The 68,059-nt window shown below is 41.8% G+C and overlaps 9 protein-coding genes across 10 annotated transcripts; 5 read left to right on the top strand and 4 right to left on the bottom strand.

Annotated features, from left to right (window-relative positions):
* Positions 1–10,934: 10,934 nt before the first annotated feature.
* On the top strand, positions 10,935–19,578 carry nexmifb (neurite extension and migration factor b). The gene is made up of 2 exons (XM_028416596.1): positions 10,935–11,016; positions 15,207–19,578. The coding sequence occupies exons 1-2, from the start codon at positions 10,935–10,937 to the stop codon at positions 19,430–19,432; spliced, it is 4,308 nt and encodes a 1,435-aa protein (XP_028272397.1). The 3' UTR covers positions 19,433–19,578.
* A 5,252-nt stretch (positions 19,579–24,830) lies between these two features.
* Positions 24,831–30,685, top strand: rlim (ring finger protein, LIM domain interacting). 2 transcript variants are annotated; one of them, XM_028416594.1, is made up of 4 exons: positions 24,831–25,014; positions 25,995–26,218; positions 27,106–27,210; positions 27,310–30,685. In XM_028416594.1, the coding sequence occupies exons 2-4, from the start codon at positions 26,050–26,052 to the stop codon at positions 28,890–28,892; spliced, it is 1,857 nt and encodes a 618-aa protein (XP_028272395.1). In that variant the 5' UTR covers positions 24,831–25,014; positions 25,995–26,049; the 3' UTR covers positions 28,893–30,685. The 2 variants fall into 2 exon arrangements, with proteins under 2 accessions (XP_028272395.1, XP_028272396.1); XM_028416595.1 differs by lacking the exon at positions 24,831–25,014 and adding an exon at positions 25,070–25,315.
* A 679-nt stretch (positions 30,686–31,364) lies between these two features.
* On the top strand, positions 31,365–32,882 carry glod5 (glyoxalase domain containing 5). Its single transcript, XM_028415518.1, has 4 exons — positions 31,365–31,452; positions 31,810–31,965; positions 32,239–32,394; positions 32,508–32,882. Exons 1-4 carry the CDS (start codon positions 31,396–31,398, stop codon positions 32,649–32,651), a joined length of 513 nt encoding a protein of 170 aa, XP_028271319.1. The 5' UTR covers positions 31,365–31,395; the 3' UTR covers positions 32,652–32,882.
* Positions 32,883–36,733: 3,851 nt separating this feature from the next.
* Positions 36,734–40,257, bottom strand: irg1l (immunoresponsive gene 1, like). Its single transcript, XM_028415513.1, has 6 exons — positions 40,057–40,257; positions 39,726–39,780; positions 39,423–39,610; positions 39,015–39,107; positions 38,482–38,687; positions 36,734–38,018 (listed from the first exon to the last, which is right to left on the bottom strand). Exons 1-6 carry the CDS (start codon positions 40,072–40,074, stop codon positions 37,091–37,093), a joined length of 1,488 nt encoding a protein of 495 aa, XP_028271314.1. The 5' UTR covers positions 40,075–40,257; the 3' UTR covers positions 36,734–37,090.
* Positions 40,258–40,405: 148 nt separating this feature from the next.
* LOC114442174 (uncharacterized) lies at positions 40,406–44,857 on the top strand. Its single transcript, XM_028415511.1, has 11 exons — positions 40,406–40,511; positions 41,239–41,424; positions 41,507–43,003; positions 43,087–43,179; positions 43,264–43,368; positions 43,473–43,582; positions 43,696–43,887; positions 43,973–44,135; positions 44,213–44,378; positions 44,473–44,567; positions 44,661–44,857. Exons 2-11 carry the CDS (start codon positions 41,268–41,270, stop codon positions 44,744–44,746), a joined length of 2,664 nt encoding a protein of 887 aa, XP_028271312.1. The 5' UTR covers positions 40,406–40,511; positions 41,239–41,267; the 3' UTR covers positions 44,747–44,857.
* Positions 44,858–49,093: 4,236 nt separating this feature from the next.
* LOC114442175 (uncharacterized) lies at positions 49,094–53,306 on the bottom strand. The gene is made up of 9 exons (XM_028415512.1): positions 53,252–53,306; positions 52,635–52,748; positions 50,879–52,558; positions 50,690–50,789; positions 50,466–50,614; positions 50,157–50,269; positions 49,973–50,062; positions 49,767–49,889; positions 49,094–49,651 (listed from the first exon to the last, which is right to left on the bottom strand). Exons 1-9 carry the CDS (start codon positions 53,304–53,306, stop codon positions 49,481–49,483), a joined length of 2,595 nt encoding a protein of 864 aa, XP_028271313.1. The 3' UTR covers positions 49,094–49,480.
* A 620-nt stretch (positions 53,307–53,926) lies between these two features.
* LOC114442179 (glutamine amidotransferase-like class 1 domain-containing protein 3A, mitochondrial) lies at positions 53,927–55,495 on the top strand. The gene is made up of 5 exons (XM_028415516.1): positions 53,927–54,008; positions 54,406–54,518; positions 54,632–54,803; positions 54,883–55,084; positions 55,179–55,495. Exons 2-5 carry the CDS (start codon positions 54,411–54,413, stop codon positions 55,369–55,371), a joined length of 675 nt encoding a protein of 224 aa, XP_028271317.1. The 5' UTR covers positions 53,927–54,008; positions 54,406–54,410; the 3' UTR covers positions 55,372–55,495.
* A 1,941-nt stretch (positions 55,496–57,436) lies between these two features.
* LOC114442178 (L-proline trans-4-hydroxylase) lies at positions 57,437–59,581 on the bottom strand. The gene is made up of 7 exons (XM_028415515.1): positions 59,449–59,581; positions 58,868–59,065; positions 58,471–58,723; positions 58,298–58,389; positions 58,029–58,168; positions 57,837–57,941; positions 57,437–57,746 (listed from the first exon to the last, which is right to left on the bottom strand). The coding sequence occupies exons 2-7, from the start codon at positions 58,995–58,997 to the stop codon at positions 57,660–57,662; spliced, it is 807 nt and encodes a 268-aa protein (XP_028271316.1). The 5' UTR covers positions 58,998–59,065; positions 59,449–59,581; the 3' UTR covers positions 57,437–57,659.
* An 833-nt stretch (positions 59,582–60,414) lies between these two features.
* LOC114442177 (TNFAIP3-interacting protein 2) lies at positions 60,415–64,924 on the bottom strand. Its single transcript, XM_028415514.1, has 7 exons — positions 64,647–64,924; positions 62,728–62,878; positions 62,297–62,440; positions 62,074–62,202; positions 61,757–61,987; positions 61,404–61,529; positions 60,415–61,154 (listed from the first exon to the last, which is right to left on the bottom strand). The coding sequence occupies exons 1-7, from the start codon at positions 64,799–64,801 to the stop codon at positions 60,927–60,929; spliced, it is 1,164 nt and encodes a 387-aa protein (XP_028271315.1). The 5' UTR covers positions 64,802–64,924; the 3' UTR covers positions 60,415–60,926.
* Between the last annotated feature and the right edge of the window lie 3,135 nt (positions 64,925–68,059).

The following is a 68,059-nucleotide window of genomic DNA, read 5'->3' as shown; positions in this document are numbered from 1 at the left end:
AGGATGCTGGATGCATCTACAGGTGTTTTCAGAATGAGGCTCAGTGACAGGAATATTACACTGAGCTTGAAACCCGATTGACCCTTTGCACTCCCACAGGGATGAGAGTAGCTTTATATACTGCCACTGAGCCATATGTGCTCTTTATATGCAGTAATACTTCCAGTTAATATCCACATATGATGACAGGGGTCCACATGTGCCATGTGTTTATACGAGTATTTGTTACAGTTGGAGTAGAGGCTCTCTATGGGATCATAGGCTGTCATTTACAGGATTTTTTTGCTTTCCCCTGATGTGTGTTCACGTTTTTTGCTTTAAGTCGCTAAATGTGCACACATAGACATGGTTAGATACAGGTCCTGGTAAAGTACAGTTCTTGTCTTTAACTTACCTAACAATATATCATATATATTATTAAATAATATCATATATATATGAGGCATAGATGATGATGTGCTGGATACAGTGCTTTCTGCAGTGACCAGGTCTGCAGTTCTTGCCTTTGACAGATGCTAATAGAAGAAGAAGGGGGCAACATAAGCATGGGCAGCAGGTCAGCACTAGGCTAAACATACACTCTCTACCCTGTCAGATCTTCCACTGATCCTGCTCTACACCAAGAGCTTCTGCCATCATTGAATTTCATGACTGACAAGTATCTCAGGGTCTTATTCACAAATGACTGGAAAAGGGACAGAGACATCAACCATAAACCGTGTGCAGCCTCCTCAGGCATGTGTGTGCTGTATTGACTTGTGAAGAGGAAGCTGAGCCTGAAGGTGTAGGTTTCAATTTGCCATTTTGTTTGCTGTTTAGGTGTGTATTTTGTGTTTTCTGGAGATGCGGAATATAGAATAGTTCCTCCACATTGAGAGCAGCCAGACACCTGGTTGTGATGCCTCTCATTAAACCTGTGCTGAGCAAGACTATCAGAGGCTGACCAAGAACCTGCTGGAGGGACTATGTCTCCCAGTTGGCCTGAAGTGGCGGGGGATTCCCCCAGGAAGTTGCTGGAGACAGGGAAGTCAGCACCCATTGTTGGTACAACAACCATGATGTATTTAGATGTTTGGAGAGTGGATGGATAGATGAATGTATAAAAGAAAACTAGATCTCTGAGCAGTGCTGCTTCTTCTGCTGGATCCTGATTATTTAAAAAAAAACTTGTTTAACATTTGATGGCAGTGTGTTCTATACTGTGTTAGTTAATTCAACTTTTGTCCAGGTTCAGGCATTAAGCCGTGCCAGCAACATTTAGAGTTGCAACATGCAGGTATAGCAACTGGATTTAAACTTAAATTCAGGCAGCATGGCAGAGAAATAGGCAACACAGCAGGGCGATCATGTTTCTGTGATGGTGCTGCAGCTTGAACTATGTAGTCAATCATACAGTGTGTGATAATCATGTCTCCCTCTCTTTCACTCTCCGTATTTCCTGTTTCACTAAGTAGAGGGCTTTGCATGATTGCCTGGATGAGTGTTTCCCCTCAACGCTGCATTGCTATTGTCCACTTGTCCCTCCTTCATCTGTGTAATTGTATGCATGAAGTTTCAACTGTAAATCCCAGCTGTTGGCAGGTTGTCTGCTCCTGCAGTGCTGGGTACTCTGGTAAGCCATTGGCTGTAAGCTATTGGTTTTTCTTAAGCTGGCAAACATAATGAAAGATAACACAAAGAGCTAGGTAGGTCGTTTTTTTTCCTGCTTCTCAAGTCGAATAGATTGGGAAAAAAAGCAGGCGGCATTTGTCCCCCCTCTCTCCCTGCTGAAACAGATAGAGTAGCTGTGTGGAATAAAGGAGATGCTTCTCCCTCTATCACACTCCATCAGCATTATTTACCAGACCTGCCAGTTGCTTTGTACAGCACCTCTCCCTGCCAAGTAGGCGACTGGCGTACGACCAGGGGCTAGTGACAACAGGCTACAGTGGAAGCAAGGAGAGCTGTGTGGACGAGCCAAGTCTATTCATTCCCCTAGGCTGCTGAGTGAAGAACAGAACTCTATCTGCTCTCACTGAGCAGAACATAGTACTTTATGGATTTTTTTTTTATCATACGCTATGCTGGAAATGATCATAAACCTAGCTCATTTCTCTGAATCATAGTAGAAATACCACCATGTGTGCAGTGTGGTAATATTGGGTGGTCTTGCAAGGGTGGTAATAACCATATTTGTTAACCCTGAACTGAAGTTAAAATGCTCATAATAACCGAGAGCCTTTGAATGTGTTGTGTGCACTGTATGTACTGTACTGGAGGTGAATCACATGTGTCAGAGAGCTTGTAATAAATGCATGTTTCCTTTGTCAATCCCAGCCACGCTGCCATCAGGACTCCGCACAGAACCTATGGAAACATCAGCACTCGGGGCTTGGAAACATAAAAGTGATTTTTTTCCACAGTGTGTCACAGATGGTGGGAAAGCCTTTGTAATGCTAATATAATATCACACTGTGTCAGCCTAGCTCTGCAGTTCGCTCTGTGTACCAAGCAGCCTGGCTGTGGAGTGATTTACCCGTATGGAGAGAAAAAGACCTCCCTCCGTTTACACTGAAAAGGCTGCGTGGTTGGCGGGTCCTGCCGCTCGGCCTGCTGTGACTGGGCCCGCCTTGACTTTATTGATTCGGTGGTCCATCCAGTTCTGTGTACCGTTAATTAACTCTCTCCAAGTGTTTGTCACATTGTGTGTACTTATGAGAAAGGATATTACTCAGAGGGACCAGGTACTACAAACAGCAGATATAAGCAGATGCTCATTTAGACCCACTACAAAAAAAAACATAAAACATTCAGTTATTATAGCACAAAATGAGATTTTATTTCCCTAAAAAAATGCAGGTATTTGCTGCAGAAGGCATCTAGTATTGTGCCTCTTACTGCCAATGTTGTGCCACCTCCCAACAAATGGGCCAATAGCAGGCCACTTCCTCCGGTGGTAACCAATGACTCTGTGCCTTCCTCTGTGGCAGCGAGTCAGCTGCCAGAGAGGAGGAGACGGGGACATTGATGTCTCTCTCTAGCTGCACCACGTCACATTGTTGTCTATTCGATTTCCAGCCCTCGTCCCTGGTATTTGAATCACAAGGGGGAGCGTTTCATATCCTTGCTGGGAGAAGAAGGGGGATCTTGTCTATCTGAAAGAGCATGCTGGATTAAGGGGGTTATTTCCCTAGAGGGGGGGATATGAGAGTGAGTGTCACTCAGGCAGCACTCACTCTCACACTGCCTCTGCCTCTGCATGTTGCCAGGGAGCCCCGGCTTTGACTTCTTCCCCTCTCCTCCCCTTTGTCTCCTTCATCATGTAATCCTGTTTTGCTTTTTCCTCCTTCTCCTCTTGCTCTGTCCTGTACACATCCTCTTCCTCATCATCGCTACAGTCTCGTCACACTCCCTTCCTTCTTCCCCTACAGGTTCAATGCTGCCCTACAGGGAATGGAGAATTGCGTGGTTCGGTGGATGGTTGTTATTCCAATCACACCTCTGATGCAGCGAGGGTCCAGTAAAGTACAGAATAATTGGCAGGTTCCAGCAGCTACAGACAGCCGTTCTGTTCTGTGTGTGTGTGTCAGTGTGTGTGTGTGGTTGTGATGAGAGGGGTTTGCTGTAGGTGCAGCATTCAGAGGTCATTTCATTAATTACTAGCTCTTGTGTTGCGTGCACATTCTCACATTCTGTTTGTCAGTCTGTGTAGTGATGACATGTGACAAAACAAGGAAAATAAAGGGACAAATGTCTTCTTATGTAAATATAGAACCCACATATTCATCAGAGCAGCCAATATCATATTGGCAGTAGTTTGTCTTTTCGTTATCTTGCTCAATATTTAACACACCTATGCATCATAAGTCACTGATAGTATTTGTGTCTCTAATATTTTTTGGGCAGTAGAGTAATGGTGCAATTGAAGCAGATGTTTGGTACACACACACACCTAATTAACTGAGGGTCATCCGGGGGCAGAGGGCAGGGGTCATAGGTCACATGTGTTCACCCTTTGAGAGTCACTGAGTGATAGGACTCTTGGGGTGATCACTGATACACATCAATGAAGCCAAGCTGGGCAGCTAATCAAGCATACAGAGCATTGGGATGAAGGGGGACAGGTGTCAAGGAAAATAAACCAGTGCTATCTGCTGGCAAACACATTGACCCACAGACTTAATGGAACATGTCTCCCATAGGTGCACTGCTCTATTGATTAGCCATTCTTGGCAGTTGTAGCCAACACTGATATTGAGTGTGATTTTGCTTTTTTTTTCCCCAGCATCTCTTCTGTAGGCAGGTCTGTTCTTGCACAGGCTGAATTAAAATGGGTACAGTATAGCTCTGTGTTGCTACATGTGCCAGCACCATAGCGACCATCATCACTTCATCTGATGCCCTTTCCCAGTGATCCAGCTTCACCTTTAAGGGCTGCTCATTATTAGGTACTCTACCTTTAACTTACATGGACAGATGCAATATGGAGCTCAAACACACTGCTGTGCAGTCAGACCCATACCTGTCTAATACATATTCACATGCTGTTTATAGTAAGGAACACACACACACACAGACACTTATTATGCACACTTGTGTAGAAAAGAAAGGTAGTGGTTCTGAAAACTGAATGGATGTCCATCGAGTTTATGTGAGAGGGGTAGAACAAAGTGGCGGTAATAAAAAATATTGATCACTTCAGCCTATAATGTGTCTTGACAGAAATTGTTGTGGCAGGCATTGACCTGAGTGCCTTTGCTGGCATGTAAACCTGCAGGACATTATGTCACCGATCACTGCAGTATAATGGGCTCACACACCCCCATCCCCACACCCTATAAGCCTGATTTAGATTCAGCAAAGCAAATGAAGCGTACCGCTAATAAATGCACCTGCTGGAAATATGATAATTGCATCTCTGATGGCTGACCTTTTTTTGCTTTTGCAGGGAAGATCGTTTGATGCAAGACGTGTGATCTCATGGCTTTGTGTGTGTATCAGTCAGGAGTTTGAAGGGTTGGTCATGGTTGGTAGTTTTAGCTCTGTGTTTCTGGGGGGTGGATGCATCTTCTGTATTTATCAGCAGTTACTCATACATCAGCATCTTTTTAACTGTACTGAGTGGGAGCGCTGTGCATGTAGTGAGTGTGTGTGCGGTGTGAGCTTGTGTGCAGAGCCTCATTAAATACGCAATCGTTTCATAAGACTGACCCTTCACGAGCAGTGGGTGGACCAAACAGATTTGCTCAGATGAGCAAATGAATCTGTAATGTGAAAGTTTATGGCTTGCTCACCCATGTGTGTGTGTTCATGTGTGTATAAGCATGTTCAAACATACAGTACAGTTTTGTGTGATCAAATAATTTATCACACACGGTCTTCCTCTGTGCGATGTGCTGAACTTATTATAACAACCTCAGGCTAGCCAAGATGATGTTATTTTGTTAATGTCAGCGCATTAAGTAGGAACTGACTTATGCGCTCATGTACAATATGAAGATGGTTGTACATGGGAGCTGGATATATCCATATGTTAGCAAGGATGCCGTTGGTTCAGTCTCATTAGCAGTGGTGCTGAGGCCCTGAGCGGCTTCATGCGCTCCATTGGGACAGCTGATGAGGCCTGACTATGTGACCTTTAACAACCTAATCAACTTTTAACACCTCGCCTACCGCCTGCCTTATTGCCATTCTTTTTTCTGCCATTCACTGGCAGGACCCCGTTTCTTTTCTTTTTTTGCTTTAAGCAGTAGCCTTGTTTTGACTGATCACCTGCACATGTATGAATGAAGCAGCAATGTAAACACATGCAGCAGCAGCAGCAGCAGTCTCAGGAGGCAGACAGCAGTGATGTATTGTAATCGTCTGTCTCTATCCTCACTCTTGACCTTCCCTGCGCTTATTTTTCTCGGTTTTCTGTATCTCTCCCTGTCCTCCTCTCCTTGCTGTTAAAGAGCTTGTGCGAAAGATAAACACTCATCAGTGAATACACAGTCATTTAAGGTATATATCATACATGTGCTAATTGTACTTACACAACACCAAGCAGTAAGAAAGTAAGCTTTAAGAATGTTTTTCCAATGATTATTATATCATAAGTGCTAACTGCTTGGGAATAACAATGCACTGATCTGTTATTTGGTTCTGCTAGAAAATGTCTTATATTTTATATTTATTCATTTGGTTTACACTTTATAAGATAATGCAGTGTCAGTGCCTGGTTAGAGTGCCACCTTTAATCTGCACTAACGAATGAGTGTTAATGTTATAAAGGTAGTACATGGGTACAATTTTACATACTTTTTATAACTGTTTTCATGTTTGTAACAAGCAGTGTCTCATTTTTAATAACAGAAATTATTTTTTAATCTGTTAAATATTAATTAACTTGAAGACACAGTCCTGAAGATTAATGACACAATAACAGGGACACTTATAAAATATACTGTATGCCATTACTACTGCATTTAGCATAAGCACATTGGAATGAAATACAATTGTAGCAATACAGTGTTGGTGTTTTTGTACTTTGTATGTGGAGAACCCCCTGATCTTTTCCTCACTCTCAGTTTTGGTGCCTAAAGATAACTAACTTAACTAATGCTGTCATGCACTTGTCTCTGTCTCTGAGCTTGGATCACAATAAGAGCACAGAGTTAATGGCTGAGCAGCCTCCTGAGAAAGAAAAAAATCTGGAGTCTGACATACATTTAGAGTCTAGCAACTTTATTATGAAGCAGGCCGAGGCCTTAGCAGTAACAGTAGTCACCATTGTTAAGATTTGTCTCTGCAGGTTGTTCTGAGCTGATAAAAATCCAGCACTATAATCCTGATTCATAGTGAATCTTTACCCATCAGTTGCTTCCCGGGGCTCTTCAGCAGCCTGTGATTGGCGATGATTATCTCAAGGATGCCGTATCTCTTACCATCGTTGCAGCCATGTCAGGGATTTTAGGTGAAGATGTTGGATCAAATACAGCAACAAACAACAGACAGAGGAGGCGCACGGTAGCAGGCGGACATGCAGGAGACACCACTGAATTAAGATCTACAGATAAAGAAGGATTTTTTTTTCTCTTCATGTGTCAGAGACAAAATCATTGAGATGTATCCTCAGCTGCAGTACTGATTTCACCTGACAAGCAACCGTCATGACACAATTAAACAGCCAAAGCTTTGTGTTGTTGAACATATGGTTCATCTCCTATACAGCTGACAAAACACAGAAACTACCATTTCAGTCAGGCGTCGCTGTTACTGGGCTTATTTGGCAAGTTGAAAGTAAAAATGACTTATTCAAAGCTCTTATAATCAATACTGCTGGATAAAATAGCTAAAGTAGGGGTGTGTGTCTTGATCTACCCAGATAGAATTAACACCCAACTCTGCACTTCCTCTCATCTCTGTGGGGCCATTAACTCTTTTTTTTCAGTACCAAGCAGCAGACAAAGTTAGCTAAAAGCTGGTGAACACAGCGGAGCCTTTAGCACCTAAAGAGGCAGAAAAGGGGCTAAAAGGAGGCTGAATGTAGCTCTTAATTCATCAATGTATTTTTTGCCTCATTATTATATACAGTATGTTGATGCAGGGAGATAAACTAAATGAAAACCATGCTGTTGAATGCAGCCGGGTCTAATTGCCAACACTCACTCATTATTTCTCCTCATGCCGGTGCAGAACATACGTGCATGTTGATGCTCAGCAGGTGGTTGGTCGGCTGAGGTCTGTGCACTTTGGAACATTTATTTAGAGGTCATAAAGCAGTGTGAGGTAAGAAGCGTTTGATCTGTTGTCCACCGACAGTGCTGCATCACAAGTCAGCTTCATCCATCAGAAGAAGAGACATATCTGCTGTCAGATGTCATACAGAGGTTTGCTCCTTGATTTAGAAAGTCTGCTCTTTAAGTTCACGCTGCTAATATGTGTCTGTGAATACAGTGGGTTATTTTTTATTTTTTATGTATGCTGCATGTATTATTGTGTACCCCTGTCTGTATTGGATTTGTGCCTCTCTGTACTCATACCACGTACTGCTGTGAGCTCATGAGCTCAAGAGTATTACTGTGGGTTGCGTGTGAGGCAGGTTACTCAGCCTGTCTGCAGCCAGACAGCCAGTGAACCTGCTCTGAAACCATATACCTGTGCTGAAAAGAGGAGTCGCCATTTCAGCGCTGTCTGTTTGGATCAGTGTTCCCAGTGGCGCTGTGCCCTCTTTGAGAGCTCCTCTGTTGGGGATCTATTCCTTGGCCCCTGACTCTGTCCCTCTGTCGACACAAAGGCCCCTTTGTAGCTACATATACTACTGCTGTGGGACCTTGCCTTGTATTTTTGGCAATTATACATGATCCCACTCCAGCTATCCCTCTTGGTGCCGCTTCGTTGGAGAGAAATGCAATTGAATCGACGAGAAATGTAGTGAATCGGGGACCCAGGAAGAGGCTTGCAGGAATTAGATTGTGTTGCTGATAAGTTCCATATAGAGCGAGTAAACATGTTCTTATCTTGTTATCCAGCTTGTGCATTAACACATGGTGTGTGCAGGAGGGTTTAAAAGGATAAATCAAATTCTAATCATTCTGTTTGGCTTTTCCCACTCTCTGCTCTTTGTCTCTATTTCTCTGTCTTGTTGTGCAAAGGACCCCAGCCCACGAACAAGAACAATGGAAGGGTCAGAAGTGATAGTCATTTTCCTATACCTGCTGAACGCTCCAGGAATGAGTGCACAGTCATTACGTGCCCTAATGTGTGGCGTTTAAAGAGCGGTTTCCTGCAGCAGAGTTAAATGGTGGTGCCCTCTGTGAAGTATTAATGATGTGGATGGATGAATCAGGTCGGCACAAACCTGTTGACGGCAGCCGCGGCGCTCTCTTAAAGCTGCACCCAGACATCAGGCTTAACCACTTGGCAAATTGGACATGCTTGTTGGCTGTAGCTCCAATTTATGTGCACTCTCTATTGCAGTTAGTCCATCTTCATTATTGAAATGGCCTCTCGTCAGGTCTTGACAGAGTGGTTGGAGATGGTAAAGGGAGGGAGAGAGTGGGGATTGCATACAGGAGAATCATGAATAATGTGGAAAATAAACACATTTGAGGCACTGGAGCTGGCTGGCAGGAGGGGTGTTGAGAGTGTTGTTAAATGCCCAGCTTTCATTTTCTCTCTCCCTCTCCTCTCTCTCTCTCTTCCTCTCTTCATGTGATTGTATGTGCAGCTTCTGCCAGTGGATGTTGATGCTGTGGATCCTCAGCCTTGGGGCTTTATCTAACACACATGCAATTGAGCGTAAACACAGACATACACACACACACACAGGCAGACTTTGCTGCACACCAACAAGCAGCTCTCCACACTGAACTCTAGCAGCACCTCAGTAGCCTGACCAGCATCCCAGCTGTGTGTTGTGTCACAGTCACGCTGGAGACACACTTCTCGGTGGCTATAAAGCCTATTTTTAGGAATATGATGCTGCTGTGGCTTCAATATTTTTCAGAGGATTGTGGTATTGATAAGGCCGGGCTTTGGTCATCCGGGTCAGCTAAATCCAATTCATGCTTTGTTGCAGGGGTTGTGTTTCTCGCCAGACGCAGAATTTCAGTTTCTCTATGAGCCACATTGAAACACGATGACCTCAAAACCGTTTCATCACTCTGTAAATGTGCACTTAAGCCTGGGCTTCAGGTGTAATGGCTCTTCTCTTTGAAGGGAAGAACGGGTTTCGACTGGGTCTACCTACAGGGTCCCTGTACCTGCTGTACACATGAGTCAATGTGATGGCTCATGAGGTAATTACCCACTGAGCGGGTGTGTATGCAACTGTAAGCTGAAGCAGGGGTTCCCTTCAGGTAGCTCTGCTGCTCAGGTCAGTGAGCAGCTAATGACATTTAGGAGGAAAAGGATGAAAGAGGTGGCAGTGGTTAGAGTCAGCCGCACACTACCTTTGTCTTATTGTCTGCCGTCTGTCTTAATCTCCTTGCCACCCTTTTCACACCACAAGGAGATCATGTTATTAGATCCCTTCCCTCGGCTCATTTGTCATCCTGCAGCACCTCTCCTCCAGAGAAGGACGGCAGGAGCAGGGAGGAAGAAAACAATATAAACAGGCAGGAGACTTCAGCATCAAACGCTCATTATTTACCGGCCCAGAGTCTCTTGTATTACCATTACTCTTTCACAATCACAATACATGAATGCACTTTTTCTTTTACCTTGCCACCCCACCCAGTTCCAAGAGGCTGACAAACTTGGCTGTGTCTTCTCTCTCTATCTGTAACATACTGTATTACACTGTAACCAGTGCACACACTCAATCATCTACCACCCCCACTTTTACCATCACTTGCTACAATAAAAAGTATTGTCAGTGTTCACAGTTTGCTGTCACCGCCTCAGTCACATCTCTTTAATCTCTCCTCTTTGTGCCGGGTTGGTTTTCTTGCTGCTGAGGCTCAGAGGAGGGAGGGGAGTCAGCTAATTACAATAAACAAATATGCTCAGAGCCGCCTATGTAAGGTTCGTATAGGTTAACAACAGTGCTATAAATGTTAAATGAAGCTTAAAATAGGATAGTATGGCATACAGTTGCCATAGTGATCTCAGCTGTGGTTCTGTGCGTACTTTCTTGTTTGGCAAAGTTTAAATTAATCTCAGACACAAATCTATGATACGCAGAAGAAATGAATGATTGTTTGGTGCCCCGGGGGGGGGGTCCTCTTTTGATGTCTCTGTCATGTTTGGAGTGTTTTCTTCAATTACTGCCACTTTGTGTTTGTCTGTGTTTAGTGTCAGTCTTTGTTGTAATGAAATCTAACGCGCTGACATTAATGTTGCTCTGCATTAGACACATGGCAGTCACCCTTTTTCGTATTCATGTCTCATTCCATTTCTCTGTCTCTTTTTCTTCCAACAGGTGGGACAGTCAAAATGATGCGTAGGTGGTGCAGCGCTGAGCCGTATTGATGGATATGTTAACAGACAGCAGTCTCACATTGATCGTGAAGACTTCAGAACCAGAGAATGCAAATGTAGTGGAGAACACAGGTAAAAAAAACTCTACCTTCCTCTACTGTTCACAAACATACATTCATCTTATTCTTTAAGTGAGAAGTTAATGTACAATCCTGATTCTGCTTTTTAATTAATTTTAATTACCAACAATTTACGAGCATTTGACATAATGAATGAATGCTTAATAACTACAGTTTCTCTCACAACACTGTAAAAATATCGAAGACACAATTACCACATAGCACAGAGCCAGCTTTCTTGAATTAGCTTTTCACCCCCAGTTTTGAGCTATTTGACAGGTTGTGGAGAGTGTGAAACACATCCCACCTTTTCTAAAATGAAAAGTGGAAAAGAAACATTAAATAAAGCTTTTTGAGCTATCATTAATCCTCTCTGCTGATGCTTCCACTGCTCAGAACAATGGCATCTACAGATTTCTCATAAAAAGGTGCAAATATGACAGAGGGTGCAACCATTAATTCTCTCACATTCATTAGCATAAAGCTCTGTATTTGTAATATAGAGTTAATCCATGTATGTTTTCCTGATATTTACTTTTCATCTTGGGTTTTACTTTCCGACTCTCTGGAAAAGAACACAAACATGCTTCATATATTTTCATATCAAACATTTAATATAAAGTTAAATATGTACATTTCCGTCATTACTGTCTATACTGTAGGCTATAAGCCTCACTGATGTTGTGCATCTTTCAAGACTATTTCAGCCACTACCTGCTGCCCCCTATAGTTTACTTTACCACGCATCACTGGTCCTCACATGAGGTTTATCTTAGCGTTTCAGCTCTGGTCAGGCTCAGGAGGGACTGACCGGGGTCCTCACTGCAAGGATCACACAGATTATCCTCCCAGCACTTCTTGACAGGAATGGAGAAAGAGAGAGAGAGAGAGAGAGAGAGAGCGAGAGAGAATCTAGGAGAGTGGGAGCATTAAACAGTAGAGGAAAGGGTGAAAGCGGCTCCATTGAGCAGGAATAGGGCAGCTCTTTGAGGAGACATGGCCATGAATCATGCTGCAGTTACTCACCACTTATTATGAACATCCTGCACTGGCTGGATTGATCCTCCCCACCACCATTCACAAAATGTCATATAGTGAAGATGGAGCAAGCTGCTTCTGTGTGCTGGCCTACCAGCTGGATGTGTGAACGCCCCGGGTGGCTGAGCTGCAGAACGTCAAGCTCTGCATTTTGCGAATGTAAAAGCCTCCTTATAACTGGGATAAGAAGGGAATGAGATAGTGAGCAGAAAGGAGAGGAAGTGGTCTGGAAAGGGGGGATGGGAATGAAAAATTATTTCAAAAAGCCATTAAAAGGAAGAAAAGGCCATGTCAGCTGTTTTCATTTGCATTGTACAGTGAGATTTTATTTCTTTGCCACGTGGCCTGAATGTAAAAATTAAATTCATGCTATCAGGGGGAAATGATGTACTGTACATAACGGTTATATATTTCTGTTTTTGAATAATGTGGAGAGAACAGGCGTGCATGTGTGTGTGTGCTTTTGTGGCATCTGACACACTAATAGACACAGCCACAGGCGCCAGCTCGTCTCCATCCCCGTGTCCATGACCATGTCCCTCGGCATGGGCTTGTTCCCGTGCAGCGCTGCCTGGCAGAGAGCAGCTCGGGTTTACCTCAGGTGGGTGAGCCCTGAATGTTATGGCTAGAAAAACGTGACTCTGAGAGCTCAGAGTGCTAACTGGTCTGGTCTGGTCTGGTCTGGTCTAGTTTGGCGGTGGTTGAGCTGTCTAGCATGGCTGGGCTTGGCATGGCTGGAGATCAGAAGATCACCACCACCTGCCAGCAGCCGGGGTCCTTCCATATGCTCAGTGGTGAATGTCCATGCCAGATTGCATGAGCTGTGTCACATCCAGCCTCGGTTTCTATTCAAGGAGCTTCTTTTCCTTTCAAAAGGACACGATCTCACAGTGTATAAAGCTTATTTATATTCTGTCTTTATTCTCAATTGAATTCTGGCAGCAGTAGCTGTTTTGGATGTTTATCTTGTTTACATTTGCCAGCTCAGATGCAGTAGTAACATTAGACTGTATCGTACCAGTGAAAATGAGGCTGCTGATCCCCCTTTGACCTCTAATGTCAAACCCGATTTGTCAGCTATAGTCAGTGCTGAAAAACCCCGAGTGTGTGTATAAGTGTGTGTGTGTGTGTGTGTTTGTGTACCTGTCTGACTGACTGATCTGTGGCACATTCTGAACAGCTGAAGAGCTAATGGTCCAGCTGGAGACAGATGGCCTCTCGATAACACTATACCCCCAAGCCAATACTCACACTCTATCACTCTCCCTCTCATACACACACATGAATCCACACATGCACACATGCACGGTGGATAGGAGAGATTGTTAATCCAGTATAAACCCCGAGGAAACACATTTCTCAATATGAGTTTAATGTTTTACTGCAATTTCGAACAATCCTATGGCAATATTAGGTGGCGGCTTAGGTTTCATGTGTACACAGGGGGATAAAGGAAGCAAATTTCTCCCCTTTTCAGTAACTTCTGTATTGCTGTGGTTTCACTTCTTTGTAAGGCTAATGAGAGAGATAAATCGTTTCTTTATATTTGTCTGTGAATGTTAAATATTACTTTGTTGACCTATAAATCCGTGTCCATATTTGGAAGTGAATTGTGTCCATTGTCCTCCTATGATTGGAGTCATGCAGCGTGCCTAATATTTAATGCAAATTGTGGAAAAAGGATATGTGTCCACAGAGAACATGTGTCAGTCACATGCTTTAGCTCTGAGGTCATCTTGGCTCACAGATGGAAAAGAACTGATGGCAAACGCCTCGCTGTGATGCTTCTGCAGCCTCTGACAAGTTGCTGCTATATCAGTGTTCTAACTGCGAGAGCAAGAGTAAAGATGCATATTTCTCATGAGGTTTTCTTCATTAAGGATGACAGCACAGTCGTATGCTTTTTAGTGGGCGTTCTGGTTGCTCCAATGTGTCTCCAGGCCGCAGACCCACCGAGACACGCTATCAGAAATTTCATTACCTCATTAAATCACTCTAAAATCATAAAATCATATTCTAAAATGTACTCACCACCAATGCAGGCATGCTGAATTCTTTTCGCTGAGCAGACTTCCCTTCAAGCATTTACCACTACCTCAAAAATGATTAGGCGCATCCATTCTGAAATGGGGGTTGTTGCTAGTTAACCTCTGTGAACGCATTAATTGCTGTGCTATGTTTTTCAATTTTAATTTTTTTTTCTTTGGCGTTGTTTTAAAGAGTATGTGCGAGACAGCAGCTTGGGATTGTAGAGGGAGGCAGGTGTAGATGATATTGGTTATACAGCCTCCAACATATGGGCCTGTCGTGTCCCATGTGTACGTACCTGCCTCCGCTGCTGTCATCTAATTATGCAGAGCAAACAAAGCTATCTGCCTGCTGCTACAAGCCCACTTCTGTGAGTTTTGATTGTTACTCATGAGATGGATGTTATCAACTGATTAAGACATTGTCACAACTGACCTGTAGAAAATCACCTAAGCCTACTTTCAGTTTAGTCATTACAGCTATTGTTGTTGCCAGTCTCTGTAATTTTATGGTATCTTGTTGCTTATAAGCTAAGTTTGATCTGTCTACACAGAAAGGGAGGGGAGAGTCAAGAAAGAGCGTTCATTTGATCTCGTAAATTGCTCCTACTGTATGTATAGAAAAAAAAACAATCATATAACACCATAGCGCTGTTGTTTTATATTATTTTCAATGTCTGAACTAATTTAATTTAAGTCATCCAATTTCAATATCACTTTATTTGCATCAATTAAATCAATATTTTACACAAAAGTCAAACTGCAACTTCATGTATGTTAAAACTCACTGATTCAGAGAGCTTTTATTTCAGATAACTTCTTATAAGCATATCTAGCAATGTCTCATTTTGTTTTTATTAAAAAATATTTTTCTGCCTCTGTGTAACAAACAATTAACTCAAGCTGTTAACCCTTAGGTAAACCGGAAGTCCTGAATTTGGTAGTTTTTGTGTTGCTGTACTACTTACTTGGTCTAATCTTTTGCATGTTAACAGCAGCATTAAATTGTGCAATTTGACACCTCTAATCAATCTGCTACCAAAGCTGGATTATTAATCTTTAAAGGCTGACATAATGAAACTACATTTTGAACAATGTAATTTCAACTTCTGAAATATTTTCTTTTTTCCCTCTGCAGGGGTATGTGAGCCAAGTGGTGATCTGAGTCTGTGTGGGCTCGTCGATGCTGCTCTCCCACCATCCTCACCTCCACCTGCTGCAGAAACTTCACAGCGGGCCTGCTCACCACACCCAAGGACCACTCCTACATCAGCAACCCTCCCCCTGCCCCTTGGCACCGATGCCTCTCTGGGCCTAACAGTGACCCCCTGCCCTCCCTCCGATGATGCTCCAGCTGTAAGCACCCCCCTTCATCCCACTCCCACTCCCGCATCAGTTCCCACCCCAGCTGCAAGTTCCTGGAGTCCAACAGGAGACACCCAGAAAACCTCCCTCCCATTGCCCATTGCTCTCCCCCTGTCCACTACAATGATGGAGCCTGGCACTGTGTCTGCCCTGACAGAGGAGTGTCTTCTCCAGCCTGCACGAACCTGCCTTGGCTGCTTCATTGAAAATCGTGATGCTACTGACCCCACCTCTATCCAGAATCCACCCCATGACCCTATCACAAACCCTGAAACAGAGACTGGGCTAAATGTAAGGATAGGGGATGTGAGCAGAGAGGACTTTTCCGACATCAACAATATCAGCATCCAGTGCCTGAGCCATGCGGGGGAGGCAGTGAGTCACTATGGAGAACAGCTCCTCTCTGACCAGCTACTTAGCTTTCCTCTGCCGAAAGCCCCAGGTGAGGGCAAGAGAGCAGATGGAAACAAAACAACAGAGGACTGTGATGACCCAGAGGATGATGCAACTGCTAAGAACTTGTACGATGGACTGTTACTGGACAAAGTTAGTGGAGAAGAGGTTCTGCTGGCTAATGCCGGCCAGGACTGGGGCTACTTTGAGTCTTTCATCAGTGAAAGTAAGATGGAACTGCTGGATCTTTGCTCTAAAAATGAACTGTCAGTCAACCTCTTCTCTGAGGAAGATGTTGACAATCTATTTGATGATGAAGATGATGATTCAACATTAAGCAGTGATGTCTGTTCGCTTAAGATTCGTTACGAATCTTTCCAGGACAACATGAGGGAAAAAACTAATGTTCTCCAAGAGGAGACACAGTTCAACTTTTTCCCCAGTGTCCTGGCCAACTGTGCCAAGAAAGAGGAAGGTGGTGGAGCAGTCTTAAGGAGGAGTGCTGAGGACCTTCAGCCTAAAACTGATGATCTCATGCTGGACACAGCACAGGAAGGAAAGGCTGGGGACTGCAGTGGTAGGAGCCCCCTCGATGGCTCTCAAGGTTCACCCATGTCAACCCCAAAAGTCAGCTACTTAATAGACTTCAATTCCACAGAGGAGTCGGGAGAATTCAGTGATGACAGCTCCTGTACTGGCTCCTCCTCAGACACCCTGCAGGAGGGCAGGTTTAAAAAGGGTCACTCAAAGAGATTCCTTAGCCCCTCCAACCCTCTCAACTATGGTCTGCGTTCCAAGAGAAAGGTGCGATACAGTGATGATTACTTATATGATGTGGACTCGCTTGAGAGTGAGAAAAATGCTGAGAAAAAAGAGAAAGCTCCCGCTGGTCAGAAAGAGGAGGAGGATGTAGACTGGTGCCCTAAAAAACGAAGGAAATCCTGTCGGAAAGAGCCACCCGTGGTCATCAAGTACATCATCATAAACAGGTTTAAAGGAGAGAGACTCATGTCAGTGAAACTGGGCAAGCTGGACCCTGTGGATGCTACTGTGAGCTTAAATGCAGACACAGTAAGCAAATATGAGACACTGGCTCCTCTGAAGGATTTCTGGCAGGAGAAGCAAAGAGAGAGACAGGAACAGCTTAAGCTGGCTGCCAGAGATAAACAACAACGCGGCTTTCATCTAAATGGACGCCATCATCGCCCTTTTAATTCTAGTCATCCCAAAAGGAACTACAAGATTGCAAACAGGCTTAAGGTTCAGAGGATTCACACTGTGGAGCAATCAGCAACAGCACAGGGCTCCCCTTTCTCTGATCAGGGCCAGAGAGGTGTCACTAAAGAGGAGGCCACCCCCACGGTAGGAGGAATAATAGCAGCCCCAGGCCTCCCAGTCACATTAGACACAAACTCCATCATGCACACAGTCACAGCCAAGAGCCGCTCCCAGGAGAGGGCGGAGAGGGAGGGGAGGAGATTGGGAGGAAATAAAACAGTAAGGATAAGGAAATTCAAAAGCGAAGCCAGGCTGAGGAGCAAGAAAATGAAAGAGGCAGAAGGAGAGGAGGGGAGGAGCGTGACAAATGAAACGGATGCCTGTGTCACTGCGGCACAGATTGAGGACCCTACTGCTGGGTTAGAGCAGGCAGGAATTAGCTCAACTACAGTCAAACCCCATTTCTCTGACAATAGCACCACCACTCACGCCTCTGATGAGAAATTCCCCTTTGTTTCATCCACCGACTCTCCTGACAAAGCTGCCTCCTCAGAGGAGGTGGAGACGGGTGTCCCTGTCATCCCAGGGGGTTACCTGCAGACCCTGTTAGATGCTACAGACTCCTCCAGTGGAGCAACTCTCTCTTATTTCCCCCAGCAGTCCTCTAGGCAGCAGTATTCTCTCGGGCTGTCCCTGGAGGAGAAACAGTTTTCTTCTCTGCAGCTCGCTCAAAGTTGCGTCCTCTCTCCTCCGTCTGAGTCCGAGCTCCAGCAATCTCCCCAGAACTGCCCTAGCTTCCCCCAGATGTGGCACCCACAGCTCTGTGCAAGTCACAGCCAGAGCTTTGGGCCTGAGACCCCTGAGACTCCCATCCTACCCAACAACTTCCCAGCTGCTGTGCCCCTAAATGACAGCCTGCCAGTGTCTAACTACAGCCAGCTGAGCCCTGAGGCTGACAGGCTGCTTTATGAGAAGAGCTACCTGACTGAGGCTGGGATGCAGCCTGGGGCAGATCTGCAAGTGTGTCAGTCTACCTGTGTAGAGGGCCAGGTGCAATACCAGAGAGGGTCCCTGTGCACAGACAATGGCAGGCTCATCAGCTATGACTCAGTGGGCTCTCTGTCAGCCTCCTCCAGCAATTACAGCTCCCTCAGCCTCAAGTCTTGTGAGCGAGAGGGTGAGGAGGAAGGCCGAGACAGCTTCTTAGCTCATTGCAGTCCTAAAGTGGTGATTCAGCAGAGTGTGGATGCCCTCACCCCACTCAGGGAGTCCTCCGACCTGCTGGATATCTCTAACTTCACCCCGGACAAGTTTAGACACTCATCACTGTCGGAGCTCTCCCCTCCTGAGACCCCCAACCTGTCCCCCCAGGTGGTGGGACGGGAGATGAAGATGGCAGGGAATGTTGGAGAATACCAGGATGTGAATGATATAAGTATGGACTGCAATAGGGAGGTAAAGTGGAACTGTGAAGTTATACAGCAACAGGAGCACACAGCAAATACATATCCGGTGGAAGACAGCCAGTTTCCACTGCACAACTTCAACAGTCAGGATGTGTTAGGTTTAGACAAAAAGGAACTGGGGGTTACTGAATTTGATGAACAGACTGGTGAGATATTGGCTGGTGCGAAAAGCATAAAGCCAAAGAGGAAAAGCAATTGCAAACAAGCAGCTGCAGGACAGAGCCCAAAGAAAGCCCGGGCTCCCAGAGCTCCAAAGTCAGAAAAGGTCAAGACCCCCAAACAGAACTCGCGTTCCACCAAAAAGATAAAGGCCATGTTGGAGGGCAAGGCAGCAAAGAACCAGGCAGGTGGCTGTGGCACAGGCCTGACTGACAGCAGCAGCACTGGGGACTGGCCAGGCACCGGCTGGTCGGAGAGTAACAGCCTGGTAGGGGATGACCAGAGAGAATTCGAAGAGCCCTCCAATATTCTGTCCAACATTGTCTCTGGCATGGCTGAGGTCCAAAGGTTCATGATGGCCTCCATTGAGCCACTGTGGAATCCCATGTCTGAGGCCTGCATACCCCCCGAGGCCAATAGCCTCAACCTAAAGACCCTCAAAATCTTGGCAGGAACAGAGGCCGACCTGAAGAAAAAAGGAGCTGTGCTAACAGGGGCTGGGAGAGGCAGGAAGGCAGGGGGGAAGGCAGGAAAGAACCAGGCCAAATTCAACCCCTCGCATCCACTGTTCCCTCAGCTAGCTCTGGGCTGTAACATGTTTGATAAACCCAACTTTATTAACCCTGGGCCTGCACACAAAAAGCTGTACCGCCACAAGACCAGTGCAAAGTTCCCTCGGATTGAGACACTGAAGGGGAAGCGAGCTGAGAGAGACCCAAATAAGGACATAGCACTGATGACCTCTTTTGAGAAACTGAGGTAATATTTTGTTATCAGCTGCTGTTGTACACCCTTCTCACTCCCCCCCCCCCACTACCTGCTCAGCCCTCCCTCCCAAACATACCTACACTGACACTATGCCAGAGCTGCATGAGTACTACGTTTCCCCTGAACACCCACTTCCTTCTAACCCCCCTGAAGAGGAAATTAATATCTGCATGAAAAACTTCTTGTACTTTGCAAACTACCTATTGAGTGATTGTGTCAAGCTTGATTGAGATTTGAAACGACCATGGCTGCATTTTTCTTGCTTTTGTTGTTTCTGCTTTGTTTGTTCTTCTTATAGTCGTTTTTTTTGTTTTATTTTTGTCTGAAAAAAAAAGAATGAGCCTTGAAACTGTCGCCTTTTTGAGGAACTTTGTTTTTGTATTTTCTCAGCAGAACTAGCTCCCCTGAAATATATATTTATTTCCCCCTTTTTCCCTAAAGATGTAGCTATATACACAAAATGCATTGAGTGACATCTACGCATCCCTCCTCCTCATCTGTTTTTGTATGCAGAATATGGACGTCCTGTTGTTGCTGTCCTTCATACACTGCCTGGCTCATTTCAAGAGGGAAACCTACAAAAAATGAGCCCTATTTAAACCCAAGACATCTTAAAAACACAAGATGGGACCATTTTGTATTGATGACATATCAGACGTTGTCTTTTTTTTTCGCCCCTCAAGGTTGGAATGATTCCCCGTTTCCTTTTATCAAGCATTTCTTTGTTTTTTTTTCTCCTGGAATTTAGAGGATCTAAATTTACATTTTTACGCCTTGCAAATTCATAAAAAACTCCACCCTCAGAGTATTTTTGTCAATGTTGTTGTACAGGGACATGCAATATTTGCAAAAAAAAAAAAGATAACTATAATCTTAAAATCAATGTGCCAAAAGTAACAATGCTGTGTAAATGACCTCTTATATATGTGTGAATATTGGCTGTTCCTCTTTTTCTATTCATTGGAATATTGGCTGCTCGGGTTGGAGACTCCTTACAGAGACTTGCAACTACAGGAATTCTTTATTTGGGACTTTTCTCTCTTCTCTGATGAAAGGCACCAACAGCTGGCAGTGGTACACCACCACTCACTAAACCAAATCAAAAAGACTCTGAATTCTCCTCGCCCCCCCCCCCCCCCCCCCCACACTTTGTTTGCCAAATTCAATTTACCTCAACATTGCTTGGCACTGAGAAGCAACAAAAGAGAGGCAAAGGGGAGATCTGCTCTGAAGGCTACCGTAGAGCAAGGAGATGAAAAAAAAAGCGATGTTCAAACAAGCTTTCTCTGGACCAAGAAGCGTTTAGTGCAGATGTCTGAGGGTAAGCAAGGGAATTATATTTGTCATTTGGGGCTGTGCCTCACTGAATAGCTGTTTGTACTGGAAATTTAACAGCAGTTTATTACAGAGATTCTGATGCATGCATCAGCTGTGAATGGACACTTTTTTTGCAGTTTTTGGTTTAATGTGAATGTGAAAGCAGTTTTCAGTACAAATGGATTCAGTAATCTTGTAAATGAAGGAAAGCATGTCTTTGCATTCGCTCCATGTGGGAATTTTACTTCTATCTTACCTTAAAGTGGTAATTTAAACAGTAACTTTTCTTGACATTCTCATGTAACTTTATTTCTTTACACTGCCATACATGATGAGTTGCACCACTGGTGTATTTATGTGTTTTTTATTTTTCACATAATGTCTTAAAATGCGTTCTTTTATATGTCTGTCATTGTTTTGATGGGTCAATATTCTGGCAGAAAATATTGTGACCAGAAAATTCAAGGCCGAGAAAGGGCACAAGTTGAAAGATAATATATATTTAAATATATATTGGTAATTTCTGAACCTGTGCATTCCTGTACAAGTGTTATGAATCACTTTGGGCTCATTCACTACCTCACAGCTCTAAAATAATACAAATAACATCTAGGAATCCACTGTAAAATGGTTCATGCAATCAAGTTCAATCAGTTAGGAAACCTTTTTATTTTACATAGGAAAGGAATTTCAGGAAAAATGCAGAGCCAATCAAACAGTGACAAGAGTATCTTTTACAAATATATCCTCAAACACGGCCTGTGTTTTTATCTCTCTGTTGAACAATAATATCATTTTTAAACATGGCTGCGATTGCATGAGACTGCACAGAGATGCACGGACAAATTGATTGATTGATTGATTTGAAAACAGTCCTTGTCACACTAGATTCGACACATTCTGACGCATAGGTTATAGTAATTGATTTCTTGCATATGGCAAGTATCATAATCAATCTTTCCTTTTCTCTTTTTTTTTGTTTCTCTCCTCTCTGCCGTGATCCTCTGTTTCTTTTCTTCAGTGTATCAGGGTTAGGACCAAGACAAGCTGCTGATGGGAAGCTCCACATGGGCTGGAAGCCCGTTTAGTCTGCCTTCTCTCATTTCTGCCTATTGTCAAATTGAATGTACTTCTCTGAGTTCATAGTCCTTTTCCTTCTTTTAGTTTTTTTTAAACGTGCCACTGTTGAGCTGCCTCATGTTAATGGTGCTAAGAAAGCTGACAATTGTTTTCTTTTTGTTTGATTTTGAGTTTTTTCTTATCTTTATTTTTTATTTGGTTTTCCCAGAGTTAACAAAAAAAGAAAGAAATGCAAAATAGATTAGGTACCTAGCCCTCTTTATGAATGTATATTATAATGTTATGTTTGATGTATTCACTTCATGATTCTTTGACACTGATTGGAATTACTTTTGCTCTTTTCATTAAAAGATTACCGAGCTTTATATATACTGTCTAGAGTTGTTACCAGAAGGAATCTTAATGAACTCTTGACACTACAAAATCTTGTATATTTTTTGTGTGCCAATTTGTAACATATTTTGTAAGTGTATATTTTTCTTAGAAAGTGCTGTGAAGTATTTGTGTGTGTGTGAGTAACCTTTTATGCGCCTCTATGGGCAGTGGAAAGGATATACAATGACAAGTTTCTGGTTTTAAAAACCAAAATATGAAAGTATCAACAGAAAAACTAGAAATATTTACATTTTGTTGGGAGTTTTGTAATAAGACCATGATCTTGTTGTGAGAGTGTTGTGTTACTGTGCAAAACACAAATAAGCGAAGAAAAAAAAATGAAAACTTGGAAAAAAAAATATAATTTGTGAACAATTTGCTGTTTTATAGATTTTCATGTAAATTATTTGAGTATTATTTTGTTTTTTTTGTTTTGTTGTAACTGTTGCAAAGGTTTTAAATATTTGTGATCAAGCCTGTATGGTGATAATGTAATATTGGTAACTTGCTGAGTTTTGTAATAATGTTTATGGAGTAAATATACAAATTAAAATAAGATTTTGAATGCTGCTTTCTGAAGAGCGTTGGGTTGTGTTTTTTACCACCCAGCACTGCTGTAGCCGCACAGCACAGTGCAGTGAACACTATAACGTCCGTTTAAAATAATGAGAATATTCCTCCATCTTGGTGGGTATACTGTGACAATAACGTGGATTATTTTCAGTGTTTGTTCGTATACCACAAAATGTGTGTACGCATAAAAACAACCTTAATAATCCCAATTAGTCTTTCCCTGTTTGTTAAAGATTCTTTGACAAAAGTCGTTTTAATTTTTGTACAAGTCTGGCTTTAGCTCATGTTATTTTAATGTCATATCTAATTAGCACTCAGGGTCAGGCATTGCTAGAGTGACTGCTCATCCATAACTCAGAGCTGGGCTGCTTTGGTCCACACAACAACTCATTCTGGCATGCTTAATTGGAGCTGGAGATACAGTCTGAGACCATAAACAGATCCTGTGATGTATGCCTCCGAAATTGTCAGCCGGTATTAGCATTGTTTTTGTTCTTTAGTCACCCGTTGCAGATAAGGGAGCAAGCAAATTATAAGACGGAATGTCTAATGCAATGGATCAGGTACACCTGTGGTTATTAAGTGAGATCCTGGCTCTTCTGTTCAGTACGTGCTTACACCGCATAGACAGCCATAGGTGGCTTTGTCATTAGGACGCTTGCTTGTGCCTTTGTTTTTTTTTTTTTTTAATCATTAAGAGCATTTTAAAAGAATCAGCAAGCACTTGTAAAGGAGGCATTTATGTAGTGAATAAAATAATTACTGAACATGTTTTATTTGGCTGGAAAATCTGCTATAAAAGAAAGATACAAAGCTTTACTGACAAATCTGATATGTTCAGTTCATTGAAATGACACAGCACTACTGCTGCTAATCCTTTTTATGTGCTAAAAGAAAGCCTTTCAACGACTGCTCAGTAGCTCGCTGCAGTTTTACTGGTGTATTCGCAGGTATTAGATAAAAATGGGGACACACAACACCATTTTCCTCAAACATGAACCTTTGACAGGGATCCAAGCAGCTTTTTGCACATTGGCTTACAAATGGCCTGCAAGTGGATGCCATCTACTACCAAATGGTCAACAATGGATCTCTTCCGGCAAATGTAATGCATCTTCCTTCTTTTATTTATGTTTAGCATTCTCAAGAGAGAGCCCAGTACCCCTGACTTTGTACAGATATTTGGGATTCTGTTCATCTATCTGAGTCTGTTTTTTGTCAGTTTGCTGCTTTTTAAGTCATTTTAGGGGGCCCGGCAGTGGCCTGATTGATTTAATACAAAGTATTTTACTATTCTATTATTCTTCTATTGCACCGGAGAGAAACAAATAAGTAGGGCAGCAAAAAAAGAGTCACTGCAGGGCTGAGATCAATAAAAAAATAGCTGGCTTGGCAAAAATATAATATTGTAAAGGAGCATGTTATCTTAATTTAATTATACAAAAATTTAGATTGAATCTAAATGTGTCAGACATTTTGGGAATTCTGGGATTGTTTGTTTCAGTTTTAGATTGAGTGTATAGACAGTAGGCTATATGCTGCCATGTGAATGCATACATTTTAGCATGTATCTTTCTTTTTGGAGATAGATAGATAATTGCCTGTTCAATGTTCAACAATTGTGAATATACACTACAAAAACATGCATTATAGTGTGCCATACTCTGGTTGGCATATGGGATAAGGATTCAAAATGGGATAAGGGGTGTATAAGAGTACCAATTTGGGATGTGCCACAATTCACAAACTGTGTTATTTACCAGCATTACAAGCACACTGGTGTTTACGGGTCTTTGTCTTAATTCTGCAGGAGGCAGCAGCATTTGCAGTTACGGCCGCGCCGTGACGCTACAACTGACTGACGGCACCCCTGCTCAAAACAAACATCCTTTTTTTCTAATGCTTTCCTCAGAGGGTGCCGTGTTCGCTGTGCCCTGCACTGAGTCTTCCAGGCAGCGTCACCGTGACGCTGCGTGCGGCGCTCCGCCTCCTGCCACAGCTAAACGCAAACCATTACCAATGTTATTGCAGCGTCTGTGGCTGCCTGGAAGGTGTAGCTCGGGGTAAAACAACCAGCGTTTCGCAGTTTCCGGAAGATCATTGTAGCCTTCCTACAAGAAAGAAAATGGAATCCTGAAATCACACATAGCTAAACACTCAATCGTCTTTCAGAGAATATTTAAAAACCATACTGGGTTGTACGATTAGATCGCTGCTAATATCGCCGAACAGGTAACGTATCAGCGAGTTTGTGACAGAGTGTATATTCCTTCTGACAAACTTTATTTCTATGAGCTAGCCGATTTTAGCCTTTTTGCCCTGGTACTGGTTGTGAACGTCGACAGACGTTTGCTAGGTTAGCTTGCGGCTATGCTGTTGTTGCTCAATCTAATGAAACCCTCGTGATTTTAACAAATATCCAGTAACAGCACACACAATACATATCCACTTCAAGCTACACTTACCAGCATCGGAGATATTTGTATACTCGGTCTGATTCGTGTAACCGAGAATCTTGACAAGAAGTTGCTGGGTGAGTTATACGTTCCGTTTACAGGGAATGTAGTTAGCCAATCGGCTAGTTAAAACGGTAGCTAACTAGCTTTAGCGCAACATAGCCGGATTGGTTTGCCCTTCTAGTTTGGGCTGTTTTGAGCGGATAATACATATTGTGTCACACTTAACTAAATCTATAATTAACATGTTACTGTAAATGCTTATTTCCCCGATTCTTAGCAACGAGTGGTTCATGTTGGAGCGTGTACAAAGCTGCTTGGATAGTGGCTAACATGAGCTAAGATAGATGATGCCATTTTGTTTTTATCTCGACTTTGACCAACGAGTTTTTTGGTTTGATTAGCATAGTGCTAAATGCTTTATAATACATAAGCTCCCACAATATTCCCCATAGCTGTAGACGTTAAATTGACATTTGATGTTCAATGGAAATACATTGTGTGTTAGGATAGACGCAGTGGCTCAGCTTGCTAGTTGTGTTTAAAGTAATGCTAACATGTCAGTTCGCTTTGTAACCAGGGGGACCTAACCAATGCTAACATTAGCTACCAGGTCGACAGGCTCCACAACAAATGTTGAATTTGTCATATGTCATGTCGTGCTGTTCAGGGCATTTAAAATTTAATATATAACTATCACACAGGTTACATCTACATCTAATGTTTTTTTCACCTTGCTTTCACCTTTCACCTTAGAAACTGGGTCTTGGTGACGATTGGAGATCCCTAGGCTTCCCTCCCTTCTGCACCAATGGAAGGGTCTGACAGTGTAGATCAGAGTGGCAGCGACCAGCCAGAGTCACAACGCAGGAGGCTGCTGGACCGCCTGGACAGAGAGGAGGCCTTCTATCAATTTGTCAACAACCTCAGTGATGAAGACTATCGTCTTATGAGAGACAACAATCTTTTGGGCACTCCAGGTAATAGACTCTGACTCTACACTTGTCTTTAAATCTGTGCCTATGATGATCTTATGTGTCAGTTTATCTGATATTTATTTCCATGTAGCTACTATTTGGAATCCTTTGTGTCCCCATTTTACATCTTGAATTGTTTGGCTGGCAAATTGACTAATGTAGATTCAGACTCAAACCGTTTGTTGTGTACGACATAAATGTCGCTGTCATTCTTTCAACAGATCAGACACACAACTAAACATCATTTGTGCTGTGGTGTCACTCAGATTAATTGAGATTCTGAAATAATCTGAGAAGTCTTTAATTTTGATTTACCAGTGCCTCAAGACAGTTTACGTGCTGTAGCTTCCTGTAGTTTTGGATGTGTCACTGTGCTCGAAATGCAAAAACCAATGGACTATTGAAGACATCCAATCCATTTCTGTCCCAGGACAGTGGAAAGGGGAATGTAAGTTTGGAGCATCCTTTAGTGGAGCAACCTACCATGAGAGGGCATTGAATGGATGGTGGCATGCCCTGGTAAGTCTGGCGGTTTTAAGTATCGTGTTGCTGTGTTCAAAAAGAAACAGCCAGTGCAGTACAAAAACACACTTTTTTTTATTTGTGACACACATACAATGTGATATTATGTTTTATTTGATTACTTTAGTTCCCTACCTGCCAGATATCTAGCTGAATATAGCATGCCCTTCTGCAAACTTCTTCTCAGGTGCTTTAAATCAAATGCATTTGTTTTTACTGTAGAGAGTTAAGCTGTCACTTTCTCCCAGCCACCCGCTGTTTTCTTTTCCCAGCTGGTCACAGTAGAGAAGTGGAAGTCAACTAAACACTTAACATTCAGGAAAGAAAGGTTCTGTCAATAACAGAATGTTATGTAATGTCTCTTTCAGGAGAGGTAACAGAGGATGAGCTGTTTAACAGACTTCAGCAAATCAAAGATGGTCCAGAACAGCCCACTAACAACCCTAGTACTGAAAGTGCAGAAAATCCAGTTGGTAAGATTGTGACTTCATTTATTCATTTTTTTATTTTTGAATGTGTGGTAGGTTTATTCAGATATGAATTATCACCTGCTCATTCTTGGCACATTTTAGAACCCCCAGAAAACCCTGAAGACCCTGCCGGTGGGGATAGTCTCTTGGACTGGCTCAACACGGTGAGGCGCACAGGCAACACAACCAGAACTGGGCATCGTGGAAACCAGTCATGGCGTGCTGTAAGCCAGACTAACCCAAACAGCGGTGATTTTCGATTCAGCCTGGAGATCAGCGTGAACCGCAACCTTGCTGAGCAGCAGGCAGCTGCTGAAGGGGAGCAGGAGCCTCCTGAGCAGCCACCAGAGGCTCCAGAAGTGGTGGCAAGTGCTGAACCAGAACCTGAACTAGAAGAAGTGTTTTCACCAGAGGTTGTAGGAAATCCTCCCAGCTCACCTGCTGCTCCCGTGGTACAGCCACCTCTTTGTCCTTCACCGCGCAGAGGACAAAGAAGGGCCCGCAGCCGTAGTCCAGAACCACGCAGGACCAGGACTCGTCTAGCCAGGAGCCGCTCCCCTCTCAACTTGGACCAGCTTGACGGTCTCTCTTATCCTCGACACAATTACAGCTCTCAAAGCCCTAGTTCTTCCACTAATGCTACCCCTGTGCCTCCAGTGGAGGGTAGTTCACGGACTCGACAACATGTACTTTCCAGGCCAAGCCCAGCTGTTGATGTTGATGTTCAGCCACCTAGAGTCAGTGCAGAACCTGCTCCAGAGGCCCAGAATGTAGGATCTCAGGAAGGAGAGACTGCTGGAGCAGAAGGGGGTGCAGGTGGGCGCCGTCCCCCTACTATTATGCTTGATCTCCAGGTGCGTCGAGTGCGTCCAGGTGAATATCGGCAAAGAGACAGCATTGCCAGTCGTACCCGCTCACGCTCCCAGAACTCAAACAACACATTTCTATATGAGACAGAACGTGGTGGGTTTCGCAGGACTTTCTCACGCTCTGAGCGTGCTGGTGTGAGGACCTACGTTAGCACTATTCGAATCCCTATCCGAAGAATCTCAGATGCAGGTTTGGGAGAGGCAACCTCAATGGCTCTGCAGTCTATGATACGGCAAATTATGACTGGTTTTGGCGAGCTAGGCTACCTCATGGATTCAGACTCTGATTCTTCAGATTCAAATCGTGGAGCCAACACGTCCATGGATCTGGAAACCCTTAACAGTCCAGAGGCTACCACTGCTGATGCTTCTTCTGCTGATGTTGAAGAACAACCATTCGCTGCTGGGGTTAGGGCAAGGACAAGTGAGAGTGATATGGATTTGTCCCCGGATACACCTGCAACTGGTGGCAGGGCTCGTCCTAGACCACCTATCAGCTTAGAGGAACCCAGTTCTCTGCCCTTCCTGCGGCTTGCTCATTTCTTCCTCCTAAATGATGATGACGAGGAGCAGCCCCAGGGACTGACCAAAGAACAGATTGACAACCTTTCCATGCGCAGCTTTGGGGAGAGTGATGCTTTGAAGACTTGCAGTGTTTGCATAACAGAGTACGCAGAAGGGAACAAGCTACGTAAGCTTCCCTGCTCTCATGAGTACCACGTGCACTGCATAGATCGCTGGCTCTCTGAGAACTCCACTTGCCCCATCTGCCGCAGGGCTGTCTTGGTATCAGCCAATCGAGAGAGTGTGGTGTAACTTTGGCAAGCCTTATGTCTCCACCTAAGTAATCTAATATCCTAAGTCCAGTAGAGGCTTTGAGGAAATGTGTCTCCACTATTAAAATGTGTTTCTTTCATACCATTTGTGAGTTTGATATGCAGTCACAGGTTTGATTTAGGGTGCTCATACAGTGACATTGGGACATTAGTATGAACTGTTGCGATCTGAATATGGGCACAGGCAGTGCATGCTCCTGTTGGACCTGTAGTGACCATGCTAGTGTTGCACCAAGCATCAAGCCGTGCACAGAAGCAGGCCTATATCTCATAAAGAATCCTTTAATTATAAATGCTGCACACCTACAGGTAGTTCAGGCACTTCAAATCTCTTCTTTTGTATTAGCTCCTAAATGTAATTTAACATTGTTGAGTACTTGTACTCAACTATATTAAAGTTGGTTATAAGTACAATTCTTAGCTACACCAGTTTAAAGTATTAGCTGTAAATATGCTTGTAAAAATAATTTTGAATCATTCTTTGTATCGGTTAATTGGTTTTGGATTGTAAATTATCTTATATGAAACTCTGGGTCATGTTGGCTGCAATTACCGGAATTTGGTTTTAAATAGGTTGCAATAGTGTACACAGCAGAATTATTTAGATTGATATGTCCAAAGGATGTGGGGCATACATTTGGTTTGCAATTAACAGTGTGACTTGTAATCCTCTCTTCTTGTTCACCTGAAACAAAACTATTTTAGAGTGGCAATTATCATTAAAAATCTTCAGTGTGTGAATTTTTCAAGAGCTCTATTGTTGTGTCACTCTAAGGGAAACATAACTTGGAACATGGTTACTTTTGTAAAATGCATTTTTAATCACATAGCATTGTTACTCACATTTGTCTATACAATGTTAGAGAAATCATATTATGGATCTGTTATCCCAGTACATTAGGTTGATATCAAGGTGAGACCTAAAAATATTAAACGTAGAAGCACGATGTCAGAAATTTAAATATAGGTCCATTGGCACCAAATTCCTATACATACAAAAAAAGGATTGTACACTGATTTCACTGTAGTTTTGTAGTCACTGTCTGGAGTCTTTATGTTTCCACTAACAGTCTTTTAATCAGTGATCTATAAGTTAAGTTCTGGTATTTGGCAGTTTCTGAAGAGAGATAATTATAATAAAATGTTAAAGTGAAATGTAGACTTGACTCTTGACTCAGATTGAAGTAAGTGGACAGTACCAAGTCTTGGCTTCAATAAAACATTGACACACGGCTCACTGTGAACCCTTTCTGCCTCATGAGCTAAAGATTTATTTAAGGTTGTGCATATGAAGATTAACAAGGGGAAATACACACCATGATATAAATGTATGCTTTGTAAATGCAGTTTTTGCCTAAACCCTGAAATTAAGACTTACCTTTTTTAATGTGTTTACGTTCAAATTATTTTATTTAAGTCTTTGATTTAGAATCTGTACAGAAAAATCCGTAGGTGTTTTTTTTTAGCATTGTTAAAGAACAGTAACCCTGGATACATTAAGGAAAATGGCATTATATGGTTAATGCCATCCTGTCGTGTTTCAGTGTTGATTGTCTCTGCTACAATTATAAGTTCCCTTTAAGGGACATAAATACGAGTTTGAATGCAAAAAAACATTGTTGGATACCATAAACATGTAACTGAAATGTATGTTCCCTCTTCTAGGCCATGCTTTGGTTATGGCCTTGTTCTGTAACACACCCAGTGTAGTATGTTAACTGGGTGTTAAATGAAACTTACTGCTTAATTAAAGAAGTTGTTATCCTACAGAAATCATTGCAGGTACCCATTCTGTATAGCTACTGAGCTGTTCGATAAGTTTGTTGCTGCATTCAGGAGCTGAGCCGTCAACATCCAGCGGTGCTGCATGCATCCTGTATTGCAGAAGCACAAATTAATTAAAGGAAGATCTACTAAAAAAATACTATATGGCTATTAATGTGTTCCCACACCGAACAGGAGCCAGTAGTGATGGTTATGGCAGTGGAGCTAGAGAAGCCTTCATCTCTTTCAACAGCCACTTAAGGTAATAGTTAAAGATCAATGTTGTAGCTGCTTATAAATATTTGTACCTTTTCCTTCTGCACACACAGCTGCAGTCCATCACAGCACCAAGACCTCAATACTACAAATAAAGCAGAAACAGGCCTTAATAAAGTAGACTTACAGCAGATCAATGAATTGGAATATATGAGATTGTACAAGTCTACCTAATTAAGTGTTGCTGTTTATAAGACACGAAGGCACTGGAGCAAATATGGGTAATAACAGCGCCCCCTACTGACAGTGGTTTATAAGAATTTATTCCCAACTGTCAGATAAAACCAATTAATAAAATAAAAAAAACACCGCGACAGACTCTTAATAGGCCAGTATGACTAATAAAACTTTATAAACAAACAAACAAACAACACCTGACCGGTGTAGTGTTTGTGAAAGGTGCACAGGGAAAACAAGGAAGTACCGGTGTGCGGGAAGGAAGGATGGCGCTGCTGGCTGCGCGGAGTTTCATGTCTCATTTTCAAAAGAGCTGTTTAAAGGTAAATTCTGACATTCTCAGCTAATCTGACCTCACACACATGTTTTTAGTTTCCATCGACATTTGTTAGGACTGAAATAACGCGGATGATACAACAGTTTAGACTTCCGTTTGTTGTAGACTGCAGGCAGCGGGGGAAACATCCTCAGTGTGTGTGTGGTGAAAAGTGCTGCTTGTTTTGAAGTAGCCGTGGGATTTAATGTGTCTTGTCACTTGGTTATATCCACGTAAAGTTGATCTACGCCAGTGTTTTTTTTTACCTTTCACATGTTTAGAGGACGCATCACACATCCGCCACAGAGGGGCGCTATTTCCGCTTCACCTGCTGTAACATTTCTGTTTGTCTTACCTCTTATAGATTGTTTCCATTCAGACGCCTGGCCTTGTCAGACTCAAAGGAACATGTCCCATTGAACTGAGCCATCTTGATCATTTGGTGCTAACAGTGAAAAGTGTACCAAACACCGTCACCTTTTATACTACGGTTCTTGGCATGGAGGTGATCACTTTCAAGGTAAACCCCAGAAAGCTCCTTTTTAAATAGTCTTCCTTAATATGCAGTGATTAATTCTACTGGGTTAAAACTTATCAGGTTTATAGGGTTAATAGATGAATGAATTTATAACATTTTCAGTGCATTATTCTAGTGATGGGGAAAAGTGAACTGCAGTGCTTTTTGTAAAAATAAGCGTCCACTAGAGGGCAGGCTGTGATTGTGAGTGCTCTTCTCTCTTTGCTGCACAGTATGAGCTTTGTCATATACACATGCTGCGTCTGCATTTCCCAGGGGAACCGCAAGGCTCTGGGTTTTGGTAAACAGAAGTTTAACCTTCACCAGCTGGGACAGGAGTTTGAACCCAAAGCCAAGCATCCCACGTCAGGCTCTGCAGACCTCTGCCTCATCACCAAAACCCCCCTGGATACAGTAGCTGCACACCTGAAGGTACCTCGCTAGTTAGGTGGCCATGACCCAACCTTTAATGTCACATATTTTGTTACTGTTTTTACACGTCACATTCTCACTGTCAGTGTATGTTGTGTTTTTTTTCTCTGCAGGTTTGTGGAGTCAGCATTGAAGAGGGTCCTGTGGAGAGGACTGGGGCTGTGGGGACCATCACCTCGCTGTACTTCAGAGATCCTGACCACAATCTAATTGAAGTGTCAAACTACAGCCAGTCAGAAGCAGACGGCTCTTCCTGATGAGAACTCTTAGGTCCTTTTTGAGAGCGTATAAAACAATGCATCCATCTCATCATCCTTTTGGTCCGTCTGTCCTAAAGTGTGCTATTCATTCATGTTTTTGCTATGCTGCTACACTGCCTGTCCCTCAAACAGCACAAATAAACCCCCTAAATAATAATAACACCTCAATATGATTAGCTGCAGGAGTAAAAGTGTATAAAGATTGAAATAAAGGTGTTTTTGACACTACTTGTGTGTTTGAATATTGTTTTCAGTGTGATTCCTTATAAACAATTTTTATTGCCTTAACCTGTGTTTTTTTCTTTTAAATGAAAAAAACACTCTTCAGTTGTACCATTCTTTATAGACTAAACAGTTTATAGAGTCACTATGAAAGGAAAGTTTGACGTTCACACATGAACCTGTGTTGTATTATACCATTATACCACTTTTTACTTTGCTAAATGAGATGTTGCACAGTGGAAACACACAGCGTCCTTTTAAACCACATGTTTGCTTTGCCGCTGTATTAGCTTTATGTTTCCCTTAGTCACCACTGAGTGCCACCACAAAGTGTGAATCAGCTGATCTGCTCTGAAAATATTAGCATTTACTCATGTCAAAATAACTTTCATACTGTCAACATTAATCCTTCAATGTTGAAAAAAGATGCACAAAAGTAACATGTCCCTTTGTACTCTATGAACTCCAGCCCACACACTGTTTTGTCAGAGAAGCAGTATAGGTTGCATATGAGTGTAAGGTGGCTGTGGATTACCATCAACCTTCAAAAGTAACTTGGTCTGTCATTGTTATGTGGAAACTACAGCATATTGTTCTGCTTGCTGTGGGTGGAGATTGCACAAACTGGGCAATTCATGCGTATTGTGCTTGAATTGTTACTTAAAGGAAGTAATTTTCTCTTTCTGTGTGTTTTGCCTGTATTTGCAGGAATCCCTTCCTTATGGTAAACAACACTGTGGGAGGGGTCCACAGACAGACTGTATTGTGTTGCTTGCACTGGGTGGATGCTGCATGCTTTGAACCTGTCACGAATTCACCCGCTCACGTGTGAGCATTTCAGTAACAACCTCTGTGAACTCATTGTTGAGTGACACAGTACAAACACTTTGGGGGAATTTACTGACCTAATGACCTAAGTTTCTTGGTTCTTTTCATCTTAGATTATTTCCTCATGTTTGCATTTACTCTAAGTCATCAGAAGTAATTACCTGAACCAGTTAATGCTAGACTTCCCTTCCTGCTCAACTTAGCTTATTGTTACCATAAAACACAAAAATACCCCAAGTATCTATTTCCTTATTTGACAATATAATGTTATTTTCAACATTTGTTTCGTAAACCTAATTTTTAAACACTGTTCATCCTTCAGAGAAAGATCTCAGTGAGAAGAACTTTCTTTCTTCTCTTTCATAAATCACTTTTATTTAATTATTTATTTTGCATAGTCTCTTTTTTAAGTTACACACGCACATTAGCTGCTTGACTCGATTCCTACTAGGCCCCCAGGCCATTCATCTATTCTACCTATTCAACCCTCGTGTGTAATTTTCCCCAAACTTTAAAAAAAAGGTGATGATTCTGTTTCCTGTTTTGTGCTCTATTCACATGGCGCAGTTTCTCCCACTCTGACACACCAATACTCCTAGTGTGTATTAACAAAGGAGTCCTATAGTAAGTGTATTTACCATTATTGTCTTGTTTGCTGTGGGTGTGGAGAAGGAAAAATGTGCATGTGCACGTCATGCCTATTGTGGTATTGTCATTGTCATTTTATCCTAGCACAGACACCTCCTGGTCATGTTACACTGTGCAGGCGTTTTTAAGCCGTATTTACACAACTCACAAGTAGCTGTAAATTATAAATGTATTTCCTCATAAGGTGTTGTTTTACTTTAACCTAGTATTTAATACATGTTTTCTAAGCTGTTATAGAGCTATTAAAGAGTTTATTTTAAGTCAAAGGCCTTCCTTGTTTTTCTGTGTTTGCTTCCTTATTCAACCCTCAGCCAGCAATACTATTACCCATCCCACCTCGTGCTGTGTTACAGGAGCTGGAGCTGGACAGGTTGTCGGTCCAAGTCTGTTGCATCAGTTTCATGTGTCTAAAAATAGATACCATTGTGTCACATTCACACTTACGTTGGAGTCCTCAGTTCCCAGAGAAAACCACACAGTAATCCAGGAACCCTGTGCTGTGAGGCTGCCTGTGCTAACCACTGCACCAGCTTGATGCCCAGAGATGCTATAATCCCTTCTGTGAGCCAAAACTCTTACTTTGCAAAGATGAAACAGTGTTGATTCTCAAAATAGCTACTACTGCATGGAAGATAGTTTTATTAATAAAAGGTCATAAGCCAATCATGTATGGTATATTGATATTTCTCTGGTGATTGTAGTTTTATTAAACTATTATGGCGATTTATGGGCAATTCTACAGGAGAGTAAATATTCCGGTTAGAAATACAAGAAGTTTTATAAATTAGTCAATTTATAAAAGTTAATATTAGACAATTACTTCAAATTCTCACAGCACTTTTTAAAAATTAACTCTATGGGTTTAGTTAGTTATTACTTATTAGTAATCCTTTAGAAAGTACATGGATACTTTGTGCCAAAGCACACAATTCAGGCTGCTGAACAGTAGAGTCCCTATAATTAGCCCAAGATCCACAAAAGTGCTGGGTAAACAGCTCTTTTCCCAGCACTTTTCTGTAGTTAATGTTATTCCTTTTAGTCCATGGGCCAGACAAGATGTCTCTACCACTCGAAGTGGCAAAGGTTGCTTATACTTTTTAAAAAGCTACATGTCTGTAGTCAACATTTTAATATGACAACACCATTGAAGTCACAGCTAAATTATTGTTAACAGCTGTTAAAGTCCCCCGATAAAAAAATGCATTTTTGACACTAGCGCACATCTTGTTATTGGCCCTTGTTAAAGACATATTCCAATGATTTATAATATGTCTAGTATCATTTTAAAGGCGACATTCTGAGCTTTCATTCAAGCTCTTTTGTATATACTTTTATAAAGTACAGAGGACACTGGAGCGCTTCAAACTTTTAATCACACACATTTTCCTGCCATTTCTGCCTAAATCATCTTTTGTCTTTTAGTCCTGTGGCATCAGGAAACACGAGAGATACAAAATACAAACACTTCATTACTGGCATGATTCTAAGGATTCAGGAAATGCAAAGTTTACCCACATCTCATTCTGAGAAGGTGATTCACAGTCTAGATTAGGCTGACAGTTATTCTAAGAAAGCAGACCATCACGCTCATTGTATGCATTTGTTCTAATCAATGGCAATAATATTATTTATCTCTTTAATTACTACATTGATTAGTCTATTTACTCTGTATTAAGGAAATTATTTGCACAGGCAATATTCTTGCAATACTATCTCTGCACTAAAGCAGGGTGGACTTTCCCTGTTACAACAGACTCATTAACAAGACAAATGTCCTGTTTTTACCTTTTTGAATCTATTTCAGGTAGTTGAACTTAGTCTACTTCTGTATTGTGGGTTTATTTAAAATTAGGGTCAAAAGTAGGGTTAGGGTTAGGAAGCTCACAGAGTTGCGGTTGAAAGTGCATTCGGCTCAGTGAGACCATTGCGGAAATGTCTTACATGAGGTTCTAGGTCTCTCGACGGCCGAGAACCTAACCCTAGCTCTGCATTAGGGTTAGGGTTACAGCTAGGCTTAGGGTTAATGGTTACCAAACATAATATAAATCATTGAAATAAAAATATAAATAAAAATTTAACATTTTATTTTTGTCAGGGGAGGATAACTTTAACAGCTGATAATAATAGTTTAGCTTCAATCTGGTTATCATACCAAAATGTTGACTACAGACTTGAGTCATTTTAAAAAGCAATCTTTACTACCTTGGGTGGTACCGACATCTTGTCTGGCCCATGGAATAGTTTGCACTCCAAATGTACACACATGAATATTTTGGAGTCGTTGACGCTGCTTGCCCTGTTAGTTCGTTCTAATACAAACAGTGTATGTCACCACACTACAACAAACATTTTTTTTGTTTCTGATAGTTTTTTCCAAAAAATGTATGTTTTCTCACACCACTATAAGAACAGAATCAGATCTATGCTTTAATCAGTTTTATTAAAACAGATACACACAAACACAAATGTTACATATGAATAATAGGTTAAAGGACATTAAAGAAATACAGTTATATATTTATATTTTCAGTTCATCAAAATCCCACTCCATAAATGGATGGATAAATGAAGTGTTTTACACACATATCATTTGTCCACACACAAATCTATTCACTAGATAAACCACCCTTTCTCCTGTTTTATTTAATGTTCATTATATTTTAAATATTTACAGATACACAGGTAAAATATCTTTCTGTGTATTTATCTACAATAGTGTCTTCATATGTCTGCCATGTTCATTGCAGCTGTGAGAGAAGGTCCCTGCAGTCCCCAAATTTGTCCAACTCCTCCACCACATCAATCAGCATCTCCACCTTTTCTGAGGGAAGCACCGCCTCGGCGTTGTTTCTGAACTTCTTCCTCAGGCTCTCATTTGTCAGCGGGTTGCGCCAGTGGCCATAGAAGGTGTCACAGCGTCCCTTTAGGATGTCTCCTCCAACAAGTGTCACCTGGACTTCACCATACATGCAGTCAAAATTTGCAGGGTTGTCATGGGGATGCTCCAGGCGAACACGGCTCAGCAGGGCGAACAGGTCGGGGCGGCTCATGACAGCAGGGGTGAAGGAATCTACGGTGACCTCACCATCCAGGAGAGCGCTGCAGGCGTTGAACTGGAAGGAGTGGCGTGCCTCGTGCTCCGACTCAGGGAAAGGCCTGTTGATGTATTTTGATTTGGGTACTCTGAGCATAATGTCCTCAACCTGATCTGGGGAGACTTTCCCAGGACCAACACCGACAAGAAGTTTATGGACTGAGGCTGCAGCATCTGCCACCCAGTGCATCCCTAAATGGGCTGGGAAGCGCTTGAAGGCCATGTCCTGCTCTTCTAGCAGGAACATATGGCCATTATCACTGGGTGATTCTAAAGACTGTGGCACATAATCTTCATAAAATGCGTTAAAGCCTGCCACCCCTGCAACAGCATCCAGGACCAGAGGACTTGCCTCAAGGCCTCTGGAGGCCAGCAGAGCAGCTTCCAGCCCCAAACGTGAAGCATTGCCAATGTGGAGGGGTTTGGACTGAGTGGCAGCATTTGCCATTGGTGCTCCAGCAAGAGAAGCAGCTATTGCCAGGGCATGACTACACTGTGAGGGATCCAGAGACAAGAGCCGAGCACAGGCAGCCGCACTTCCCATAGTCCCAACCACACTTGGAGGGTGAAACCTGAAAAGAAAGGCCCAAAGAGAGACTCTGGTCAGGTGTTGTGGAACATCTTAAATAGAAACACCCACATTACAGTCATAATGATTTTGTTTCGGTTTTATGAGCAGAGACAGCTCATTTCATGGGTGGTAAAGAAGGAGATTTTAGTCATTTTAGTACTTGATAAACAGGCAAATAATGTGGTTGGTCATTTGACTTGATGTAAACAGCCAAAATGAAATCCTCTGTGATATTCTCGTGCACATGGCTAACTGTGCTAACACTACCCACAGAGCCTCAGCTGTCCCTGAGATGAACATTATAACACGCCTTTCACAGCTCATTGACAAAACTCAAAGACTGCATGTAACACCTCAGTGGCCTCCCTGTAAGCCACAGCGCAGAGATCAGCAGATTAAAATACGGAGCTCCACACATTATGAAAATAAAAAACTGACTATATGAACAGTTAGGGACCACTCACCTCTTGGGGATGTTGTGGGCCTCATTAGAGAACCTCATTAGTCGGCCCTGAATCTCGATGCCGATGTTGAAGGCCAGCAAAAAGTCCAGACCGCTGGGTTTTCTGTTAGCTGGCATCATATCACTGAGAGCTAACACAGCAGGAAGGACGGCTCCTGAGGGGTGAGTGGCAGGGTGCCACGTATCATCAAAATCCATGGAGTGAGTCTGCACACAAAAAAGATTTTAACTATCAATGAACAACCATTAAACAGTCTCTGATATTGACAACAAGAGAGGTACATTCTTCTGATAGTCTGTGCCTATAACCTATTACCTAATATACTTATTGGAAAATCCTATTAATTGCCATATTAAGCCTCAATCAAATACAGGATGCAGAAAGGAACAGAGGCTAAACCTGGCAATGGAAAGTGTTTTTCATTTTTAGGAAGCCTTCCTGTTGTTTTCCAGTAGTTTATTATAAATAGTTGTATGTGTTTTGAAATTGTCTGGCGTACTGCTGACACATCTCCTCCGCTTATTTATACCCACCGCCACTCCATTGACGAAAGCTGCCAGTGTCGGAGACAGCCTGGTGCCTGTGCGTCCGTACACAGAGCTGATGTCATCTGGAGCGTACATGTGCTGGGGGGAGGGAAACAGATGCAGACAGGTAAGCAGAGAGTTGTCACACAGCCAGTTTTTGTTCTTACTTTAATAGCTCTGGCTGAATAAGTTTCTTTGTAAGTCAACAAACACCAATTTAAAGGTCATCATCAAACAGGAAAAAAGTGGAACAGATCCAGATTTCATCTCATCTGTCCACACACAGAATTTCAGTTAAGAACACTCTTTTTATAAGGTCAGACTTTTTTCTTTCATCTGTCTCACTGCCTTGTATGCTGCCAGATGTTAATAAAAAGTTATTTTTAATCCCTTTCCCTTTTCGCTGTGTCTCACCTGGCAGTGCTGCAGGGCCAATTCAAACACGTCTGTGGTGCTTCCAATCAGACCAACACCAATGCTGTCCAGCACCATCCTTTTACTGCGGTGGAGCACCACAGGAGACAAATGCTGGGGCTTGAGCTCACTAATGAACTTTCCAAAACTGGCTGTGACAGTGTCCTCAGGGGTCAGGCTTTTCAGGACTGCAGGGGGAAAAAAATCAGTGAGGAATGCCATGAGAAGCAGAAGCAGAGAGATTTACGGTAAGTTTCCTGGTGTTTAGATGACAGAGTAGAGATAAATAGATCAAAGATTTACCTTCCACTGCAGACTTGTGCAGTCCTCTGGCAGCCAACATTGGTCTAATGGTTTTCTGTAGTACAAAGAAGACACAGTCTTTTTACTTATCTGCCAAAAGGATCGTGTATGTTTTATTAAAGGCTGCTGACAAAAGATTTTCTTTTTCTTTTTTTTTTGTCAGAGTGGACACTGATGAATGTTACTCAGCCTGTTTTGAAAGAGTTATCGTGGTGATGAGATGTAATAAGTGTGGTACAGTATTACTAAAAAAAACCCTACCAGGTGTTAATGATTATAAAGTAGAAAAAAAAGAATAAAAGAATAAAAATAAATAAATGTTAAGTTTTACCTGTAGTGTTGAGATCATGGCTTCAGGTTGTCGGTTCTAAGTTCTTCTTTCTTCTTTCTCTGAATGCAGTTGCAGCTGTTGTTAACAGTTGGTGGAAGATGGATTTCTGATTGAGAAGCTGCCTGCTTATATAGTTAAGGAGTCACAATAGGTTTGAATGCCAACCTGGAAGGAAGAGGGAAGGGCCACATTTACCCATTCTTGAGAAATTTCCACCTTGGTCATCATTCTTACTATCCTAACCAGTATCATACTTCAGCGGGGGTGGAAGGAGGGGTCAGACATTATTGTCCAAGGTGCGAGGCAATGATGTCACCACTCAGGTTGCACTGTAGGATTGTGTGGGGAAATTTTCATCAGCTCCTCCTACGTATAAAGAAGCCTTATTTATGGCAAGGCTGACATCCCTGCTTTAGTACAACTCAACAGATCACCTGTCTGAGCATTTTAGTGAGGTAAGACTTTATTTTCTTATGATTTATTGTTTGTTTTATCATTGATATGAACTGAAACACTCTGCCTAAAAATCCACACTAATGTTATAACAGGAAAATTGTATACTAGTTGGAAAGACAAACAAATACTTTACTGTTATATAGTTTCATAGACATTAAGAGAAAATGCAGATAACTCTGAAAAGAATCTCTGAAAGGAAACAATAACAAACAACAGCAAATACTACTTTTTATTAATTCAAATAGTCAGTTTATTAATTTGGAATAAAATGTCAGCTTATGTGAACACCTGCCAGTTTCCTGTGATCAGAGCAGGAAAGGTGACTACAGTTATTTCTGTGTCACACTCGTGCCTTGGCAGGGCTACAGGCTCTCTGGTTTCTGTGCTGAGTAAGATTAGACAGAAAAGGGCCAGAGAGAGAAGTATGAATAGTCTATTCACAACATGCAAGTGAGTCTGTAGGACAGAACAGCTTGTTTGATTGTGTTTTTAAGCAATTTCTTGAATGTTCCCTTTCTACAAATTGTTGTACATATACTATATGTATTTTTTGCAAAGTAATGCTAACAAAATACTAATTTCAATAACATAAATTTTGCAAAAGTCACAAAACATTGTTTGCATATTATTATGCATGATGTTTGCACTACTTCCTTGATGAATAACATGCATACTACCATTGTATCTGTATTCATAGTGTGTGGTCATTTGTTTTTGTTATTTTAGTAAGTCCACAGATTGACAACAAGTACGCCATGGCAACATCAGATGGGTTTCCTGCCAGTTTCTATGGGGAACCAGGAGTGTTAGGCATGCTATCCAATGGGATCAGTGCATTTCTTGTGCTTCTACAGAACTTTAATACAGCTCACACTGGCAGTGCTCCTGTAGGGGTGGAGAACATACTTGCAGGTAAAAGCTGCAAAAAATATTACAATTAAAAGAGTTTGTATAGAATCAGCCAAGTAATTTAAGTGTCATGTTTCTGTAACAGGTGTTCATCTCATCCTGATCGGTGGCATCTGTCAGCTGGTGGCCGGAATGCTTTCCTTTCGAAAATATGATCACCTGAGTGGCACTGCCTTCATCGGCTATGCTGCTCTTTGGGGTAGTTATGGTGCCACAAGAATCTACTTTGGTGCCGTGTCTCAGTCAAACGCTTCCACGCCACTTCAGATAGTTAGCAATTCATCCACTGCTGTGATGAGCAGCCTTGTGACTCCCACAGAAACCCCAGTTTGCCAATTATGCCTGTCCATAAACGAGTCAGCCATTGCAGGTCTGGTCCCTTACATCCTTCTGTCCTTTCTCTTGGCATTTTGCTCTGCCACAGTCAACTACATCATGCCATTTGTTTTTGGAGCCATCACAGCCACTTTAGTCTTCGAGGCAGTGGGTCTGGTAGCAAGTTCCTGGGCTCTTGTAGTCGCCGGGGTTTTAGAGTTACTCATTCTGATCTTTGCGATCTATGGTTCAACTGCACTGCTCATCAAAGGTCTGACTCAACGTCTTGTCCTCAAAGGCTTTGGGACACCCCTCTTTAATGTTCTCCTGTTAGGCACTGCCAACTCAACTAATGCCCAGAGCATTGGCCAAGAAAAGAAGAAAAACACCAAATATGCTGAACCCATGGCCTTGGGTTTCTTCTGTGACTCTGTTGCGCCTTTCATCTTTGCTTTCTACAGCTTTGGGTACATGAAGTCATTTGGTTTAGGAGCAGCATGGGTCTCAATCATTGCAGTAGCCCAGCTATTCTCCAGCTACTATGCCCATCTGCGCCAAGACTGCTACCACACCACAAAGTTTGGGTTTCATGCCACATATTGGCTGATCAAGGCGTGGGATGAGTTTGTGGTATCTGCTCTGATTACAGCAGAGAGTAAAGCTGTCTCTGGGAGGGAAGCAATGGTGGGGGACTGGTTCTTTGTGGTAGCAGGTTTGGTGCTCTGTGTGGGAAGCCTGAACATGGACGTCCTGGAACTGATTCACAACTTGCTGTTTGTGCTGCTGACAGTCTCAACAATCCCTCAGATTCCACTGCAGGGCTACTACATTTTCTTTGGTGTAGCTTGCTCCATGTCCACTGCGACCTCCATCTATGGCACCTTTGCACGTCTGATCAACACCATAGCAGAAAAGTCTCTTATTCCTGTGGGCCCACAGCCCATCTCCACGGAACAGCTAAAGAAGGCAATGAGCTTCAAAAAATCCAAACAGGGAGACCAGGAGGTACAGCCTCAAACTGACCAGGTCTCAGACTCCCTGTTCTACCTCTCAAATGGGGTTGCAGCTCTTTCAGCTCTTCATTCAAAAGTATCCAGTGAGAATCTTTCCCTGCTTCACATGACTGTCCCTTGGGTCCTCATATCTGGGGCAATCATCCAGGCGTATGTCAGCAGACTGCAAGTCTCTGGAGGTGGCAGGTTTGGGTCAGTCATCCCCTCCATCTATGTGGGAGTTTGGGCGACCTGGACTTGGTTTAGGTTTGCAGGTATATCAGTGCACATTTGAGTAACTATGTTGACACATTTCTTTCTACACAAGATCCTGATCAAGTTGTTTTTTTCTGTCTAGGTAACCTGCTTCAGCTTTCCACAGAGGTAGTTTATGGTTTCACAGCAGGGGCCATTGCTCTCCTGGTTATTAATGCTGTACTCATGTCAATCGGTAAGATTAACCACATCATTTTTAATAATGAAGTTTTTGGTTTTGAGTAGTCAATTTGTGTAATTGTTGTGTTGTTTACATCAGCTGCCCATAGGAATCTGGTTCTGCTGTTTCTGACAGCGGTCATGGAGGTCGCTCTGGTCTGCTTCCTGCTCTCCACCCTGCAGCGACTGCCATATGAACTAGAAAGTGTGTACACCCACACTTAAATCTACAATTAGTCTTTAGCTCTCAAAATATATCTGTAATGTGTGCATATTCTTGATGTAATTTTTTTATCATTATTTTTACAGTGGCCATGCTCGCACTGGTTTCAATAATTTGTATATATGGAGCTTTGGCATCACTGGTCAACTGCATCTTCTCACAGAGATTGCTACCTATGGGCCCTCCCTTAATCAAGGTAAACATTGAGGCAGTTTTATATATATATAGATATATATATATCTATATATATATATATGTTTTCTAAATTTCACATTACAATCACGTGTCTTTTTCTATGTCTTGTTTTAGGAGAAAGTGAAGCAGGATGCTTTTTCAGAGCTGCCCTGTCCAGTGGCTAATTCTCGACTCACTAGTGGCCTCTTGAAGATCGCCAGCCTTCTGGAGGAAGGTGGAGTGTGTGGTATTCCCACAGACACTGTGTATGCACTGGCTGCCTCCTGCAAGAATCCTCAGGCCATAGAAAATATCTACAACATTAAAGTAAGAAACAGAAATAAGGTGCTGTTTAAAGTGTTATATGATTGTTTAGTTCTGTTTCCAACTGGTTATCTGTGACCTGTTACAGGACAGACCAGCAGAGAAGCCCATTTGTATTTGCATCTCTAGTGTGGAGCAGCTCGTGGCAGCAAAGCCTCCCTTCAGTCCTCTGCTGTGGGAGTTCATGAGGAGTGTGTATCCTGGAGGGATCAGCTGCATCATCAGCAAAGGAGACTGGCTCTATAGATTGGGTAGGGTGCAGTTAAACACCTAAAACTTACCATGAATTAAAATAATCAGTAACTAACTTTGAGCTCATCTTATGTAGGGGTGGGACCAGCTTATGACCGTGTTGGTACCAAGGACAGCATCATGATCCGAGTGCCTGACCACACAGTGACCGGCCACCTATGTGACATTACTGGACCACTCGCTATTACTTCTGCCAACCCCAGCGGAGAGCCTGACAGCACACACCACAGCATGGTTATCAAGTAAGAGTCAAATACATATTTAATCCTTTATTATTTTAAATGACATGTACCTACATTTTCACTCCCTTTTCTGACTTTTTTTTTTTTACCACAGTCGACTTGGACATAAGATCCAGGGAGTTCTCTGTGACGGCGACTCCAATGAACTTGTGGCTTCAACTGTGGTCAACTGCCTGAGGATTGATGAAGGTAAAACACAAAAATTATATGTATATATATTTTTATTTTATATCTCACTATACTTGTATGTGCCCTTTCTAACTTGTATGCCTATTTCCACAGGGACCATCACCATTGTGAGAGAAGGCTGTGTCCCAGCAGTCAAAGTCCAGCAGATCTTTGAAAGAGTAAAACGCTCTATGGTGTGAATGCTTTACCCCTTATTTCTCTCCTTTCAAAGAGCTGCTTCATGTCCTTTTTTCTTCCATTCAGCACCAAGTGAAAATTAAAGCTCTGACGTTTATGTAGGTGTGACCAAGAATGACAAATATTACATTAAACTCAACAATTGTTGGTTTTAGATTGCATCTAATATTCTAGCTGTGTTCTTATGGCATGAAGTTTGATATTTAAACTAAATATTGGAATAATATATATTTTTTGATTATTTGGTTGACAATACTGTAAATATGTAAATATGCATGCTGACATTGTAAAACCTGAAATAAGCTTATTGTGTTTTCTTGTACTGAATAACTGTGAAAATAAACATCACTTTATTTTATTCTCTGTAATGTCCTTCTTATCATAAAGTAAATAAAAATAAAAATACATTTGATGCAGTTTTCACTTTTCTTACAAAAATAAAAACAAAAACAAACGTTAAATTAAAGGCAACAACAACAAAATCACAAACCACAAAATAAAGTTGTCCACTTAAAGGACAGAAACCCAAAAGCACATCAGTTTAGTAGATTCACCTTAATGTACCAAGGACTGAGAGAGCCAGCTCCTCAGGCTGGGTCTGGGACTTAGCAGCTGCTAAAGGAAAAGGGATCACCTCTCAACAGGAGGATGAAGGCTAAGAGACTACATTTCAGCCACATTCAGTTCAGTTCTGACACTTCTCTTAAAATGTTACCACTATTCACACTATGGATCCTGGAAGCCTTGAGATTTTGAATGTACTGAGGTCTACATGCACGTGAAAATGGTGGTGCTCCGAGAGCCTGACACTATGAGATGAATAGCAAAGTAGACCTCTCTGGCCAGTTCACTTCAGTCAATATGAAGGAGGAGGATTAGGGCCTCTGAGTTCTGAGAAAAAAGTCAGAATTTTGACTTTAATCTGTTTTTTCATTGGCCCTAATGCTCCTCCATAAATAAAGTTTAAAAAAATTAAAGTTTATAAAATTAAATTACTCTATAGCATTAAGTTTAACATGTGATTGTATTCTGCTTAATAAATTGTGCTTTTTAAAGCCCTTTTCACATCTTACACATGAAGTTCTGTGTCATGCTTTATAAGATTGTGTTTGTACAAAGAGCTACTCCTCAGGGTTCATGTTACAATGAATATTCCAGGCTAACTGGTTTGCTGAAAAATCACAAATACATTTCTTAATGGGAAAGTCTGTTAAAAAAAGTTGGACATATTTATCTACACCTTAACATTTAATAAAAATAGTATAAAACAGTATTTTGAAAATTCTCTATCATGTGTTTTCAACATAATTATTGTTGTCATATCATTACTATTTATAGGAAGAAGGAAGTGTATTTAAGACATTGACAGAAAACATTGTGAATCATTTACTTTTTTATGATTAAAGAAATAGCTTCTGCTTATAACAAGAGTTTATTATTCTCTCAATAGGCTGCATCACCTTTAAAGTATTTTCCAAGCAATACGTTCAAAGGTTTTTCATGTAAACTGACTCACATAGAAACTTCAGTTCTTACTGATAACACATGACCAGGAAACTTTTTTTTAAAAACAAAAACACTTTTAAAGCAGGCTTTTATGGACAGCGTCATCACGTTGACACTGTCGGAAAATAAATCACCTCTAAAGAACCCTTAAGGTATTTTTTTCAAGAACTTCCTGAAAGATAGTCACGCTTGAACACATAAGCACACAGCCTGAAAACAGAAGAGCTCTTAGGACAGTTCAAATACACACTGATATTTGTACACACATCATGAATACTTGCTTAAAAACCATGACAGTGACATTTTGTAGTCAGACTGAAATTCTGGGTGCGGACAAGCTTTCTGCTTCACAGGCTGTTTGTCACCCTGGTTAACAGTGTGCAGTCCAGACAGTCCAGACAGCCTGTTTACTGAAATGATTCAACGCTTTTAAGGCAAATCTCTACACTGACTTGTTTTCTGATAATAGTTTATTTATACAGTTGGCGACAAAATTATTGTCATAGTATATACCTTGAGTAAGCCTTAAATACTTACTTTGCACAGAGAAACAGATTTTGTTTGACCAGGGTCTATATTGTACCCCCCCCCCAACCTCCTCTAACCTGTAAGCATTTGGCTTACACTCAAACGTGTGGATTAGTACCTTGTGGTACACACACAGTATAACAAATAATGTTCTTCCTTAACACTGGTGTGAGAGGTATTATCAAGCAAAAAATAGTCAAATGGTGTAAGAAGCCAAAAAACTCAAAGGTCTGAAAAGACAATTGGTTAATTGACAATGGTCAATTGAGTCCAGCACAGGAAATGATTGTGAGGTTGCAGATCAAGAAAAGCATTCACAGAAAAGATAACAAGCTTGACTAAAGGTGGGGAACCACCTGGAGAAAGAGTGCACATCCTGGAAGCATGAATGGTCAGATGATGCAAAACTAGTATAATGCTGTGAGGATGTGTCAGTGCATCTAGAACAGGAAATCTTGTCCGACTGAAATGACTCATAAAAAGAAGAGTGATATCCTGTAACCTAAAGCAAATGTTGTTAAACATGACAGCAATCTAAAGCATACGTCATCTAGTGAAAACTAGGACATTTGAAATCTGTATAGTGTACTAAAAACCAGGGTCTATGACAGGAGACCCTCGAATCTGGACAAACTTGACAGATCCACTGAAGATCAAGGGCTAGGGTTCCTCAGCAGAGTTGTCGAAAACTACACAAAGCAACTCCAGGCTTTATTAAACAGAAAGTATACACATCTGACTATTAGCCTCAGAGGGGCTCCCAGTTTTGAACTTGTTTTGTTATGTTTTTGGAAACAATTTTGTTTCTATGTACAAGATAAAATAATCCTAAGCTTCCTAAGTGACACGAGTATGCATGTGTATATTAGTTACCAAAGTAAATACAAAAGGATTAAAACCCCACAATGAGTTTTACCGAAAACAGGAGCCAGGAAGGAGTATGTGAGCATTTACTGAGCAGTGATCAGGAAACATCAGCATATGCTGGTTACACGGCTTCCTGTAGTTAGGAATAAACCACAAAGACCAATTATTAATCACTGAAGAGATTAACCGCGGCTCCGGTAGCACTGTGAAATTTTGTACAGGTGTGGTTGACAAGAAGTAGAAGACCTGTGTATAATTTCAACTGACAACTGTCAAGCATCTCTTTGTCAGGCTTTTTTAAATATATTACATTATTTTCGAGCACCAAAAAAAGAAAAAAGATCAATATTTGAACAGAGGCAGTTTAAGATGTGCTCTACTCACACTTATATTTATTTTTTTCAGAAACTAGAATGAATTATTTTTCAAAGGATGTCTCTCACAGGCAGATTGGCCTTACAGTTCTCCTGTTATAAGCTTTTTCTTTTGGGTATGCAATTTAGGGGAGGATAGCAAAAAATAGGTAGATGAGAAGGGGTTAACTCATCGGGTAAAACTTTGGCACATTTGTTCTGCTTGATGTAATCTTTGCTTCACTTCACTGTAGCCACTGTTACTGTAATCTCTGTTTATTTCCCCGTCATTGAGGCAATGTGGAGGTCACTGTTCTTTTATTTAAAATAGCTTGTGAAATATTAACCGAAGATAGTCTGAGACCTTTCATGTAAAAAAAGTAGAATTGTTAGAGGCTTGACTGGGTAAGAAAAGCTTAATAAAGAGATAACACACAACAAAAACCATAACAAATCAGAATGCAAAAATCTGAAAATGCAAAGACATAATAAATAAGACATAAACTTTAAACCTACAATGGAACACACTTCTAAAGCATCAACCAGTTATTTCCCTTAATCTTATTCTACACAAGAACTCTTCCTCATCAGAACTTGAAAGTGGTCAGCATGTGTTAGAATCATGCTTTTTATTGTACAAACTGAACTGAATGTTTTCATAGAAGCAAAAAGTATAATATTATAATATGATTAAAGAACCATTTTCTATTATCTTTGTTTGATTTCAAGCCAAATTATGTCTTCACTGCATTTTTCACAATATTTCTTTCACTGTATTCTGTGCACAAACTCAGCATTCAGTATTCTGAGTCAGAAAAGCGCTACAAAGTTTAATACATTTAATTTAATTTAATTTAATTTAATAAAGTTGATCTTAATTTTAATCTTTTCCAGTGTGCCTTTTATTACTGGTGAAAACTGCTTAGTGTACTTGGGACGATGATTTAGTATTATATTTGAGTACTGGGTTAACAGAAATCTTCATAATGATCACATTTGAATGTCACCAAACTCGACTAAGAGTGCATAATTTGTCATTGGGGCCATGTGGGTCAAATGTCTTGTGTGTGGACATGATGAGGTTGGACTAAAGTGTATCTTTAGATGTTTATTTTAAATTGTGTTACTTTTCCTTTGTGTTTATAAACACACAACATATTAATATACATATGATACATGACAGTATAAATAGCTGTAAAGTGATTAACATTGTTTTATCATTAAAGGTACAAGGTGCATTAACATCGTTCAAAAAGGTACATTATACATACAAAAAGGCACACAACATAAATAAAAACTACATTACAATATAAAACATAAAGTTCATTCATTTAGTAGCACTTCAAATTATTGACTGAACCCTAAGATTGTGCTTTTATCCTGAATGCTTCAAACCTTCTCAAACATCAACATAGCAACATTTAAATGTTCCTTCATATTAAGAGTATTTTTTGACAAACTGGTTAAAGCAGTTTATTAATACTATGAACTGTGTCTGAGGACTGGACTTTGTTCAGGTGTAACAGTGGATGGTGTCGAGTTTTGACTTCCTCTCCCTGACTCTGCTGTGCTGTCCTCTCCTTCTTCCTCAAAAGCTGCATTCGTCTGTCCATGTTTGTGCCGCTTCTGAACCTCCTCAAAGATTTGAAGAACCTTGCAGACAGACAAACAAAAACAGCACACATTAGTTTGAGCACACACCCTGTAAAAGCTGTTTACTGAGAATGAGTGGAGAGAGGAGGCTGGAGAGGGGGTATTTATATCTCACCTTGGATTTAGGAATGAGACCTACTCTGAAGAAACCAATTTGTCCAGTTTCAATCTTAGTGCAGTCAACAACAGTGGATGCAATGTTCTCTGGGGATGGTCCATCACATAACACTCCATCCACCTAACCAACAAAATGTACACTTTAAACTCAAAACGTACTCAAACTCTAAAGTTCATCTTGCTTTTAATAACACTTAAAATTACTTTGTCTCCCAGCTTGGCATACACTTGATTGTGGTGGGTTGTGTCTGCCTCGCCTGTAGGGTTGGCTGAGGTTACAGCAATGGGTCCCACCTACAAGAACACAAAGTAGCTGAATTTATCAAGATCCTCTGGCTGGCTTATATTGATTTTAAGACATGCACTGATCAATATTTGTGGGTCTTACCAGATTCATGAGGTGTGTGGCTACAGAACAGTCTGGGTTTCTGATAGCAATGCTTTGTGGAGTGCCAATGTGTTTGGCAGCCTCTCCTAAACCAAAAGTATCCATCCAGGGCCCTGTGTGGGACCAGACAACAATAAGACACCCATAAAATCATTAACATGTCTAACAACTTTGTCTCATTTAGGGGCTGCATTAGAATAACCATCCTCACAGTGGTGCAAAGTGCAACCCAGAAATGTAGACTCTAAACATATCTCAGGATGTAGAGACCCCTGAATGTAAACACAGCTACAGTCTAACATACTCTACCTCTGGGTATAACCATGCTGATGGAAGATGGCCACGCAGCCTCCATGAAGTCGAGGAGCAGAGGGCTCAGTAGGTGCCGCACTGGCTCCAGCTGCTTGATGGAGGAGATCCAAAGGGACATGGGTCGGTCTTGTGCCTGCTTCTTAACCCTGAAGACAAACACAGCGGTTAGGAAGCAATGGCAGTCAGATGGTGATGTAGGAAATAAAAAAAAGGGAACTCACTTATAAGCTTTGACAACTGCGTCTGGCCTGTTGCAGGCTGCCACCAGCACATAGACAGTGTCAGTAGGCATTCCACAAATGCCACCATTTTTCATGATTTCTGCAGGAAAGAATAAAAATTAAACTCTTATTCAGCATTTAAACAGCTGTTTATTTCAGGAATCAATATCATTGTCATTTATGTCCCACCTGCAATCTGGTGGACAGATGTGGCCTTCCGGGCTGGTACGTGTGGACAGATATCTGCCCCTCCCCCCACCCCACTCAGCTTGACTATAGGTTTTCCTAAAGGAATCTGTGGGGACTGGAAGGTGCTGTTGAAGATGTGTGCCAGGAAACAATAAAAACTGATGAGGCCAAAGATGATGGTGACGGCTATATCATAACCATGAGGCAGTGCGCCTACAGCATCCAGCAGGAAGCTAATGAGAATGAGCTGGAAGGTGAGTGCATAGACAAACCAGGCGATGCTCAGAAACAGAGCTGCAGCTGTCACTAAACCATTAAACAGCATGAAACTGATGATGCCAACAGCCAAGTTGAAGCTTCTAGTTTCACCGTACAGTCCGCCGTATCGCGTCAGCCCCCATACTGTCCACATAACTCCGTACAAAATGAAAACTGTGCTCTCAAAGGTTTTACCTCGAGAGAAAGCCACTGAACCACACAGCAGCTGCAGCACCCCACCAGCTGCCACCACCCAGGGCAGGACCAGCACTGTCAGAGGATTTCTGTCACCGATTGTGGCCGTGATAGCAAATGCAGCCAGCACGTTGCAGGCGTGGCCTAACACCTCTGCATCTGCATATTTAGAGTAGCCAAGGTGAGGCGCGTGCAGCTCTTTATTGTGCACTCTGAGAGTAAGACTCTGCACCCTGGTTACCAAAGCCTTGAAAAGGCCCTGCCCTGTGGGGATCATGGTACTGGAGACCATATTGAATGTGGTAATTATAAGCATGGCAGCAGAAGCTACAAATATAGCTGCCTGTACACCCTGAGTTCCTCCTTGAGAAAAGCCTTGAGGCTGTGCTGCAATGGCAATACAATAGGCTGTAAAGAATAACTGGTAGAGCCCCTCCAGCAAGCTCTTCTGACAGCTGAACAGAGCCAGGATGAAGAAAAGCACAGAGAAGACAGCAGGGAAGGGAACAGGAGAGAAAGGCTGAATGGAGTAAAATGATAATAGAGCACTGTAACCCTCCGCAAACTTCAGCAGCGCTGTGAACCCATAGAAAGTGGCAGCTAGTGTATCCATAGCTCGATAAAAGACAATACACATGCCAAGTTGGAAGACTGCAGCTGTCCACAGCCAGGGAACATGACCGACTGACAGCTTAGGGACCACACCTAACAACGGACAGGCTAACACCGAGGCAGATAACAAGTTCATCACCAGACCTACCGACACAGCATCGGTGCAGCCCTGACTCTGCTCTGTTTTCTGCTCAGCTTTCTTTTTCAGGCCAGTTCCTGGAGGGACCACTTTGCCATTTGAAACTGTGGACAGCAGACGTCCAAAACCAAAGTAAACACACACCAGACACACAAAGAGGTAGTTAGCAGCTGTAGCAGTTTGGCCGAACCCTGCAGCTGACAGGCCAGCGATCTGATGTGCACAGGCCAAGGAGATGCCCACAGAGGTAAGAAACAGAGCTGCTTTCTTTCCCGTGAGTGCAACCACACCTATTATAAACAGAGCCAAGGTAAATGCTGCCAGGCCGGGGACCAAAGACCACCTCAGCTCAGCACGGGACAGCACCCGCTGCCCGGCCAGGATGTAGACCAGACCAGAGCCACACCACAGAGCAGAGACAGTCAGACACAGAGAGGAAAACAGCCGGGCACGGGCTGACAGACAGTGTTGGATGCCTATAGGAGAGAAACAAGGCAGGGTGAGTCCAAACATTCATTCCTAAGAAAGATGTGTCAAGAAAACAAAACACACCTGCATAAGCTACAAGAGCTGCAACGATGAGGAGCAGAATCCCCAAAGCAGTGTGGGGGATCAAGTCTCTTTCAGCAGAGCTGGCATAGCCGTTCACCAAAAGCAGAAGTGAACCTGTAGATCAAAATCAAAACTTTTATCCAGAGCTACTGCTGCTGATGTAATAAACAAAGACCATCATGTATATGAAACAAAAAAGGAAATAAACAGACAACAAAACAACAAGACTGAGCATAGTCAAAAGACACATCGAGGCAACAGACTCCACATTTAAAAAAAAAAACCACACAAATAGTCCATTTATAGTTTTTATTACACAATTGAAAAAGTTGGTTGTAAGACATTTTGTTATGCTTTATGTTTATATTTTTCACTTTATTAAAATGGGAAGGATTTCTTTTTTAAATTATTTTTCGTGTTTATATTACACTTTCTAATAGCAGGAAAAACACTGTAGGACTTAATTAAGTATATCTATATTTAAATTATGATTATACATTAGTTATAAATTAGTTGTTAGTTTGTTCTTCTGGCTGATTGATTTTTTTAAATAACAAAAATCAAAGTATACTGATAGAAACTAAACAAAACACACACACACATTAATAAAAACCTACCCCCAGAGATGCCCAGGATGCCGACAGACACGTGCAGTGCGTGAAGCTGAGCCATGACAGAAGTGGCGTCTGATCGCTGTGAGACCAACTTTTATACGTAACGCTATGTGTGACGTCGGCGCGCAAGTGTAACCTGAGAGGTAAAACCGCACCTGGCGGAAAAACCACAGATTCACCAGCAGCGAAGTTAGGAAGCTGCTGCTGTCATGATCACGCGAGTGAGTCACCTATTGTTTCTGTGGTCGGAGTCAGTCCGGAAGTGCTGTATTGTTACACAGACGAGCCTGAACTGCATAAAAAAACGACATGAGTAGTATTATTTTAAAAGTCTGAACTTGAACACAGGAGCTTGAGATCTCCATTTAAGTTTAAGTTTGTTTTTATCTATATATATTTATATTATTATATTTTGTTATTTTATTTTGCTATGGCATATATACATAACATCAGTTGTATAGCTATGCTACAAATTAAAAAGAAAGTTTTTATGTTTTAATTTATTTAATAGGTACAGGTGGAATTGTAAAAAGCACATTGTATTGTGCACAATGGGAATGACTCAGCATTTTAATCCTGAAAGGTGTTCCTGTTACCATCAAGCTGCATGATGTCACCTTGTTGGCAGCAGGCTGTGGGAGGTGACAGAGGAGGCGGGCAGGACTATAAAGAGTCTGCCTCAGAGCTCAGCCATCACACTTCTGCTGAAGAGATCCATTACACAGCGTGTGAAGAGCCAACACAACAATACCTGTTCCAGGTGAGAACTATTCTCATTGTCTTAACTTCTGCGGTCATATTTCAAACGCGTCTCAAACATACCATAGAAACTGAATCGTGTTTATTTAAATGAACTAGTGCAATACAGTGCTTTCCTTCATGCCAGTTGTATAAAGGAATTGATAAGTTGCTGAGTCAGGTTTGGCACAGCATCAACGGGCCTATATGTTTATTCCAGCTAAGTTTTCCTGGTCTCTTATGGGAACTTCTCTTTGCTGGTGTCAACACTGTTACCTGGCAGCAGCAGCAGCAGCAGCACTCCTGGGAGTAATGTCTCACCTGGCTCTGTAAATGTTTTATGTGAACATGCAGCAGGTGTGTAAGGAGCCCAGCCTTCAGTATCACAGGGAAAGATTCATGTCGTGTGTGTTTTATAGAAACCATGGCAAAGCGTGTTGCAGTCATCCTGTCAGGCTGTGGAGTTTATGACGGCACAGAGATCCACGAAGCGTCCGCTGTCCTCGTCCATCTGAGTCGTGCTGGAGCAAAAGTAAGACCAGAAAGAGTTATTGGTGTCACACTTCCGGGTCTCCAGTCACTTTCATTGAGACTGCAGGTTCTGATCATACATCGAAAGATTAAATATTTTGTGTTTGACGTCAGGTGCTGATGTTCGCTCCAAATATAGACCAGATGCATGTTGTGAATCACTGCGAGGGAAAGCCTACAGACGAGACGAGAAACGTCCTGCAGGAGAGCGCACGCATCGCCAGGGGTGAGGTGACAGATCTGGCCAATTTGGACGTCTCTGCATTCGACGCTGCCATCATCCCAGGTGAGGCGGCAACAAATGACCCCCACAGAATGAAATCTGTCTGTTGTACTATTTTAACCACATCCTGTCCTTCGTTCAGGGGGCTTTGGTGTGGCTAAGAACCTGAGTGACTGGGCAGTGAAGAACAAGGACTGCACCATCCAGCCACATCTTGAGAAGGCCATCAAGGCTTTTCACAAAGCTGGAAAGCCGCTAGGCATGTGCTGCATCTCTCCCATCCTGGCTGCCAAAATCTTGCCTGGCTGTGAACTCACTGTGGGACAGGACAAAGAGTGTGAAAAGTGTGTTATGTCCCCATCAGAAGTCTATGGACTGTACATACACCCATGAAAAAAATGACAACTGATGCCTCTCCTTTTTTCTTCTTGTCCTCAGGTGGCCGTTCGCTCAGACAGCAGGTGCTGTGAAAGACATGGGCTGCAAACATGTCAACAAAGATGTGGAGGAAGCACACGTGGACGTCAAAAACAAGCTGGTGACCACCTGCGCCTTCATGTGCAATGCTCCCTTCCACCGAATTTTTGATGGAATAGGTGTCATGGTTAAAGAGACTCTCAAACTGGCTTAACAAGTTATTACAACAGAGAAGTTTGCATTAGATGTTGGATTTTCTATTCAAACTTTTACTCTCCCTAATTCCGATGTTATAATGTGTGAAGCATTTCAATAAAGACTAAGTTAAACATTTCTAATTTGTGCCTATGTTTTTCTTTACAAACCAAAATCCAGAGTAGTACTCTCAGGCTGGGAGGAACAGAATAGGGACTTTGGTATATTAGACCCAGTGGTCGAATGTAACTAAGTATTTGTACTCTGTTACTGTACTTAAGTAAATTTGTATGTTTATATACTTTACTTAAGTAAAAATAATAGTGCATACTTTATACTTTTACTCCATTACATTTTGCAGCTATTATCTGTACTTTCTACTCCACTACAAATTTTAACAATGTCTGTAGGTACAAGTACATTTATGAATACAATTGTGTTCATACAGCTGTGCTGGACTGATGTGAGGTCAGACATGAATATGGTGTCGTTGCGAGCTGTGTTTCTATAATGTGCCTTAATCATGATGCCAGTGCACTGGCTCTGTTCTAACTAGTTAGCTACTGTCTGCAGGGCAGACAGTAGCTAACTAGCTCTAGCAGACTAGAGCAGGAATACTTACACAGTAAAACTGGTGAATGCCTAGTTTTATTATTACCATCCTCTCTGTTCACTTGATGCCCACAGCCTGCCTCATGACATACACACCTGTCCATAGCTGGTTCTGGGTACATTTCAAAGATGTCTGTACTGAAAACTACTGTAAATTTACTACACATTGTCAATTTTAATAGGAGATTTCATTCTGATGCACTTTTTGTTAAATTAGTGTAACTTCTCTTTACAATCTGATAGCAACCAATTAGTGGCAGTTTCACATTAAAATGAAGAATATGAATTATCTGTGGAAGCTATAAAACGATTAAAACATCAGCCAATCCTCTGGGTGGACCCTGCGTGGAGTATTGGCTGGTTGTCACTCTTTTAACCTGTTCAGATATCCTTTGCAATGGAAATCAACAATATATATTCGATGCATTGGTACTTTTACTTTTAATACTTTAAGTAAATTTAAAAGTAAGTACTTAAGACTTACGTAGGATTGTTGATGTAGCACTTCTACTTTGACTTAAGTATATATTTTGCTTAGTATTTGTACTTTTACTTAAGCTTCAGTACTTAAGGGGGGGAAAACGCGAGAGGAGAGGCCGCTGGATCAGAAGATCCCCCGGAGTCTAGACCTGGTGGTGGTGGAGAGCTGGAGGGCAGGAGATAGGAGGCCTTACTGGCGTGGATCTGGTGGTGCTTGGGGTGGAGGAGGGTTGCCGGGTTCGATCAGAAGACAGCTGGAGAAGAGACGAAGACTTTTAAATTTCGTGCTAAGCTGTGATTGGTCAGGAGAGGGATGGAAAGCGACAGCTGATTGGTGAGGGAGGTGCTTTCTATTAAGCACCTGACTAAGAGAGCAGAAGAGAGGGGGAGCAGAGGAGTGAGGGATAGAAGGAGAAAGATTAGGAAGCGGATAGGGATAAATGGTGAATGATGGGAAACAGAGTCTTCCTGATTGAACTTACGCTAAGAGCTACATTTGTTAAAATAAAACTAGGATTATAAATTGGCCATAAAATACAAACAGGGACAATGGCCTTCCTTATCAGTGCTGCACTCAACCACACCTATGTCAACATCCAGCAGACATACATTTTTTTTTAAGATTTTCTTGTTCTAGTCAGCTGCAGCTTTGCTTTTGCTGACATGAATTCAGACAAATGCAAACTGGATTTGTGTGTGTGTGTGTGTGTGGCTGTCTATTGGATTTTGTTTAGCCACATCTTTAGCTGGATGCTTAGAGTGAGTGCATGTTGATTGTTGTCAAAGAGACAAACTTCATGAAGTTCTAATTTATGAAGTCTTCATTTGTACATTATTTCTGTTCTACTTTAAAATTAAAAAGCAACAGGGTGAAAGTTTAAACAATCTGTGAACCAACAAGTAAAATGTTTTCTGAATATCACACAGTAAATTGTATTATATTTGAACAGATTTCTGTGCTTTATTTATACAATAAGAGTTGCAGTGTAACAGTGCAATGGGTGAAAAGGAAAGCATTTATAAATACAAATATGTTTTATAATTATTTTATAGATTAAATATGTGTCATTCACTGCTAATAAAATAAAATTTTCACAGATGAAACAGTTCATGTAGAATTATGTGAATCATTAATATAATACATTTTCACAGTCTTCATAATAATTATATGAATTGTAAAAACATCTGTTCTTGAAAAAAGACTCCAGTAAGCGCTCATGTGCTTTTGTTGGAGAAATGATTGAAGTGGTCCATTCCACAGGCCAGCATTGTCGCCTGGAATTTCCTGGGACGATCAGGATCCTAGCAGCAAAACAAAAAAACACGGTCAATACACAACGTCAGTGTGACAGCCAAAAAGTAAAAAGCCACACAAACACACGTTTGCCTCACCTGAATGGGGTATGCACAGGTGGGAACATAGCGGATCACGAACCCACAGCGCCTCCTCTGTGATGTGTTGGGATCACTCGCGTGCACGAGGAGTCCATCATGAATCTTTTCAAAAACAATTAAATCCAACTTTATATTGTCTTCAGACTCATCTATGACCTTAAAGCTCTAAAGTAAAATACATGAACTTACAGACATCTGTCCAGCCAACAGAGGACAGTACACAGTTTTCTCCGCATCCACCAGTTCCTCCGGGATCTCCTGGTTGACTGACAGCATGTTTCCGGGGCGGATGGCCTGACGGTGGGGCAGCATCCCAGAGTGGTGGGTGCCTACAGGGCATAAAGTTAAAATGTGTGATTTCAGACAGCAGACATTTATATGTGCAAGACACCTTTTAGATTCCTATCTGTATTTTAGCTGAGGCTCAATATGCTTACGAAGCCATAAAGCAGCAGTACCTGGGATGACCTGAAGGGCACCATTTTCTCTTTGTGAGTCATCCAAAGCGAGCCACACAGACAGAACAGGGCCGCCTGCAATGCCCCAGTATCTGTGAACAGCACAATTACAGTCAGAGAAAAAACAAAACAGAACCAAAATGTTTTTTTTCCTGTTGGTGAGTGATGTTCACCTCATATCCTGATGCCAGGCCACGTATGGAAGTCCATCCTCTCCATCAGGTTTGACTACATCCTGTTCACTCTCCTTAATGTCAGCTGGTTTGAGTGCTGGGTATTTGCAGATGAAGCGGGAGTCCAGCAGGATGACGTCAGGGCCGAGGACGGCTTTGATCACTTGCAGGACATGAGGGTGTTTGGTCAGGTTCATCACCCATGGATACTTAAGGTGAACATTGTGCAGGCTGTACTGAGTGTACTCCTCGCCTGTAAAGACACACAATACTGTCAGTGCTTTCTTATTTTATTACAGTGTGGCTAAATCTAACACACTACTGTAAAGAGGTTTTATTAGCATCTTAAACATTCCATGGTCTGACAGCTTTCATTCTCAGACCGAGTGCTACTTACCAAATTCGTCCTCCAGTTCAGCAAAGGCCTGTCTGGCTTCCCTCAGCTCCGTCTCACTCAGAACAGGCAGTGCTGAGAGAAAGCCCTGCTGGTTGTAGGTCTCCTGCAGTGTAGCCATGGATGTAGTCATCTCTATTAAACTGTTTGGCTGCTGATGCCTTGGGCTTTGTGCTTCCAAAATGTAAGATAGAGACTGTGCTGTTGGGTGTAGAACCGAAGAGTAAAAAGTGAAATTAAAATTGAGCAGAAATCAGTCCTAAGAAGGGATATTTATCCTGTTCCCTTAAAAGCCCACATCACCTAATGACGAAAAATACACCCAAACTCTGAACACCTCCTTCTGCCCTTCGAGACTAATATAACCTTTAGGTCCACACCTCTTTACCTGCCTGAATCAAGTTTTTTGTCCACATTAAGAGCCAATTTGTTTCAGTTGACTAAAGCAGCCTGAAAATAGCCCATAATATCACCCCTGCACACAGCATTCTACTCTAAAAAGAAGACTGAAAGCCTGTAAACACATCACATAAACTTCTATAAACTCATCCATCAGTATTGACACTGCAGTATCATCTCCATACCTGTCTGCTGCTGTGTCTTCTCTTGTCTTCACTGGACTCTGGATACCCAGCTCTTGTGTGGTGGAGGTATTTAAGGAGCTGCCTGTGTGGGGAAGTCCCCTTTACAGCCTACTTATGTCACAATCTTAAATAAATATCTTCGCAAGAATCCACATTTCCACAAAAGCAAAAGGAAGGAGGAAATTCCATGACTCGTGACGCTTCTCTTCCAGGTCTCATATGACACTGACTTTATACGCATTGTTCAGGTGTAGTGACCTCTTCAGGTGTTTATGTGACTCAGGTAAAAGGAATCCTGTCTTTTCCTCTCAGGAGGTACGTGACTTGCTTTGATTTATCTACAAACGACGTAATGAATTACCACTAGGAAACACAATCGTGGTCATTTACAGGCATAAAAGCTCTTTTTCCTGCTGCCCATACGACAGGTTAATATAGTAATTCATTATTCCATCAGAGAAACTTTCCATGACATCGCAACCTGATTTTTCTCTTCCTTATCCATCTCTGCCATTTCTTTCATTTATATGAGAATATAATAAGAAACTAGTATAGGTCATTATGTTTGAATGATGATGATGATGATGGTGGTGGTGGTGATTGATACCACTGAGGATTAAACTTGAGAATAAATTCTGGATCTAATGTTGGCAGAATATAAAAGGACAATACCACAGATTTGTAAAACTGAATGTGCGGTGTCACTGCCAAACCAAAAATGAATACAAGTTTCAATTATGAATTAAAAATTTTAATTTAATAAGATTTTTTTTTTTAATTTTTCAACCTGAAAATGTTAATTACTGCACATAACTGCAGAGAGAAATAAAAAGAAAAGAGTAGGAAGGAGGCAAAGAGATGTGAGGTGATAAATGAGAGTAAAAATCCATTAACCTATAGAAACAGAAGTACAGTATATACTCTATTACTGTCAGAGAGATGTTGAGTATTATAACAGAAGGCACTTTTTTACAATTATGTTTCATTTTGATTGATGTTTGTGTGGACTTAAAAACAAACCCATAGATTACTTGTGATAGTCAGTAAAATAAACACATTTGTGCTTTAATACAAACACGGTCCGATGACATTGTGGTGATCTCGAGAACATAATTAACAAAGGATACCCGAGATCATCTATTGCTCCATCTCCAGCAGACAACACTTCCCTGTGTGACGCTCTGGCGTCACCTTATTGTGTGACTGTCTGAAGTCACTTACTTGTCTGACCCTGATGATGTCATTGCAAACAGATTTTATTTTAAAGTTTCAGCAAAATGATACAAATTAAACAGCAGTCAATACAAATGGAGAATAACTGTGGAATGTGTGTTTTTCAACAAAAATGATTTAAAAATTAGATAAAGATATATTTAAAGATAAATACATGTGGTTTCTATATGTTGCATTTAAAGAGGTTTAAATCATTGTACATTGATACTGAGACATGTCATTTATTTAATTTTCTGTGCTGAGTCTCAGTCTGACTCTTTGTCCCTGCTCTGATGCTTGGGGCAGAGTGGGTGGTGCTGTTTTCTTTTCTCCCCACTGTGTGTTCTCTTGTCTCCCCCTAGCAGCCTCTGCTCATTATTGCAGCGGTGGACGAGCACAGGATCCTGACTCTGAGGCGTTTTCTGCAACAACAGCCGCTGCAGCACCTGTTTGTCAGACCGCTCACGCCTGAAGTCATCTTCATAAACCTTCAGCTGTGTATATATAAAATAAAATATATATTTATATATATATATATATACATTTATATTCCAGACAAACTGAATTAATAAAGACAGCTTCTGTCAAAACATGAGATAAGGGTTAATATTGATTATGCTCTAATTTTAATCAATCCAACATTTGATTAACATTAGACAGCAGGTATTCAAGTAAAATGTGTATGTGTGTGTGTATCTGTGAGTGCTTGTGAAGTGTGTGTGTTTAGAGAATGGTAACTCCACCTGTTCTTGCAGCAGTGCCACCTGTTGGCGCATCTCCTCCCTTTTCTTTCTCAGCCTTCGGTTCTCCTGCAGTGTGTGTTTGTGGTCATTGTGCTCCGTCTGATATTCTGCCTCATAAATCTCAGTCTGCTGACACAAGACATCAAACCAGGAGTGAGCCATTATCAAAGCCTTGTGAACTGCAGATGTATACTTCTCATTGTTATGAATGTCTGAGCAGCACAAAGCCACCACCACTTGGGGGCGCAATTCACCGCCTCACTGAAGTCTTTAAGCATTAGCCATATATTTCAAGCTCTCCTCACATCAGAGATAGATACTTTTTTCATCCTGTGCTGTACAGAACAGCCCACCTGACATCTTAGTGCCTCCAGCTGCTCTTTTAAATCCTTCACTTCTTTGTGGGAGTCTCCCAGTCCTCTCACTGGGTTTCTGCTGTTTTGGCTTTTGCCCTGCCACTCTGCCTCTGGGCTGGGGGAGGCCTGGAAAAAAGAGGATGAGGTCCTGCATCCTGAGACGTGGCTGCGTGACACGTTGGGATCTCCAGCTGGATTAGTGGTGGAGAGCGAAGCAGTTAAGTTGCCCTTTAGTAAAAAACAAAGAGAGGAGCAACATCGAACAGTCAGAAGGCAGATAAAAATGCACAGGTGAACAGAGCCAGGACACATACCAGTTTGGCAGGTTTGCAGTCTCTCTCTGGGTGGTGCATCTTGTTCTCTAACAACCTTAAGTACTCCTGCAGCTCCTGGTTCTTCTTCAGCTCCTGCATCAATGCCTGCTCATAGTACTCCTTTGCACTCTGTGAATACAGCAACACCGCAAATGTAAATCAACGCCAACGCCAACACTTAGCAAAGTTAGGATGAGCACTTGAGGTATTGTTGTGTGCTTACTTGTTGATGTTCCACTTTAAGGAGCAGCCTGCTGTTCAGTTGTTTGATGGCATTGTTTTCCAGCTCCAAGGCCTCCAACCTGTGCTGCAGACCTTGTGTGGCACTACGGTACACCTGGTCCCAGTCCTCATTCAGTTTCATCAGCTGTGACACACACCATCATCATCACATAATAACCATTGCTTGCCAAGGCCTCCACTGCAGTTACATCACTGGGGATGTCCTTACCAGTGGTATTTAATTAAGTCAGAACTCAAAGGCTGTATAATTATGAATAATGTAACGTTTTATGGTTCTTCATCACAGATATGCATCAATTTTCACACAACACCCACATCTTCCTCTTGTTTTCAGACTAATGTGAGTGCCAACATCAGCATCAAAATGTGGACCTGCAGAAAATCTGCACTGGATTTGAGGAGATGCTGTACCTCTTTGTTGACTCTGCGGAGCTCCGTGTTTTTGTTGAGCAGCAGCAGTTTCTCCTGGTCAGTGGAGGTGACTGTCAGACTGTCAGTGATCAGAGTGACCTGCTCCTCTGTGGACAACAGTCTGTCCCCTATAGGACTCACATCCTCTGTCCTGCACACATACACACATACACACAGATAGTAACCTACCTGCACAGATGCAAAGAGGATGTGCCATAAATAAATTCATGATGAGAAACATTAGAAGAGGATTTCCATTAATAAGCATGCACATGTGTGCACAAAAGAACGTCAGGGTACTTTTGAACACCCACTCACATAGAGTGCACTTACAGAAAATCGAATAGGAGCTATTATGCACACCCACGTACACACATGCACCAGTCACATTATGCACTCAAGACTCAAACTCGCACACATACTGGGACACATTTCTCTGCATCTGCTCTCCTGGCCAATCAAAGTCTCTGTTTACAATCTGATGTATTTGCTTATTGATAGCCTGCGGAAACAATGTGGGTGATGATCCCTGGGAAATGTTGATTTTTATTGAACTACTTGGAGCAAAGAAAAATATTTGCAAGGATTAATTAGTCAAACTAGCTTCCTTTCCAGCAGCTCTGCTGTGTGGTCTGGACTGAAAGAAGAAGCTGTCAGGGGAAAAGGCTGACAGAAAGCCCAGGGGGGGAATCAGCTCATGGAGGAACACACATCTCTGCATGTAGCCTCCAGGGCTTCTTCACACAAACACACTGTTGGACTGCTGTAACCTCACAGAGCAAAGTACTACAAAGAAAGACAATCTGCGATCACCTCTCATCCCCTTTCGGCTAAACTCCCCCACAAACACATGCTTTCATACAGTTACATGCGGTGTCCTGCTATGTGAAACACAATTTCAGAGAGTTGTCAGGATAATACAAACAGGAACATGGATGTCTATTCATGTAGTGAGAAGATTTAAAAATACTACTTTCAAATATATGGTCTTTTGTCATGTGCTCATTTATGTCTTATTGTTACACTGATCACTTTTGGTTTTGTTTTAAGGCTCATACAGATGGTTGTATAGCCATACTTCCAAAAGATGTATGTGCCATTGAAAATACATTTTTTCTTTCCTTACTTTCAGGAAATATACTGCTTTTTCACAAAAACATTGCCTTTTCAAAGAAACTTTCAAGTGAAAATGGAATATTCATCCATATCTACAGCCTGTACCATCTGTCATTCCCCTGGGTTCAAGTCAAGGGTGTTTGTGGCCACTGATAGCTGAATCATCCACAAACCACCAGCAGCTCTGCAGATAGAAAGTGTAGGATGAGAGCAGAGGCTGAAATGTAATGAACCTAATTTTAGTGGCCAGTGTGACATCAAATGTTAACCCACCCATGTCTAATACCCTGTCTGTGTGTGCTCAACTATCCTATCAGCACCACAACATGCTTCTCTTTTGGCTTCAATGCCCACACTGTGTGACCCAGTTTTACAAAGTTTTTAGTCATATGTCATTTTGGAAGGACACAAAAATGCCACAACAACATGGTAATTCATGTCCATAACCGAAGACATAATCTCTTTCCTTTCCTTCGAGGCAAGCCTGACAAATATCTCTCTCTCTCTCTCTCTCTCTCTCTCTGTATAACAGTTTTGGGTTAGTAATACAGGAACTGTATTTAAAGTGTGTCATTTTATCATCACAACCGGTTGAAGTCAGTTTTGTGAAACAAAGAAGTGAAGCCCACATATTTATGACCTCATTGGAAACTCCGCAGTCACACTTTATTTCTCCTCTCTCTAAGATTCATTGTTGAAAAATTTAAACATCTCTACAAACAGCAGATATAATTATAAATAAGCATATTTTGGGCTGTGTGTGTCAAATAGTCGGACAGTGTTCCTGTGTATGTGTACCATACCATAACTCTTCAGCTGGTTTGTGTTCCTGTTGGCTCTGAGGGAGGCTGCTGTCACTTATAGATGAAGTATCTTTCTGTCTTCCTGCCTCTGTCGCTGCCACTGATAAGGATGATAACGGTGAAGAAGTAGACAAAGACAGCACATCTCCATCCATTGCTGATCAACTTTTCAAATCGTCATTAAGTCTTGAACAGCGATCTTCCCCCAGCAAGTCTCTCTTAAGCATGTGGTGAAAAGTAAATACTGTTGTCAGTATTGATACGTAGCAAAAGAGGAAGTAGCCAAACCAAGAACCACATGATGCAGAGAATAGGAAGTGACAAGGACAGGCTGTTCATTTAGGGTCTGTAACATTGTGATCTTTTACAGTGTTTACTCAGTTGTTATGGCGTTTACATCTTTCTGAGAACATAGGAAATCCCCTGTCTGTGTCTGCCTGTCTGCCTGTTCGCAGAGCTGTTGTATCATGTCTGTAAATGAACAATTCTGAGGAAAAGTCAGAAGGTCTTGTGCTGAACAGATATGCATAATTTCTGCATGATTATATACTGCATGATATGAGATTGATAATAATGGTAATGCACACATTTATTCATTACACATAATGATAGGGTCAGGCTGATTGCATTCACCAGTCAGCTCATTACTGGGAGGAAGAAGAAGGAAGCTGCAACAGGTTAATTAGTCAATCACACGTTCATCCAAGGGACAATCAAGTAAATTAAAGGATTTTGGTTAATTATGTTCCTCTTAGTCAGACTAAGCTGTCCTTTATTAACACAAAGGAAATTAATTTGCCAACCTCGTTTACTGCACACTGTCGTCCATCAGAAGACAAATTCAAGGCCTCCTGGGGTGAAGAATGCAAAACCAAGAAGAGATACTGTAGCTGCATTTTAACAGTCGATCATCTCTCAGAGTTTCTGTTGAGAGGTCAAAGGTGAAGAGAAACAAATCCTGTGCATCTTTCTTCAGTCACAAGAGCTGCTGTTCTTATTACTGTTACGAGACACAGTGGGATTCACATTCCCTTCTGGGTGACAGACTTTGATACCTACGCCTTCTGTAGGGTTAATCATACGACAATCCCTTGTTCCATCATCACAGATTAGTTTATTCTCAAAAACCATGGCAACACACATGCCAGCTAGTAGAGGGGAGAGTCCTACTGAGACACTGACAGAGTCATTTCAAGTCCACCATTAGCTCTTTTAGTGGTAGGAGGTGGCACTCACTGTATTTTCCCATCAGGGTTTTATCAGCATTCTTGGGTGCGGTAATTGTATATGGTTCAATGCAGCTGGCTGCTCGTTTGGAACTGACTGATTGTTGTGAAACAGCACTAACAGAAAATAGCATTCACTATTTAAATTTATACACTGGTTTCCCACTGTATTCTGTGATTTCTGAATTTTGAATTGAGGCTTTATGTCCAGATCCAGAGTGGTTGATAAAAAAAAGTTTGAATTTCTTTCTCTGACAACAATAATGTAGCAATACTACAAAATACTTACTCAACTAAAGCACCAGTGTATATAGAATTTAGTGGCATCTAGTGGTGACTATGCAGATTGCAACCAAAAGAATAACCCTGAATTTCAATGTGTAAAGACTTCTTTGGCGGCAGGGTTTAGTTTATCTATTTCGGGCTACTGTAAAAACAGATTCTACAAGATAACACAGGTGACAGGAAATGGAACACACATGTCAAAATAAAACAGGAAGTAGATGCAAAACCTAAAACCTTACATTACTGAATATTTGAACATTAAACTAGATATATTGAATTCTAGGCACTGGTCCTTTAACTGTAGTCTGGCATAAGGGGGCTTCATCAAAGTTGGTGTCACATTTCCCTCCGATGCGCTGCCCTGAGATAAAAGCGGGAAGCCCAGAAGCCCCGGTTTGCTCCAGTGATTCCATTCACATGTCTGTGCCATCTATCATGCAGACCAGTCAGAGTATTGCTGTGCCAAGCAGAGGCTTTGCTGGGAGTAGCGATGCAGTGCCTTTATTGACCCAAGCCTCTGTCAAAGCCAAGGACAAATGGGCTGCTACTCCACAGAGGGATTGATTTTTAGTCTAACAAGAGATCGCAGAGAGGAATAAAGACTGTCCCACAGAGTGGGGACGACTGAGAGGTGGAGAGCTCTCCTGGTTTTCAGCTGATCTCTTAAGTGTCTGAACTGAATTCGGCTTTACCTAAATGGAGAAATGCCTGGGTTGTTAAAGTGTACTTTATTAATTTATATCTTTTTCTCACACTTTGTGCCTCTTCAGACTCCTTAACATTTGCTTTACTCCTTTAGTCTCCTGCTGCAGTAGATTGACTGAGTCAACCAGGAGCAATAACTTCATTTGACATCTGCCCCAAGTTTAAAAATAAAGAGGATCTTTGCACGTCTCTGCTATCTAAAATAAATGACCTGTGTATGTGTGTGTATGTTTCAGCTGCATGATTTTGTGAAGGTCCTGGAGAATATGTGCCAAGACTTAACAATGTCTGTTTATGAGAAAGTGACACAAGTCAGAAAACATGCACGCTTTCCTTCACACAGACACACACACACACTGGATTGTTTAATGTATGTTCTCCTGGTGTTTTGTGACTGCAGCTCTGACTAGCAAATGAAGAAATAAAACTGAGAGGTTATTCCATGTGGAGCCACAAAGAGTGGATCTATATAACAAAGTTATTTTACATGCATGGCACATTACTGAATGAAATATATTTTGGACAAGAAGCATCGTATCTGATTCACATGCAAGACTGAAAGAAACTAAGGAGCTGAAGGATGAATGATTGTGGAGAAACTGCTTGAATGCAGAAGCAATGTAAGGTCAGATGAGGCTGTCAATTATATAAAAGTCTCTTTAATTAATTATCTGATGCCATCCTTAGCCTTCTTCTGCAGGCCATATCAACTTTAGAAGAACCACTTACAGGCTGTTCACACAAAACAGATTCATGCTGTTTTCAGCTTTGAAAAACTCTCAAGTAAAGCCATGGCATCAGAGCTGTGGGGTGGTTGTGGTTGTCTTCAACAGTAGGGCATCAAACAGAGCATCTATAAGTGGGCAGCATCAGTCTAAATTGATACTGATCACACAAAATGATGCACCCCCCCACCGAAGTATATCAAAAGATTCTAATTTCACGTCAAAATGAATAAAGACCTTTGAAGATTTACAAAGACTGCTGCAAAGTCAGAGACATAAAAGACATAAAGCACGGGCAAACAGAGCAGGATCTGGTACTGAGCGATTGAAACATTTCATACATCATTTATAGGTATTGTACTCCCAGCAGCAAGAAGACCAAAAACACTGGGTACATAAACCCTAAACTCCAAAACAGCAACATTTGTTTACAGGTCCTGAGCAATAGCCTATACTAAAGAAAGTTTTATCA

This window comes from Parambassis ranga, chromosome 10 (assembly GCF_900634625.1).
Source record: "Parambassis ranga chromosome 10, fParRan2.1, whole genome shotgun sequence".
In the NCBI taxonomy this organism is placed as follows: domain Eukaryota; kingdom Metazoa; phylum Chordata; class Actinopteri; family Ambassidae; genus Parambassis; species Parambassis ranga.
This window is presented reverse-complemented; position numbering and strand designations above follow the sequence as displayed.

Excerpts from the sequence above, each read along its gene's own strand:
- nexmifb (XM_028416596.1), top strand. The coding sequence starts at position 10,935 with ATGGATATGTTAACAGACAGCAGTCTCACATTGATCGTGAAGACTTCA. Across the intron at positions 11,017-15,206 it reads AAATGTAGTGGAGAACACAG|GGGTATGTGAGCCAAGTGGT; the intron begins GTAAAAAAAACT and ends TTCCCTCTGCAG.
- rlim (XM_028416594.1), top strand. The coding sequence starts at position 26,050 with ATGGAAGGGTCTGACAGTGTAGATCAGAGTGGCAGCGACCAGCCAGAG. Across the intron at positions 26,219-27,105 it reads CAATCTTTTGGGCACTCCAG|GAGAGGTAACAGAGGATGAG; the intron begins GTAATAGACTCT and ends TGTCTCTTTCAG. Across the intron at positions 27,211-27,309 it reads AAGTGCAGAAAATCCAGTTG|AACCCCCAGAAAACCCTGAA; the intron begins GTAAGATTGTGA and ends GGCACATTTTAG.
- glod5 (XM_028415518.1), top strand. The coding sequence starts at position 31,396 with ATGGCGCTGCTGGCTGCGCGGAGTTTCATGTCTCATTTTCAAAAGAGC. Across the intron at positions 31,453-31,809 it reads TTCAAAAGAGCTGTTTAAAG|ATTGTTTCCATTCAGACGCC; the intron begins GTAAATTCTGAC and ends TACCTCTTATAG. Across the intron at positions 32,395-32,507 it reads CAGTAGCTGCACACCTGAAG|GTTTGTGGAGTCAGCATTGA; the intron begins GTACCTCGCTAG and ends TTTTCTCTGCAG.
- irg1l (XM_028415513.1), bottom strand. Across the intron at positions 39,611-39,725 it reads GCACAAGTCTGCAGTGGAAG|TCCTGAAAAGCCTGACCCCT; the intron begins GTAAATCTTTGA and ends TTCCCCCTGCAG. Across the intron at positions 38,019-38,481 it reads GCCCACAACATCCCCAAGAG|GTTTCACCCTCCAAGTGTGG; the intron begins GTGAGTGGTCCC and ends CTTTCTTTTCAG.
- LOC114442174 (XM_028415511.1), top strand. The coding sequence starts at position 41,268 with ATGGCAACATCAGATGGGTTTCCTGCCAGTTTCTATGGGGAACCAGGA. Across the intron at positions 43,888-43,972 it reads AAAATATCTACAACATTAAA|GACAGACCAGCAGAGAAGCC; the intron begins GTAAGAAACAGA and ends GACCTGTTACAG. Across the intron at positions 44,379-44,472 it reads CACCACAGCATGGTTATCAA|TCGACTTGGACATAAGATCC; the intron begins GTAAGAGTCAAA and ends TTTTTACCACAG.
- LOC114442175 (XM_028415512.1), bottom strand. The coding sequence starts at position 53,306 with ATGGCTCAGCTTCACGCACTGCACGTGTCTGTCGGCATCCTGGGCATC. Across the intron at positions 52,749-53,251 it reads CATCCTGGGCATCTCTGGGG|GTTCACTTCTGCTTTTGGTG; the intron begins GTAGGTTTTTAT and ends TTTGATCTACAG. Across the intron at positions 50,790-50,878 it reads ATCTGTCCACCAGATTGCAG|AAATCATGAAAAATGGTGGC; the intron begins GTGGGACATAAA and ends TCTTTCCTGCAG.
- LOC114442179 (XM_028415516.1), top strand. The coding sequence starts at position 54,411 with ATGGCAAAGCGTGTTGCAGTCATCCTGTCAGGCTGTGGAGTTTATGAC. Across the intron at positions 54,804-54,882 it reads CGACGCTGCCATCATCCCAG|GGGGCTTTGGTGTGGCTAAG; the intron begins GTGAGGCGGCAA and ends TCCTTCGTTCAG. Across the intron at positions 55,085-55,178 it reads CAGGACAAAGAGTGTGAAAA|GTGGCCGTTCGCTCAGACAG; the intron begins GTGTGTTATGTC and ends TCTTGTCCTCAG.
- LOC114442178 (XM_028415515.1), bottom strand. The coding sequence starts at position 58,997 with ATGACTACATCCATGGCTACACTGCAGGAGACCTACAACCAGCAGGGC. Across the intron at positions 58,169-58,297 it reads TGCCCTTCAGGTCATCCCAG|GCACCCACCACTCTGGGATG; the intron begins GTACTGCTGCTT and ends TATGCCCTGTAG. Across the intron at positions 57,747-57,836 it reads CCTGTGCATACCCCATTCAG|GATCCTGATCGTCCCAGGAA; the intron begins GTGAGGCAAACG and ends TTTTGCTGCTAG.
- LOC114442177 (XM_028415514.1), bottom strand. The coding sequence starts at position 64,801 with ATGGATGGAGATGTGCTGTCTTTGTCTACTTCTTCACCGTTATCATCC. Across the intron at positions 61,988-62,073 it reads ACTGCAAACCTGCCAAACTG|GGCAACTTAACTGCTTCGCT; the intron begins GTATGTGTCCTG and ends TTTTTACTAAAG. Across the intron at positions 61,530-61,756 it reads TGGAGGCACTAAGATGTCAG|ACTGAGATTTATGAGGCAGA; the intron begins GTGGGCTGTTCT and ends TTGTGTCAGCAG.